Consider the following 72,089-nt stretch of genomic DNA (forward strand, 5'->3'; position numbering starts at 1 on the left):
AGTTTCCGATTCCTCGTTTAGTGTAAATGTTGTTTAGTATTTGTTGTAAAGGATTGTGAATGTTGAATGCGTATGTGCTATGTTGTGTGAGTGATTGTTGTTTGTACATTTGATCTGATTTGTGTTCGTGTCCATGATGTTGCATACGTAATATGACAGAGCAGTGTGTAGTTCTCGCGATATTGAGTGTGTATTCTTCAGTTTGCATTGATCTCTATGGGAGAATCCATTACGCGTCCGTGATTATGTTTTAGAAATAAACGCGATACTCGTATTACCGCAATGCGTAACAAGGTTCTTTTCAGACTTGTAATACCGACGTTATGAAAAGTGTGCATTGAAAATATAGCACACGCTATTTACGAACAGCCATTACGCCATAACTTGTAATCTAGCTGTTTGTATGTTAGAAGACTTGTAGCATCTGTGCAAAAGTTGCACAGTGAAAACTTATTTATAAATAAATGCATACAGGGAGTGCAGAATTATTAGGCAAATGAGTATTTTGACCACATCATCCTCTTTATGCATGTTGTCTTACTCCAAGCTGTATAGGCTCGAAAGCCTACTACCAATTAAGCATATTAGGTGATGTGCATCTCTGTAATGAGAAGGGGTGTGGTCTAATGACATCAACACCCTATATCAGGTGTGCATAATTATTAGGCAACTTCCTTTCCTTTGGCAAAATGGGTCAAAAGAAGGACTTGACAGGCTCAGAAAAGTCAAAAATAGTGAGATATCTTGCAGAGGGATGCAGCACTCTTAAAATTGCAAAGCTTCTGAAGCGTGATCATTGAACAATCAAGCGTTTCATTCAAAATAGTCAACAGGGTCGCAAGAAGCGTGTGGAAAAACCAAGGCGCAAAATAACTGCCCATGAACTGAGAAAAGTCAAGCGTGCAGCTGCCAAGATGCCACTTGCCACCAGTTTGGCCATATTTCAGAGCTGCAACATCACTGGAGTGCCCAAAAGCACAAGGTGTGCAATACTCAGAGACATGGCCAAGGTAAGAAAGGCTGAAAGACGACCACCACTGAACAAGACACACAAGCTGAAACGTCAAGACTGGGCCAAGAAATATCTCAAGACTGATTTTTCTAAGGTTTTATGGACTGATGAAATGAGAGTGAGTCTTGATGGGCCAGATGGATGGGCCCGTGGCTGGGTTGGTAAAGGGCAGAGAGCTCCAGTCCGACTCAGACGCCAGCAAGGTGGAGGTGGAGTACTGGTTTGGGCTGGTATCATCAAAGATGAGCTTGTGGGGCCTTTTCGGGTTGAGGATGGAGTCAAGCTCAACTCCCAGTCCTACTGCCAGTTTCTGGAAGACACCTTCTTCAAGCAGTGGTACAGGAAGAAGTCTGCATCCTTCAAGAAAAACATGATTTTCATGCAGGACAATGCTCCATCACACGCGTCCAAGTACTCCACAGCGTGGCTGGCAAGAAAGGGTATAAAAGAAGAAAATCTAATGACATGGCCTCCTTGTTCACCTGATCTGAACCCCATTGAGAACCTGTGGTCCATCATCAAATGTGAGATTTACAAGGAGGGAAAACAGTACACCTCTCTGAACAGTGTCTGGGAGGCTGTGGTTGCTGCTGCACGCAATGTTGATGGTGAACAGATCAAAACACTGACAGAATCCATGGATGGCAGGCTTTTGAGTGTCCTTGCAAAGAAAGGTGGCTATATTGGTCACTGATTTGTTTTTGTTTTGTTTTTGAATGTCAGAAATGTATATTTGTGAATGTTGAGATGTTATATTGGTTTCACTGGTAAAAATAAATAATTGAAATGGGTATATATTTGTTTTTTGTTAAGTTGCCTAATAATTATGCACAGTAATAGTCACCTGCACACACAGATATCCCCCTAAAATAGCTATAACTAAAAACAAACTAAAAACTACTTCCAAAACTATTCAGCTTTGATATTAATGAGTTTTTTGGGTTCATTGAGAACATGGTTGTTGTTCAATAATAAAATTAATCCTCAAAAATACAACTTGCCTAATAATTCTGCACTCCCTGTATTCATTATTTATTTTGCCAGTGTTTTATTTTCCTGTGTTTTAAAGAGACAGTATACTATAAAATTGTTTTTCTCTTAATGTGTTTCCAGTTACTTTTTTTACCAGCTGCAGAGTATAAAATGTATGAGATTTGCTTTTTTTAAGGCTTATTTGTGTATATGAATTAGCTGCTTTTGTGTTTTGAAGCCACAACCTAATAAAATGGGTTGAGCTTGTAGGTATAATCAGATCTCATTACTTTATCACATTGGGTACATATAACTGCTTCTTTATCTCATATCTGTCCATAAACCAATCACCAATACTTGGAGAGAACAATGGAAAATTAACATTTTATTACCTTATCTCTTCTATAACCCACTGGAAGTGTAATATCTTCTACTGGCTGAGTTAATACAGCTTGGCCTTTAGGCCAAAAACTTTCAAGATGGGTGGGGATACCACAGGCTAAATAAACTATTTCAAATGCAAATATAAGGGTAATGGAACTACTTGAAAACAATTTAATATACTCTAGCAGGTAAAGTGGATCATTGGGAACAAATTAAAGGGGAGAAAAATTTTGAGTAAACTGTCCCTTTAAATATGAAAATTGTGATTTTATTGTTTGATGCTAATTTAAAACGGTAGGTTGGACACACTTGCTCTATTAACTCCTTTACATGACTCAATCTTTTTTTTCTACCTTCCTGTCTTATTCTCTCTTCCTCTTAGTTTTAAACTCTGTTGTCTGACTGTCTTTTTATCTTTAAACCTCTGTTCTCTCACTGTCATTTTCATTCTACCTCTCTGTCTTTTCTGCACCTACTTCTCCTTCATCTCTCTCTCTATAAAAATTGTACATGTGCCAGCCCTCTGCAGTTTTACTGCACTCCCACCTCACTTTTGGCTCGCCTTCTTGGTAGAGAACCATTAGTTTATCAGAGGACGGACTTGGCTAAGCTGTCAGGAAGTTCTTTGTAGAAACAGCTCAGCAACCAGAGACTTTGGGGGATGTGGGGCTGCCCTGTAACCTCATACAAGGACGCAATATTCGGACTCTAGTACACAACTGGTAATGGGCAGTGCATGAATATAACACACATCATGTCTGATGCAACTGTGCAACTCATTCCAGCACAGCGTCTAACAACGATCTATCTATAATCTATCGATCTGTCAGTTTGTCTCTCAGTCTATCTATCTCTCTATCTATCAGGCTATCTATCTTTCTGTCTGTCTGTTTATCTATCATCTGTCTATCTATCTATCTATCTATCTATCTATCTATCTATCTATCTATCTGTCTGTCTGTCTGTCTGTCTGTCTGTCTGTCTGTCTGTCTGTCTGTCTGTCTGTCTGTCTATCTATCTATCTATCTATCTGTCTGTCTGTCTGTCTGTCTGTCTGTCTGTCTATCTATCTATCTATCTATCTATCTATCTATCTATCTATCTATCTATCTATCTATGTGTCTGTCTATTTATCTATCATCTATCTATCAATCTATCTAGCTCTGTATGTCTGTCTATCCGCATATTGTGTCTGTTATATACATATACATTTCTGTATTTGTAGTTATACCGTTCAGTTACATCGTAGGCGTTTTGTACAGGAAATTTATCTTTTTTGGTTATTTTCAAAATGCTTCACTAACGCTTTTTAATTTTCTGAATCTGTATAGAGATAGCTTTGTTTGTGTTTCGTGTTTGCTGTAATGAAAAAGAACACATTTATTTTTTGGTATGTTTTGTGCAGCCTTGTTGGCAGCCCATTTCCCCTACATCTCAATTTGGGGCAACAGGAGGTTGGTGACACAGAAATGCAGCGGTGATATAGAGAACGTTCCACACAGCTGTGTATATCTTCAGAAACCTTGCTTGTTAAAGTGCTAAAAATATTTCTGTTCCTTCTACACACATAACTGAGCTGTCGTCTGTTAGGTTCATACTGTTTCTTGTTTGCTTCCTGCCTTTTCCAAACTTTGTTCTAATTTATTTTGCCCACAGTTTTACATTTTCACTATTTATTTATTGTTCTTCTTTCTCTAGATCTTTCCTTTCCTCTCACTCCTTAAAGTGACATAAAACAGGTTGAGATCTGTGCATATCCTAAAAGGGCTAATTAATTAAAGGGACAGTTTACTCAAAAAATGTCTCCCCTTTAATTTGTTCCCAATGATCCTCTTTACCTGCTGGAGTGTATTAAATTGTTTAGTATGGTATGGTATTTCCATTACCCTTATATTGGCATTTGAAATAGTTTATTTAGTCTGTGGTATCCCCACCCAGCCTGAAAAATATTGGCCTCAAGGCCAAGCTGTGTTAACACAGCCAGTAGAAGAAATTACACTCCTAGTGGGGTATAGAAGAGATAAGGTAATAAAATGTTTTTCATTGTTCTCTACAAGTATTAGTGATTGGTTTACGGACAAATATAAGATAAAGAAGCAGGTATATTTACACAATTTGATACAGCAATGAGATCTGATTATACCTACAAGCTCAACTCATTTTATTAGGTTGTGGCTTCAAAACACAAAATCAGCTAATTCATATACATAAATATGCTTTAACAAGCAAATCTCATACATTTTATACACTGCAGCTGGTAAAAAAAAGTAATTAGAAACATATTAAGGGAATTTTTTTATATAGTATACTGTCCCTTTAAAATAGTTTGCATAAAAAAATTGTTTTAAAATTGCTGGCAAGTATTTTAAAATAATTTTCAAAAATAAGCAAAATTAATTACATAGCTAATCTCCACCCACCCTTATCAGTGTTTAGACACAAGCATTGTATTTCAATTGAGTTCACAGCTTCTAGGTATGCTCCAGCAGATAATCCCTATGCATTTTTGTATTCTACCAAAGCAACAATAGATATAGATACAGCCATAAAAGGAAATGTGTGGGGGGAGTTAGAGCTTTAGAAACTAAAAAGAAAGGGTTAAGTACGTATTATTATATTTTGTCTCTATCCCAACTTGTTTTATGTCCCTTTAACTTTCCCCACTTCTTCTACTCCATCTGCCTGTGTTTCCCCTCGCTCTCTCTACTTTCTATTGTCTCCCTTTAAACACCAGAGATCCCATCAGCCCAGCATTTTAGAGTTGGGAGCTCTGTCCTACTGTCCCTTCCTCTGCTTCACTTTACCCATTTATTTCTCAGAAACAGCTGACTCTGCCCATGAACTGCCCGACCATGACCACAGACATTCAGACTCTTCCCTCAACTACTCATTCATGGCCAGAGATGGTGCCACTGATCACCTGACCATGACAGACATCAAAACTAACTGTGTCACTGAACTGTTAATGTATTAATAAGAGTAGGACAAGACAAATATGCTGGTCCACAAAAAGCAAGATTATTCAGCACTCTTTTACAAAGTCTTTATTATACAAAATAGAAAAAGAAAAAGTATATATATATATCACTAAATTACAGCATGGAAAGTGCAAAATAGCCACACATAGTACTAAGACACAAACAAAAGCCACTGAACTTCCCAACCATGCCAACAGACCTCCTGACTACACCCTGAACTACCCAATCATAACCACTAACTGCCTGATTCCACCCTGTTGATACGTCTCAGTAGTGTCCTCCAGTAATGTTGGTGTATTTATCAGCACAATTGCCACCAACATGTTACGTATTGTAATTATGAATATTTATAATAAATAGCAGTATAAAATTATTGTCAGCAATATCTCCAATTAATATAGCAGAATCTTGTCAATACACTTCAGTAAAATGCTAAATCTCTGTAGTGTACCCCAAAATAAACACTATTGACTGAGATATCTATACATTTGGCAACAAAATTATTATTAAAAAATAATATTTAATCTCAATATATAATATTCCTAAATTCTGATCAGTTAATCTTTATATACACTTTGATTATATTTATGTAGCAACTGAACATCACCTATGACCAGTTATATCTATCAATTGATCAACACAACTTTAAAATATTAAGCAGGCCATAGATATATTTACATTAATTACTATTCAATAGATATTGTCTATTATCCTGTAAATGGAAGAAATATTGCTATAAATTAACCTTAACCCAAAATAAATTAAACACCAGATATTAACATTAAACTTAAAAGACAATTTGTAATTAGCCAGCAACACTAGCCCAATGCCAACATATGGATTACTAACTTACAATGCTTAATTAACAGCAGCCAGAGATTTCACAACAATAATAAATGCAATTTTTAAAATATATCACAGTAGCTCCAACAAATTAATAAATATTTATGCCTGACCCTTTTCTCAATAATAATTGCCTTAGCGCTAGTATATTTAATATATGAAATACACTGTTCTATATAATACTAGCGTTGCAACTATAAAGTACCTCTTTAAATACCAGCTTCAATTAAACCACAGCAATAAAGAATATCTTTGCTTTAAAATATTAAAAAATAAAACATCAAAACGCTTAATACATTACCAGTAACCAATATTTCAGAGTTCAATATTCAAGATATTTCTTATGGTCATACGCGAAGGTATCACTATATTGCAAGGGTACAGGTCAAAGAGTATCTCTCTTGTCCAAAGATAGTTTTCCAGTCAAGAATCAGAGAAAAGTAGGTCCCAAACGTGTGTATCTCTCTTTCACAAAGTGAGTCTGTCTTCTTTTTTTGCATAGTGGCAGCTTATATCAGCGATAAGCCTCTCCTTCATTCTCTAATAATTCCATATAGAATCTGGATACACTCTTTGAGCCAGAGCTCACCTCTCATAGGTTACTTGAAATGTAGCTCTCTTAATAGCCAAAACTTTTGGCTGTAGTACTGGTTTTAGCCCATCGGGGGAACAACAACAGGAATGGGAATGAGACATGTATATTAAAATATTGTGTTTCTCAATTATATATATATATATATATATATATATATATATATATATATATATATATATATATATTTATAAAATATCTATTTAATGCACTCATAATTTCCTAGCTTTAATAAACTATATGTTCAATACATGGTCCATCTAATCTAACTGAGCAAATATTTACAAGTCCAAACATGGGTATATTTAGAATATATATATATATATATATATACATATGATATATATTTCCTACTATTTTATATCGTAATATTGTCTGTAAGTAGCAGTCTGATATGATTAATCATATAGCCATATTAATAAGTAATTATATTCTTAATTATTTGTTCTTCATAGAATCAAAGCATTTAATATCCTGGTATTACATTGCATTATTGAGCATATCTCTATATTCCATACATACCTGCAATAGAATTCTGTAGCAATGAAATCATGACAGCTATATATGAGCATTATAATCATTGACTATTCAATATATATATATATATATATATATATATATATATATATATATATATAATAGCTTTGTGGATGGAGGGCACTCACAGGACTTATTGAAAAAGTAAATATGCAACTTTTATTTTATTCAACGTGCATCGCCGGGTTCCCAATGAAGGAATCGGAGATGATCATTGGGAGCCCGGCGATGCACGTTGAAGTATGATGTGCTGTTTACACTGAAGATGATAAAAATGGTCTTGAAGAAGGACCTTGAATGGGCCGAAACGTCGACACTTTTTTTATGTGAAGCTGATTCTGAAAATAAAAGTTGCATATTTACTTTTTCAATAAGTCCTGTGAGTGCCCTCCATCCACAAAGCTATCCTATACATGAATAAGAGGATTGCACCCAGGCTATGGTTACACTTGTGTGGAAGGAGTGCTAGGCCACCGGCTACATACTATATATATATATATATATATATATATATATATATATATATATATATATATTCCACTCCATCATGGCACATTTCTTAATAATTAAAAGTATGGACTCCTATCTATGATATATTAATAGGATTACTTATTAAATATGTATTTATTTTAAAACCTAATTTTCACACCAAATTCCTGAAACAAAGAAAAATCAATTTAGTTTTATTATGACACAGTCAAACATTTTAAATTCACCAATACAGCGACCCACTCAATACAGCAGACACTTATCTAATATAGATAAGTATAGTATATTAGGCATAAACATACAGTATATCCCCCAGACCAATATATATATATATATATATATATATATATATATATATATATATATAGTTATATAAAGATATTTTTAATACAATCTGAGTAATTTAACTATATGAACTTATGCACAAGTCATTTCATATGAGACTTAGCTTCCATATGCTGGCATTTGAGCTATCACTTTTCCAGACAAGGATTGTGTATTCAAGAGTTGCAGGAACTGCTTTCCTTAAAATCCTGAGCTTCAAACATGAGTCCAGACCTGCATCTGCTGTCCATAGGGGTTCTTGTTATCTAGGTAACAGGTTATCTCGTTTGAAAAGATCTAATCACATTAAGTGATGAGGTAAAGAATCTTTTGAAGCTTCTACTTTCTAGTTGGGGAACAAATGTTCTCTTTGTAGTTTTGGGATGTGTATTTGGTCAGAAAGAAGGAGGTTTGATTTCTGAGTCTAGCTTCAGAATCTTGACAAAATTTGCATTTGCATTTAGCAATGGTCTAAACATTTCATATAATATTGAAGTATTACCTATATTATATGTTGAGATATATATATATATATATATATATATATCTCAATTAAATATAACTGACAACCCTGAACTACTAGATCATACCCTCAGACATCTTGACTGTGCCACTAAACTGTCTGACCATGCCCACAGGCATAGTAACTGTGCCACTGATTGCCCCTACAATGCCCACAGACATCCTGGCTACACCCTGAACTAACAGGTCATTCCCACAAACAGCCTGTCTGCATTCTGAACTACCAGATCATGCCCTCAGACATCAAAAGTGGTCCATTGAAAATTGGCCACAACAGACATATTGACTGTGCCACTGATTGTCTGACCATGCCTGGGACATCGGCTATGCCACCAAACTATTGAACCATGCCCACAGACATCCTGACTAGGTCACTCACCTGCCTGACTTCTTGATTAAGCCCTTAAACTGCCTGATCATGTCAACTGACATTCTGACTCTGACCATGCACTGGGTATAGGGTAGAGAGCATAGATAAGCTAGACCATGCACTGGGGATAGGGAAGAGAGCATAGAGAAGCTAGACCACGCACTGGGTATAGAAGAGAGAGCATAGGGAAGCTAGACCATGCACTGGGGATAGGGAGAGAGCATAGAGAAGCTAGACCATGCACTAGGGATAGGGGAAAGAGCATACAGAAACTAGACCATGCACTGGGTATATAAGAGAGAGAGCATAGAGAAGCTAGACTATACACTAGGGATAGGGGAGAGAGCATAGAGAAGCTAGACCATACACTAGGGATAGGGGAAAGAGCATAGAGAAGCTAGACCACGCACTGGGTATAGAAGAGAGAGCATAGAGAAGCTAGACCATGCACTGGGTATAGAAGAGAGAGCATAGAGAAGCTAGACCATACACTAGGGATAGGGGAAAGAGCATAAAGAAGCTAGACCATGCACTGGGTATAGAAGTTAGACCATGCACTGGGGATATGGGAGAGAGCATAGATAAGCTAGACCATGCACTGGGGATAGGGGAGAGAGCATAGATAAGCTAGACCATGCACTGGGTATAGAAGAGAGAGCATAGAGAAGCTAGACCATGCACAGGGGATAGGGGAGAGAGCATAGAGAAGCTAGACCATGCACTGGGTATAGAAGAGAGAGCATAGAGAAGCTAGACCATGCACTGGGTATAAAAGAGAGAGCATAGAGAAGCTAGACCATGCACCGGGTATAGAAGAGAGAGCATAGAGAAGCTAGACCATGCACTGGGGACAGGGGAGAGAGCATAGAGAAGCTAGACCATGCACCGGGTATAGAAGAGAGAGCATAGAGAAGCTAGACCATGCACTGGGTATAGAAGAGAGAGCATAGAGAAGCTAGACCATGCACTGGGGATAGGGGAGAGAGCATAGAGAAGCTAGACCATGCACTGGGGATAGGGGAGAGAGCACAGAGAAGCTAGACCATGCACGGGGGATAGGGGAGAGAGCATAGAGAAGCTAGACCATGCACTGGGTATAGAAGAAAGAGCATAGAGAAGCTAGACCATGCACTGGGTATAGAAGAAAGAGCATAGAGAAGCTAGACCATGCACTGGGTATAGAAGAGAGAGCATAGAGAAGCTAAACCATGCACTGGGGATAGGGGAGAGAGCACAGAGAAGCTAGACCATGCACTGGGGATAGGGGAGAGAGCATAGAGAAGCTAGACCATGCACTGGGGATAGGGGAGAGAGCATAGAGAAGCTAGACCATGCACTGGGTATAGAAGAAAGAGCATAGAGAAGCTAGACCATGCACTAGGGATAGGGGAGAGAGCATAGAGAAGCTAGACCATGCACTGGGTATAGAAGAAAGAGCATAGAGAAGCTAGACCATGCACTGGGTATAGAAGAAAGAGCATAGAGAAGCTAGACCATACACTGGGTATAGGGGAGAGAGCATAGAGAAGCTAGACCATGCACTGGGTATAGGGTAGAGAGCATAGAGAAGCTAGACCATGCACTGGGTATCGAAGAGAGAGCATAGAGAAGCTAGACCATGCACTGGGGATAGGGGAGAGAGCATAAAGAAGCTAGACCATGCACTAGGGATAGGGAGAGAGCATAGAGAAGCTAGACCATGCACTGGGAATAGGGGAGAGAGCATAAAGAAGCTAGACCATGCACTGGGGATAGGGGAGAGAGCATAGAGAAGCTAGACCATAGACTGGGTATAGAAGAAAGAGCATAGAGAAGCTAGACCATGCACTGGGTATAGAAGAGAGAGCATAGAGAAGCTAGACCATGCACTGGGGATAGGGGAGAGAGCATAGAGAAGCTAGACCATAGACTGGGTATAGAAGAAAGAGCATATAGAAGCTAGACCAGGCACTGGGTATAGAAGAGAGAGCATAGAGAAGCTAGACCATGCACTGGGGATAGGGGAGAGAGCATAGAGAAGCTAGACCATGCACTAGGTATAGAAGAAAGAGCATAGAGAAGCTAGACCATGCACTGGGGATAGGGGAGAGAGCATAGAGAAGCTAGACCATGCACTGGGTATAGAAGAAAGAGCATAGAGAAGCTAGACCATGCACTGGGGATAGGGGAGAGAGCATAGAGAAGCTAGGCCATGCACTGGGGATAGAACAAAGAGCATAGAGAAGCTAGACCATGCACTGGGGATAGAACAAAGAGCATAGAGAAGCTAGACCATGCACTGGGGATAGGGGAGAGAGCATAGAGAAGCTAGACCATGCACTGGGTATAGAAGAAAGAGCATAGAAAAGCTAGACCATGCACTGGGTATAGCAGAAAGAGCATAGAAAAGCTAGACCATGCACTGGGAATAGGATAGAGAGCATAGAGAAGCTAGACCATGCAGTGGGTATAGAAGAAAGAGCATAGAGAAGCTAGATCATGCACTGGGTATAGAAGAAAGAGCATAGAGAAGCTAGACCATGCACTGGGTATAGAAGAGAGAGCATAGAGAAGATAGACCATACACTGGGTATAGGGGAAAGAGCATAGAGAAACTAGACCATGCACTGGTGATAGAAGAAAGAGCATAGGGAAGCTAGACCATGCACTGGGGATAGGGGAGAGAGCAAAGAGAAGCTAGACCATGCACTGGGGATAGAAGAAAGAGCATAGAGAAGCTAGACCATAGACTGGGTATAGAAGAAAGAGCATAGAGAAGCTAGACCATGCACAGGGGATAGAAGAAAGATCATAGAGAAGCTAGACCATGCACTGGGGATAGAAGAAAGAGCATAGAGAAGCTAGACCATGCACTGGGGATAGGGGAGAGAGCATAGATAAGCTAGACCATGCACTGGGGATAGGGGAGAGAGCATAGAGAAGCTAGACCATGCACCAGTTATAGAAGAGAGAACATAGAAAAGCTAGACCATGCACTGGGGATAGGGGAGAAAGCATAGAGAAGCTAGACCATGCACTGGGTATAGAAGAGAGAGCATAGAGAAGCTAGGCCATGCACTGGGGATAGGGGAGAGAGCATAGATAAGCTAGACCATGCACTGGGGATAGGGGAGAGAGCATAGAGAAGCTAGACCATGCACCAGTTATAGAAGAGAGAACATAGAGAAGCTAGACCATGCACTGGGTATAGGGGAGAGAGCATAGAAAAGCTAGACCATGCACTAGGGATAGGGAAAGATCATAGAGAAGCTAGACCGTGCACTAGGGATAGGGGAGAGAGCATATAGAAGCTAGACCATGCACTAGGGATAGGGAGAGAGCATAGAGAAGCTAGACCATGCACTAGGTATAGGGGAGAGAGCATATAGAAGCTAGACCATGCACTAGGGATAGGGAGAGAGCATAGAGAAGCTAGACCATGCACTGGGGATAGGGTAGAGAGCATATAGAAGCTAGACCATGCACTAGGGATAGGGAGAGAGCATAGAGAAGCTAGACCATGCACTAGGGATAGGGGAGAGAGCATAGAGAAGCTAGACCATGCACTAGGGATAGGGGAGATAGCATAGAGAAACTAGACCATGCACTAGGGATAGGGGAGAGAGCATAGAGAAGCTAGACCATGCACTAGGGATAGGGGAGAGAGCATAGAGAAGCTAGACCATGCACTAGGTATAGGGGAGAGAGCATAGAGAAGCTAGACCATGCACTAGGGATAGGGGAGAGAGCATAGAGAAGCTAGACCATGCACTAGGGATAGGGAAAGAGCATAGAGAAGCTAGACCATGCACTAGGTATAGGGAAGAGAGCATATAGAAGCTAGACCATGCACTAGGGATAGGGAGAGAGCATAGAGAAGCTAGACCATGCACTAGGGATAGGGAAAGAGCATAGAGAAGCTAAACCATTCACTAGGTATAGGGGAGAGAGCATAGAGAAGCTAGACCATGCACTAGGGATAGGGAGAGAGCATAGAGAAGCTAGACCATGCACTAGGGATAGAGAAAGAGCATAGAGAAGCTAGACCATGCACTAGGGATAGGGAAAGAGCATAGAGAAGCTAGACCATGCACTAGGTATAGGGGAGAGAGCATAGAGAATCTAGACCATGCACTAGGGATAGGGAGAGAGCATAGAGAAGCTAGACCATGCACTAGGGATAGGGAAAGAGCATAGAGAAGCTAGACCATGCACTAAGGATAGGGAGAGAGCATAGAGAAGCTAGACCATGCACTAGGGATAGGGAGAGAGCATAGAGAAGCTAGACCATGCACTAGGGATAGGGAGAGAGCATAGAGAAGCTAGACCATGCACTAGGGATAGGGGAGAGAGCATAGAGAAGCTAGACTATGCACTAGGGATAGGGGAGAGAGCATAGAGAAGCTAGACCATGCACTAGGGATAGGGGAGAGAGCATAGAGAAGCTAGACCATGCACTAGGGATAGGGAAAGAGCATAGAGAAGCTAGACCATGCACTAGGAATAGGGAAAGAGCATAGAGAAGCTAGACCATGCACTAGGGATAGGGAGAGAGCATACAGAAGCTAGACCATGCACTAGGGATAGGGAGAGAGCATAGAGAAGCTAGACCATGCACTAGGGATAGGGAGAGAGCATAGAGAAGCTAGACCATGCACTGGGTATATAAGAGAGAGAGCAATGAGAAGCTAGACCATGCAGTAGGGATAGGGAGAGAGCTTAGAGAAGCTAGACAATGCACTAGGGATAGGGAGAGAGCATAGAGAAGCTAGATCATGCACTAGGGATAGGGGAGAGAGCATAGAGAAGCTAGACCATGCACTAGGGATAGGGGAGAGAGCATAGAGAAGCTAGACCATGCACTAGGGATAGGGAAAGAGCATAGAGAAGCTAGACCATGCACTAGGGATAGGGAAAGAGCATAGAGAAGCTAGACCATGCACTGGGGATAGGGAGAGAGCATAGAGAAGCTAGACCATGCACTAGGGATAGGGAGAGAGCATAGAGAAGCTAGACCATGCACTAGGGATAGGGAGAGAGCATAGAGAAGCTAGACCATGCACTAGGGATAGGGAGAGAGCATAGAGAAGCTAGACCATGCACTAGGGATAGGGAAAGAGCATAGAGAAGCTAGACCATGCACTAGTTATAGGGGAGAGAGCATAGAGAAGCTAGACCATGCACTAGGTATAGGGGAGAGAGCATAGAGAAGCTAGACCATGCACTAGGGATAGGGAAAGAGCATAGAGAAGCTAGACCATGCACTAGGTATAGGGGAGAGAGCATAGAGAAGCTAGACCATGCACTAGGTATAGGGGAGAGAGCATAGAGAAGCTAGACCATGCACTAGGGATAGGGAGAGAGCATAGAGAAGCTAGACTGTGCACTAGGGATAGGGAGAGAGCATAGAGAAGCTAGACCATGCACTAGGGATAGGGAAAGAGCATAAAGAAGCTAGACCATGCACTAGGGATAGGGAGAGAGCATAGAAAAGCTAGACCATGCACTAGGGATAGGGAAAGAGCATAGAGAAGCTAGACCATGCACTAGTTATTGGGGAGAGAGCATAGAGAAGCTAGACCATGCACTAGGTATAGGGGAGAGAGCATAGAGAAGCTAGACCATGCACTAGGGATAGGGAAAGAGCATAGAGAAGCTAGACCATGCACTAGGTATAGGGGAGAGAGCATAGAGAAGCTAGACCATGCACTAGGTATAGGGGAGAGAGCATAGAGAAGCTAGACCATGCACTAGGGATAGGGAGAGAGCATAGAGAAGCTAGACTGTGCACTAGGGATAGGGAGAGAGCATAGAGAAGCTAGACCATGCACTAGGGATAGGGAAAGAGCATAAAGAAGCTAGACCGTGCACTAGGGATAGGGAGAGAGCATAGAAAAGCTAGACCATGCACTAGGGATAGGGAAAGAGCATAGAGAAGCTAGACCATGCACTAGGGATAGGGAAAGAGCATAGAGAAGCTAGACCATGCACTAGGGATAGGGAAAGAGCACAGAGAAGCTAGACAATACACTAGGGATAGGGAGAGAGCATAGAAAAGCTAGACCATGCACTAGGGATAGGGAAAGAGCATAGAGAAGCTAGACTATGCACTAGGGATAGGGGAGAGAGCATAGAGAAGCTAGACCATGCACTAGGGATAGGGGGAGAGCATAGAGAAGCTAGACCATGCACTAGGGATAGGGAAAGAGCATAGAGAAGCTAGACCATGCACTAGGGATAGGGGAGAGAGCATAGAGAAGCTAGACCATGCACTGCGGATAGGGGGGAGAGCATAGAGAAGCTAGACCATGCACTAGGGATAGGGAGAGAGCATAGAGAAGCTAGACCATGCACTAGGTATAGGGGAGAGAGCATAGAGAAGCTAGACCATGCACTAGGGATAGGGAAAGAGCATAGAGAAGCTAGACCATGCACTAGGGATAGGGAAAGAGCATAGAGAAGCTAGACCATGCACTAGGGATAGGGAAAGAGCATAGAGAAGCTAGACCATGCACTGGGTATAGGGAGAGAGCATAGAGAAGCTAGACCATGCATTAGGTATAGAAGAGAGAGCATAGAGAAGCTAGACCATGCACTAGGGATAGGGGAGAGAGCATAGAGAAGCTAGACCATGCACTAGGGATAGGGAAAGAGCATAGAGAAGCTAGACCATGCACTAGGGATAGGGAGAGAGCATAGTGACGCTAGACCATGCACTAGGGATAGGGGAGAGAGAATAGAGAAGCTAGACCATGCACTAGGGATAGGGAAAGAGCATAGAGAAGCTAGACCATGCACTAGGGATAGGGGAGAGAGCATAGAGAAGCTAGACCATGCACTAGGGATAGGGAGAGAGCATAGAGAAGCTAGACCATGCACTAGGGATAGGGAGAGAGCATAGAGAAGCTAGACCATGCACTAGGGATAGGGAAAGAGCATAGAGAAGCTAGACCATGCACTAGGGATAGGGAAAGAGCATAGAGAAGCTAGACCATGCACTAGGGATAGGGAAAGAGCATAGAGAAGCTAGACCATGCACTGGGGATAGGGGAGAGAGCATAGAGAAGCTAGACCATGCACTGGGGATAGGGGAGAGAGCATAGAGAAGCTAGACCATGCACTAGGTATAGGGGAGAGAGCATAGAGAAGCTAGACCATGCACTGGGGATAGGGAAAGAGCATAGAGAAGCTAGACCATGCACTAGGGATAGGGAAAGAGCATAGAGAAGCTAGACCATACACTAGGGATAGGGGAGAGAGCATAGAGAAGCTAGACCATGCACTAGGGATAGGGGAGAGAGCATAGAGAAGCTAGACCATACACTAGGTATAGGGGAGAGAGCATAGAGAAGCTAGACCATGCACTAGGGATAGGGGAGAGAGCATAGAGAAGCTAGACCATGCACTAGGGATAGGGGAGAGAGCATAGAGAAGCTAGACCATGCTCTAGGGATAGGGGAGAGAGCATAGAGAAGCTAGACCATGCACTAGGTATAGGGGAGAGAGCATAGAGAAGCTAGACCATGCACTAGGGATAGGGAGAGAGCATAGAGAAGCTAGACCATGCACTAGGGATAGGGAGAGAGCATAGAGAAGCTAGACCATGCACTAGGTATAGGGGAGAGAGCATAGAGAAGCTAGACCATGCACTAGGAATAAGGAGAGAGCATAGAGGAGCTAGACCATGCACTAGGAATAGGGAGAGAGCATAGAGAAGCTAGACCATGCACTAGGTATAGGGGAGAGAGCATAGAGAAGCTAGACCATGCACTAGGTATAGGGGAGAGTGCATAGAGAAGCTAGACCATGCACTAGGGATAGGGAGAGAGCATAGAGAAGCTAGACCATGCACTAGGGATAGGGAAAGAGCATAGAGAAGCTAGACCATGCACTAGGGATAGGGAAAGAGCATAGAGAAGCTAGACCATGCACTAGGTATAGGGAGAGAGCATAGAGAAGCTAGATCATGCACTAGGTATAGGGGAGAGAGCATAGAGAAGCTAGACCATGCACTGGGTATAGAAGAGAGAGCATAGAGAAGCTAGACCATGCACTGGGGATAGGGAGAGAGCATAGAGAAGCTAGACCATGCACTGGGGATAGGGAGAGAGCATAGAGAAGCTAGACCATGTACTAGGTATAGGGGAGAGAGCATAGGGAAGCTAGACCATGCACTTAGGGATAGGGAGAGAGCATAGAGAAGCTAGACCATGCACTAGGGATAGGGAGAGAGCATAGAGAAGCTAGACCATGCACTGGGGATAGGGAGAGAGCATAGAGAAGCTAGACCATGCACTAGGGATAGGGAAAGAGCATAGAGAAGCTAGACCATGCACAGAGTGAGATGGCAAATATTCATTTATATGTTTTTGGTGCTGCTATGGCAACATGGCCTGCGCGCCTATCACAAAAGATAATGCATAAACCTAGGCGGTCAACAAAAATAAGCAACTGAATTATCACTGTATCTATTACTGCTGTAAATCCATTGTGCAAAGGTGATATGATGAGTTTGCATTTTTTTTTTAATCATTTGATATGCCTACATGGTTAACAAAGTTAAAGGGACAGTGAGCACTAAAATTGTTATTGTTTAAAAAGATAGTCAATGCCTTTAATACCTATTCCCCAGCTTTGCACAACAAACATGGTTATATTAATATAACATTTAAACCTCTAAATGTCTGCCTGTTTCTTAGCCACTATAGACAGCCTCTTAATCACATGCTATTGTATTTGCTTTTCACAACAGGAGACTGCTAGTTCATGTGGGCCATATAGCTAACATTGTGCTCACGCCCGTGGAGTTATTTATGATTTAGCCCAACACAGTATTAAATGCATGTCAATAGATAATAAATAAAAAGTTATGTGATCAGGGGGCTGTCAGAAGATGCTTACAATAAAAATTCTGGTTTAGACTGTCCCTTTAAGATCATTTTTATTTTTTCAGTCCTGTGACTCTCTCTGATCCTTGTGTGCCTTCTACTTTAATATATTTTGTTCTTTCTTCATTCTCTTTATGACATGTTCCCCTTGCTGTATTTTTTTCTCATGCACAACAATTCTGTTTTTAGTCCATCCTTTCTATTTTCTAACACCTTTTAAATTATCATATTTTACTTCTATGTCAGTGGGTGCTCATTTTGTTTTTCTCCTGACAGTGGGTGTGGTTAAAAGCTCGCATCATTATAAACACCTGCTCCTGTGCAAGAACCGGCTCTTCCTAAACTCAGGGTGTGCTCACTTGCCTCTGATTGTAATGTATTGTAATAGCCAAATCCACACCCAGAGCAGGTCTGAGAGAGAACACACATATGCGATACTGATAGACTCACAGAGCATATCTCCCGAGTATGTGACAGTGAGTGACTGAAGGAGTCCCACTCAGGTATGTTTGTGTGTGACAGTGACTGAAGGAGTCTTACACAGGTATGTGTGTGACAGTGACTGAAGGAGTCTTACACAGATATGTGTGTGTGTGACAGTGACTGAAGGAGTCTTACACAGGTATGTGTGTGACAGTGACTGAAGGAGTCGTCTTACACAGGTATGTGTGTGTGACAGTGACTGAAGGAGTCTTACACAGGTATGTGTGTGACAGTGACTGAAGGAGTCTTACACAGGTATGTGTGTGACAGTGACTGAAGGAGTCGTCTTACACAGGTATGTGTGTGTGACAGTGACTGAAGGAGTCTTACACAGGTATGTGTGTGACAGTGACTGAAGGAGTCTTACACAGGTATGTTTGTGTGTGACAGTGACTGAAGGAGTCTTACACAGGTATGTGTGTGACAGTGACTGAAGGAGTCGTCTTACACAGGTATGTGTGTGTGACAGTGACTGAAGGAGTCTTACACAGGTATGTGTGTGACAGTGACTGAAGGAGTCTTACACAGGTATGTGTGTGACAGTGACTGAAGGAGTCGTCTTACACAGGTATGTTTGTGTGTGACAGTGACTGAAGGAGTCTTACACAGGTATGTGTGTGTGTGACAGTGACTGAAGGAGTCTTACACAGGTATGTGTGTGACAGTGACTGAAGGAGTCTTACACAGGTATGTGTGTGTGACAGTGACTGAAGGAGTCTTACACAGGTATGTGTGTGACAGTGACTGAAGGAGTCTTACACAGGTATGTGTGTGACAGTGACTGAAGGAGTCTTACACAGGTATGTTTGTGTGTGACAGTGACTGAAGGAGTCTTACACAGGTATGTGTGTGTGTGACAGTGACTGAAGGAGTCTTACACAGGTATGTGTGTGACAGTGACTGAAGGAGTCTTACACAGGTATGTGTGTGTGACAGTGACTGAAGGAGTCTTACACAGGTATGTGTGTGACAGTGACTGAAGGAGTCGTCTTACACAGGTATGTGTGTGACAGTGACTGAAGGAGTCGTCTTACACAGGTATGTGTGTGACAGTGACTGAAGGAGTCTTACACAGGTGTGTGTGACAGTGAGTGACTGAAGGAGTCCCACTCAGGTATGTTTGTGTGTTACAGTGACTGAAGGAGTCTTACACAGATATGTTTGTGTGTGACAGTGACTGAAGGAGTCTTACACAGGTATGTGTGTGTGTGACAGTGACTGAAGGAGTCTTACACAGGTATGTGTGTGTGTGACAGTGACTGAAGGAGTCTTACACAGGTGTGTGTGTGACAGTGACTGAGTCCTACTAAGCTATGTTTGTGTGTAAGACTAAGACTAAGAGAGTCCCATTCAGGTGTGTTTATGTGACAGTGAAAGTCTGAGGGAGCACATCTCTCGTGTGTAAGTGTGTGTGACACCGTCAGGCTGAGAGCACATATTTTCGGTGTATGTGTGTGTGACACTAACCGGTTGCGAAAAGACATTTTGTGTGTGACAGTGACAGTCTGAGGGAGCACATCTCGTGTGTGTATGCGACAGTCTGAGGGAGCACATCTCTTCTGTGTGTGTGTGTATGTGACAGTCTGAAGGAGCACATCTCGTGTGTGTGTATGTGACAGTCTGAGGGAGCACATCTCTTCTGTGTGTGTATGTGATAGTCAGAGGGAGCACATCTCCTGTGTGTATGCGACAGTCTGAGGGAGCACATCTCCTGTGTGTATGCGACAGTCTGAGGGAGCACATCTTGTGTGTGTATGCGACAGTCTGAGGGAGAACATCTTGTGTGTGTATGTGACAGTCTGAGGGAGCACATCTCTTCTGTGTGTGTATGTGATAGTCAGAGGGAGCACATCTCCTGTGTGTATGCAACAGTCTGAGGGAGCACATCTCCTGTGTGTATGCAACAGTCTGAGGGAGCACATCTCCTGTGTGTATGCGACAGTCTGAGGGAGCACATCTTGTGTGTGTATGCGACAGTCTGAGGGAGAACATCTCGTGTGTATGTGACAGTCTGAGGGAGCACATCTCTTGTGTATGCAACAGTGACAGTCTGAGGGAGCACAACTCGTGTGTATGTGAGAGTCTGAGGGAGCACATCTCGTGTGTATGTGACAGTCTGAGGGAGCACATCTCGTGTGTATGTGACAGTCTGAGGGAGCACATCTCGTGTGTATGTGACAGTCTGAGGGAGCACATCTCGTGTGTATGTGACAGTCTGAGGGAGCACATCTCGTGTGTATGTGACAGTCTGAGGGAGCACATCTCTTGTGTATGTGACAGTCTGAGGGAGCACATCTCTTGTGTATGTGACAGTCTGAGGGAGCACATCTCGTGTGTATGTGACAGTCTGAGGGAGCACATCTCGTGTGTATGTGACAGTCTGAGGGAGCACATCTCGTGTGTGTATGTGACAGTCTGAGGGAGCACATCTCGTGTGTGTATGTGACAGTCTGAGGGAGCACATCTCGTGTGTATGTGACAGTGACAGTCTGAGGGAGCACATCTTGTGTATGCGACAGTGACAGTCTGAGGGAGCACATCTCGTGTGTATGTGAGAGTCTGAGGGAGCACATCTCGTGTGTGTATGTGACAGTCTGAGGGAGCACATCTCTTGTGTGTATGTGACAGTCTGAGGGAGCACATCTCTTGTGTGTATGTGACAGTCTGAGGGAGCACATCTCTTGTGTGTATGTGACAGTCTGAGGGAGCACATCTCGTGTGTATGTGAGAGTCTGAGGGAGCACATCTCGTGTGTGTATGTGAGAGTCTGAGGGAGCACATCTCTTGTGTGTATGTGACAGTCTGAGGGAGCACATCTCTTGTGTGTATGTGACAGTCTGAGGGAGCACATCTCTTGTGTGTATGTGACAGTCTGAGGGAGCACATCTCCTGTGTGTATGCAACAGTCTGAGGGAGCACATCTCCTGTGTGTATGCAACAGTCTGAGGGAGCACATCTCGTGTGTGTATGTGAGAGTCTGAGGGAGCACATCTCGTGTGTGTATGTGAGAGTCTGAGGGAGCACATCTCTTGTGTGTATGTGACAGTCTGAGGGAGCACATCTCTTGTGTGTATGTGACAGTCTGAGGGAGCACATCTCTTGTGTGTATGTGACAGTCTGAGGGAGCACATCTCCTGTGTGTATGCAACAGTCTGAGGGAGCACATCTCCTGTGTGTATGCAACAGTCTGAGGGAGCACATCTCCTGTGTGTATGCGACAGTCTGAGGGAGCACATCTTGTGTGTGTATGCGACAGTCTGAGGGAGAACATCTCGTGTGTATGTGACAGTCTGAGGGAGCACATCTCTTGTGTATGCAACAGTGACAGTCTGAGGGAGCACAACTCGTGTGTATGTGAGAGTCTGAGGGAGCACATCTCGTGTGTATGTGACAGTCTGAGGGAGCACATCTCGTGTGTATGTGACAGTCTGAGGGAGCACATCTCGTGTGTATGTGACAGTCTGAGGGAGCACATCTCTTGTGTATGTGACAGTCTGAGGGAGCACATCTCTTGTGTATGTGACAGTCTGAGGGAGCACATCTCTTGTGTGTGTGTGACAGTCTGAGGGAGCACATCTCTTGTGTGTGTGTGACAGTCTGAGGGAGCACATCTCTTGTGTGTGTATGTGACAGTCTGAGGGAGCACTTATCTTGTGTATGAAACAGTGACAGTCTGAGGGAGCACATCTCTTGTGTATGTGACAGTCTGAGGGAGCACATCTCTTGTGTATGTGACAGTCTGAGGGAGCACATCTCTTGTGTATGTGACAGTCTGAGGGAGCACATCTCTTGTGTATGTGACAGTCTGAGGGAGCACTTATCTTGTGTATGTGACAGTCTGAGGGAGCACTTATCTTGTGTATGAAACAGTGACAGTCTGAGGGAGCACATCTCGTGTGTGTATGTGACAGTCTGAGGGAGCACATCTCTTGTGTGTGTATGTGACAATCTGAGGGAGCACATCTCTTGTGTATGTGACAGTCTGAGGGAGCACTTATCTTGTGTATGAAACAGTGACAGTCTGAGGGAGCACATCTCGTGTGTGTATGTGACAGTCTGAGGGAGCACATCTCTTGTGTGTGTATGTGACAATCTGAGGGAGCACATCTCTTGTGTATGTGACAGTCTGAGGGAGCACTTCTCTTGTGTGTGTGACAGTCTGAGGGAGCACATCTTGTGTGTGTGTGACAGTCTGAGGGAGCACATCTCGTGTGTATGTGAAAGTCTGAGGGAGCACATCTCGTGTGTATGTGACAGTCTGAGGGAGCACATCTTGTGTGTATGTGACAGTCTGAGGGAGCACATCTCTTGTGTGTATGTGACAGTCTGAGGGAGCACATCTCTTGTGTGTATGTGACAGTCTGAGGGAGCACATCTCGTGTGTGTATGTGACAGTCTGAGGGAGCACATCTCGTGTGTGTATGTGACAGTCTGAGGGAGCACATCTCTTGTGTATGTGACAGTCTGAGGGAGCACTTCTCTTGTGTATGTGACAGTCTGAGGGAGCACTTATCTTGTGTATGCAACAGTGACAGTCTGAGGGAGCATATCTCTTGTGTATGTATATGACAGTGACCGATTAAGGAAGTCCTATTCAGGTGTGTTTATGTGACATTGACAGTCTGAGGGAGCACATCTCTTGTGCATGCAACAGTGACAGTCTGAGGGAGCACATCTCTTGTGCATGCAACAGTGACAGTCTGAGGGAGCACATCTCTTGTGCATGCAACAGTGACAGTCTGAGGGAGCACATTTCTTGTGTGTGTGACAATCTGAGGGAGCACATCTCTTGTCTATGTGTATATGACAGTCTGAAGGAGCACATCTCTTGTGTATGCAACAGTGACAGTCTGAAGGAGCACATCTCTTGTGTATGCAACAGTGACAGTCTGAAGGAGCACATCTCTTGTGTATGCAACAGTGACAGTCTGAAGGAGCACATCTCTTGTGTGTGTGACAGTCTGAAGGAGCACATCTCTTGTGTGTGTAACAGTCTGAGGGAGCACATCTCTTGTGTATGTGACAGTCTGAGGGAGCACATCTTGTGTATGTGACAGTCTGAAGGAGCACATTTCTTGTGTATGTGACAGTCTGAGGGAGCACTTATCTTGTGTATGTGACAGTCTGAGGGAGCACATCTCTTGTCTGTGTGTATATGACAGTCTGAAGGAGCACATCTCTTGTGTATGTGACAGTCTGAAGGAGCACATTTCTTGTGTATGTGACAGTCTGAGGGAGCACATCTCTTGTGTATGTGACAGTCTGAGGGAGCACATCTCTTGTGCATGTGACAGTCTGAGGGAGCACATCTCTTGTGTGTGTGTGACAGTCTGAGGGAGCACATCTCTTGTGTGTGTGTGACAGTCTGAGGGAGCACATCTCTTGTGCATGTGACAGTCTGAGGGAGCACATCTCTTGTGCATGTGACAGTCTGAGGGAGCACATCTCTTGTGCATGTGACAGTCTGAGGGAGCACATCTCTTGTGCATGTGACAGTCTGAGGGAGCACATCTCTTGTGCATGTGACAGTCTGAGGGAGCACATCTCTTGTGCATGTGACAGTCTGAGGGAGCACATCTCTTGTGCATGTGACAGTCTGAGGGAGCACATCTCTTGTGCATGTGACAGTCTGAGGGAGCACATCTCTTGTGCATGTGACAGTCTGAGGGAGCACATCTCTTGTGCATGTGACAGTCTGAGGGAGCACATCTCTTGTGTATGTGACAGTCTGAGGGAGCACATCTCTTGTGCATGTGACAGTCTGAGGGAGCACATCTCTTGTCTGTGTGTATATGACAGTCTGAGGGAGCACATCTCTTGTGTATGTGACAGTCTGAGGGAGCACATCTCTTGTGCATGTGACAGTCTGAGGGAGCACATCTCTTGTCTGTGTGTATATAACAGTCTGAGGGAGCACATCTCTTGTCTGTGTGTATATGACAGTCTGAGAGAGCACATCTCTTGTGTGTGTGACAGTCTGAGGGAGCACATCTCTTGTCTGTGTGTATATGACAGTCTGAGGGAGCACATCTCTTGTGCATGTGACAGTCTGAGGGAGCACATCTCTTGTGTGTGTAACAGTCTGAGGGAGCACATCTCTTGTCTGTGTGTATATGACAGTCTGAGGGAGCACATCTCTTGTGTGTGTAACAGTCTGAGGGAGCACATCTCTTGTGTATGTGACAGTCTGAGGGAGCACATCTCTTGTGTGTGTGTATGTGACAGTCTGAGGGAGCACATCTCTTGTGTATGTGACAGTCTGAGGGAACACATCTCTTGTGTATGTGACAGTCTGAGGGAGCACATCTCTTGTGTGTGTGTGTATGTGACAGTCTGAGGGAGCACATATCTTGTGTATGTGACAGTCTGAGGGAGCACATCTTGTGTATGTGACAGTCTGAGGGAGCACATCTCTTGTGTGTGTGTATGTGACAGTCTGAGAGAGCACATCTCTTGTGTGTGTGTGTATGTGACAGTCTGAGGGAGCACATCTCTTGTGTATGTAACAGTCTGAGGGAGCACATCTCATGTGTATGTGACAGTCTGAGGGAGCACATCTCGTGTGTGTATGTGACAGTCTGAGGGAGCACATCTCGTGTGTGTATGTGACAGTCTGAGGGAGCACATCTCGTGTGTGTATGTGACAGTCTGAGGGAGCACATCTCGTGTGTGTATGTGACAGTCTGAGGGAGCACATCTCGTGTGTGTATGTGACAGTCTGAGGGAGCACATCTCTTGTGTATGTGACAGTCTGAGGGAGCACATCTTGTGTATGTGACAGTCTGAGGGAGCACATCTTGTGTATGTGACAGTCTGAGGGAGCACATCTTGTGTATGTGACAGTCTGAGGGAGCACATCTCGTGTGTGTATGTGACAGTCTGAGGGAGCACATCTCGTGTGTGTATGTGACAGTCTGAGGGAGCACATCTCGTGTGTGTATGTGACAGTCTGAGGGAGCACATCTCTTGTGTATGTGACAGTCTGAGGGAGCACATCTTGTGTATGTGACAGTCTGAGGGAGCACATCTTGTGTGTGTGACAGTCTGAGGGAGCACATCTTGTGTGTGTGACAGTCTGAGGGAGCACATCTTGTGTGTGTGACAGTCTGAGGGAGCACATCTTGTGTATGTGACAGTCTGAGGGAGCACATCTTGTGTGTGTGACAGTCTGAGGGAGCACATCTTGTGTGTGTGACAGTCTGAGGGAGCACATCTTGTGTGTGTGACAGTCTGAGGGAGCACATCTTGTGTGTGTGACAGTCTGAGGGAGCACATCTTGTGTGTGTGACAGTCTGAGGGAGCACATCTTGTGTGTGTGACAGTCTGAGGGAGCACATCTTGTGTGTGTGACAGTCTGAGGGAGCACATCTCTTGTGTGTGTGTGACAGTCTGAGGGAGCACATCTCTTGTGTGTGTGTGACAGTCTGAGGGAGCACATCTCTTGTGTGTGTGACAGTCTGAGGGAGCACATCTCTTGTGTGTGTGACAGTCTTAGGTAGGCTTACCAGAAGTCCCAGTTTGACTGGGATTATCCCTGTTTGGAGGCGCTGTCCCAGTGTCCCACCCAGTTGTTCATTCTGTCCCAGTAGGGTTGCCACCTCCGGGTTTCGAATCATGTGCCCAGGTTTCAGACCCCCTGAAACCCGGACACATTGTTCAAATTTACCTAACTTTGAGTCTGTGGCTCTCTAGCATAGTTGGATGCTGATACTTTGTTACATAGCCCTGCTTAGCTTAACGTTTGTGCCCTTTAAAGTTCACATTTAGTAATACAGGCTGAGTGAGCAGCATAGGGTTTTTTGTTGTTGTTTTCTTAAATAATCTTTTATTGAGATTCTTGGTACATAAACATCAATGGAATAACATGGCAAGTAATATACATGAACAATTAAAGTTGTCTCTTTTCAGTTGTTACATAAATGACAATTTAGTCTCATATATCGACAAGTGGTAGTTGTACATTACATAGTTATCAACAATTTGAGAATCTCGTTTTATTACATATAGATAATAGCATTTAACAGTGGTTAATTCAATGGTTACTTGTGAACCAACTGATTTAGGAAACAATATTACTCTGAGTATGATAACCACAGAAATGATACATCTACAATTAAATAGAATTAGTTTAGTATGACACATAGTTAGGTGTAAATATAAAAACACACTCCAAAGAGATACTGCTGGATTGTATAGGATTAAGGAGGCGACTGTATCTGGTATAGGTCTTGATCTCAAGCATCTCCTGGCTGGTGTAAATAAGCGGCCCTACAAAAAAGGGGGCCAGGAAAAGGGAGAATTTTTTTTTTATTTTTTTTTAAAGTGGGGGGCATAGTGTTTTTTTAATTTTGTAGTACTACTTTGTTTCTTTTTCTTGGAATTTAACCACCCCCGACCCCTGGTGACATCACAGGTGATACACGTTTAGGGGAATCATATGGGTATGACCAGGAAGTGCAGACAGGCAGGATTTTGGGCGTGGATCTTGCTTTACTTCGTGCAGAATAGCATTTTGGCTCTAATCTTCCTGCATTATGGTATTGCATAGCCTCTTAAACAGCTTTAGCAGGTATGTGCTTCTTTTTTACTTATTTCATTCAATGTTGTATTTGTGTGTGTGTGACACAGGCTGAGGGAGCACATCTCGTGTGTGTATGTGTGTGTGACACAGGCTGAGGGAGCACATCTCATGTGTGTGTGTGTGTGTGTGTGTGTGACACAGGCAGAGGGAGCACATCTCGTGTGTGTGTGACACAGGCTGAGGGAGCACATCTCGTGTGTGTGTGTGACACAGGCAGAGGGAGCACATCTCGTGTGTGTGTGACACAGGCAGAGGGAGCACATCTCGTGTGTGTGACACAGGCAGAGGGAGCACATCTCGTGTGTGTGTGACACAGGCAGAGGGAGCACATCTCGTGTGTGTGTGTGACACAGGCAGAGGGAGCACATCTCGTGTGTGTGTGTGACACAGGCAGAGGGAGCACATCTCGTGTGTGTGTGATACAGGCTGAGGGAGCACATCTCGTGTGTGTGTGTGACACAGGCAGAGGGAGCACATCTTGTGTGTGTGTGTGATACAGGCTGAGGGAGCACATCTCGTGTGTGTGTGACACAGGCAGAGGGAGCACATCTCGTGTGTGTGTGTGACACAGGCAGAGGGAGCACATCTCGTGTGTGTGTGACACAGGCAGAGGGAGCACATCTCGTGTGTGTGACACAGGCAGAGGGAGCACATCTCGTGTGTGTGATACAGGCTGAGGGAGCACATCTCGTGTGTGTGTGTGACACAGGCAGAGGGAGCACATCTCGTGTGTGTGTGTGACACAGGCAGAGGGAGCACATCTCGTGTGTGTGTGTGACACAGGCAGAGGGAGCACATCTCGTGTGTGTGATACAGGCTGAGGGAGCACATCTCGTGTGTGTGTGTGTGTGTGACACAGGCAGAGGGGGCACATCTCGTGTGTGTGTGTGACACAGGCAGAGGGAGCACATCTCGTGTGTGTGTGTGACACAGGCAGAGGGAGCACATCTCGTGTGTGTGTGTGACACAGGCAGAGGGAGCACATCTCGTGTGTGTGTGTGTGACACAGGTAGAGGGAGCACATCTCGTGTGTGTGTGTGTGTGTGACACAGGCAGAGGGAGCACATCTCGTGTGTGTGTGTGACACAGGCAGAGGGAGCACATCTCGTGTGTGTGTGTGACACAGGCTGAGGGAGCACATCTCTTGTGTGTGTGTGACACAGGCTGAGGGAGCACATCTTGTGTGTGTGTGTGTGACACAGGCTGAGGGAGCACATCTCGTGTGTGTGTGTGTGTGTGATACAGGCTGAGGGAGCACATCTCGTGTGTGTGTGTGACACAGGCTGAGGGAGCACATCTCGTGTGTGTGTGTGACACAGGCTGAGGGAGCACATCTCGTGTGTGTGTGTGACACAGGCTGAGGGAGCACATCTTGTGTGTGTGTGTGACACAGGCAGAGGGAGCACATCTCGTGTGTGTGTGTGACACAGGCTGAGGGAGCACATCTCGTGTGTGTGTGTGACACAGGCTGAGGGAGCACATCTCGTGTGTGTGTGTGTGTGTGTGATACAGGCTGAGGGAGCACATCTCGTGTGTGTGTGTGACACAGGCTGAGGGAGCACATCTCGTGTGTGTGTGTGACACAGGCTGAGGGAGCACATCTTGTGTGTGTGTGTGTGACACAGGCAGAGGGAGCACATCTCGTGTGTGTGTGTGACACAGGCTGAGGGAGCACATCTCGTGTGTGTGTGTGACACAGGCTGAGGGAGCACATCTCGTGTGTGTGTGTGACACAGGCTGAGAGAGCACATCTCGTGTGTGTGTGTGTGTGTGACACAGGCTGAGGGAGCACATCTCGTGTGTGTGTGTGACACAGGCTGAGGGAGCACATCTCGTGTGTGTGTGTGACACAGGCTGAGGGAGCACATCTTGTGTGTGTGTGTGACACAGGCAGAGGGAGCACATCTCGTGTGTGTGTGTGTGTGTGACACAGGCTGAGGGAGCACATCTCGTGTGTGTGTGTGACACAGGCTGAGGGAGCACATCTCGTGTGTGTGTGTGTGTGTGACACAGGCTGAGGGAGCACATCTCGTGTGTGTGTGTGACACAGGCTGAGGGAGCACATCTCGTGTGTGTGTGTGACACAGGCTGAGGGAGCACATCTCGTGTGTGTGTGTGTGACACAGGCAGAGGGAGCACATCTCGTGTGTGTGTGTGTTACAGGCTGAGGGAGCACATCTCGTGTGTGTGTGTGACACAGGCTGAGGGAGCACATCTCGTGTGTGTGTGTGTGTGTGATACAGGCTGAGGGAGCACATCTCGTGTGTGTGTGTGACACAGGCTGAGGGAGCACATCTCGTGTGTGTGTGTGACACAGGCTGAGGGAGCACATCTTGTGTGTGTGTGTGACACAGGCAGAGGGAGCACATCTCGTGTGTGTGTGTGACACAGGCTGAGGGAGCACATCTCGTGTGTGTGTGTGACACAGGCTGAGGGAGCACATCTCGTGTGTGTGTGTGTGACACAGGCTGAGAGAGCACATCTCGTGTGTGTGTGACACAGGCTGAGGGAGCACATCTCGTGTGTGTGTGACACAGGCAGAGGGAGCACATCTCGTGTGTGTGTGTGACACAGGCTGAGGGAGCACATCTCGTGTGTGTGTGTGTGACACAGGCTGAGGGAGCACATCTCTTGTGTGTGTGTGACACAGGCTGAGGGAGCACATCTTGTGTGTGTGTGTGATACAGGCTGAGGGAGCACATCTCGTGTGTGTGTGTGTGACACAGGCTGAGAGAGCACATCTCGTGTGTGTGTGTGTGACACAGGCTGAGGGAGCACATCTCGTGTGTGTGTGACACAGGCTGAGGGAGCACATCTCGTGTGTGTGTGACACAGGCTGAGGGAGCACATCTCTTGTGTGTGTGTGACACAGGCTGAGGGAGCACATCTTGTGTGTGTGTGTGTGACACAGGCTGAGGGAGCACATCTCGTGTGTGTGTGTGTGATACAGGCTGAGGGAGCACATCTCGTGTGTGTGTGTGACACAGGCTGAGGGAGCACATCTCGTGTGTGTGTGTGACACAGGCTGAGGGAGCACATCTCGTGTGTGTGTGTGACACAGGCTGAGGGAGCACATCTTGTGTGTGTGTGTGTGATACAGGCTGAGGGAGCACATCTCGTGTGTGTGTGTGTGACACAGGCTGAGGGAGCACATCTCGTGTGTGTGTGTGTGTGTGTGATACAGGCTGAGGGAGCACATCTCGTGTGTGTGTGTGACACAGGCTGAGGGAGCACATCTCGTGTGTGTGTGTGTGACACAGGCTGAGGGAGCACATCTTGTGTGTGTGTGTGTGTGACACAGGCTGAGGGAGCACATCTCGTGTGTGTGTGTGACACAGGCAGAGGGAGCACATCTCGTGTGTGTGTGTGACACAGGCTGAGGGAGCACATCTCGTGTGTGTGTGTGTGACACAGGCTGAGAGAGCACATCTCGTGTGTGTGTGTGTGTGTGACACAGGCTGAGGGAGCACATCTCGTGTGTGTGTGACACAGGCAGAGGGAGCACATCTCGTGTGTGTGTGTGACACAGGCTGAGGGAGCACATCTCGTGTGTGTGACACAGGCTGAGGGAGCACATCTCGTGTGTGTGTGTGTGACACAGGCTGAGGGAGCACATCTCGTGTGTGTGTGTGACACAGGCTGAGGGAGCACATCTCGTGTGTGTGTGTGTGTGTGTGTGTGACACAGGCTGAGGGAGCACATCTCGTGTGTGTGTGTGACACAGGCTGAGGGAGCACATCTTGTGTGTGTGTGTGTGTGACACAGGCTGAGGGAGCACATCTCGTGTGTGTGTGACACAGGCTGAGGAAGCACATCTCGTGTGTGTGTGTGTGACACAGGCTGAGGGAGCACATCTCGTGTGTGTGTGTCTGTGACACAGGCTGAGGAAGCACATCTCATGTGTGTGTGTGTGACACAGGCTGAGGAAGCACATCTTGTGTGTGTGTGTGTGACACAGGCTGAGAGAGCACATCTCGTGTGTGTGTGACACAGGCTGAGGGAGCACATCTCGTGTGTGTGTGTGTGACACAGGCTGAGGAAGCACATCTCATGTGTGTGTGTGTGACACAGGCTGAGAGAGCACATCTCGTGTGTGTGTGTGTGTGACACAGGCTGAGAGAGCACATCTCGTGTGTGTGTGTGTGACACAGGCTGAGGAAGCACATCTCATGTGTGTGTGTGTGTGACACAGGCTGAGGAAGCACATCTTGTGTGTGTGTGTGTGTGACACAGGCTGAGGAAGCACATCTTGTGTGTGTGTGTGTGTGACACAGGCTGAGGAAGCACATCTTGTGTGTGTGTGTGTGTGTGACACAGGCTGAGGAAGCACATCTTGTGTGTGTGTGTGTGTGTGACACAGGCTGAGGAAGCACATCTTGTGTGTGTGTGTGTGTGTGTGTGACACAGGCTGAGGAAGCACATCTTGTGTGTGTGACACAGGGTGAGGGAGCACATCTTGTGTGTGTGTGTGTGTGACACAGGCTGAGGAAGCACATCTTGTGTGTGTGTGTGTGTGACACAGGCTGAGGAAGCACATCTTGTGTATGTGTGTGTGACACAGGCTGAGGGAGCACATCTTGTGTGTGTGTGTGTGACACAGGCTGAGGGAGCACATCTCGTGTGTGTGACACAGGCTGAGGAAGCACATCTCATGTGTGTGTGTGTGACACAGGCTGAGGGAGCACATCTCGTGTGTGTGTGTGTGACACAGGCTGAGGAAGCACATCTCGTGTGTGTGTGTGACACAGGCTGAGGAAGCACATCTTGTGTGTGTGTGTGACACAGGCTGAGGAAGCACATCTTGTGTGTGTGTGTGTGTGACACAGGCTGAGGAAGCACATCTTGTGTGTGTGTGTGACACAGGCTGAGGAAGCACATCTTGTGTGTGTGTGTGTGTGACACAGGCTGAGGAAGCACATCTTGTGTGTGTGTGTGTGACAAAGGCTGAGGAAGCACATCTTGTGTGTGTGTGTGACACAGGCTGAGGGAGCACATCTTGTGTGTGTGTGTGACACAGGCTGAGGGAGCACATCTTGTGTGTGTGTGTGTGTGTGACACAGGCTGAGGAAGCACATCTCATGTGTGTGTGTGACACAGGCTGAGGAAGCACATCTCGTGTGTGTGTGACACAGGCTGAGGGAGCACATCTCGTGTGTGTGTGTGTGTGTGTGACACAGGCTGAGGAAGCACATCTCGTGTGTGTGTGTGTGTGTGTGTGTGACACAGGCTGAGGGAGCACATCTCGTGTGTGTGTGACACAGGCTGAGGGAGCACATCTCGTGTGTGTGTGACACAGGCTGAGGGAGCACATCTCGTGTGTGTGTGTGACACAGGCTGAGGGAGCACATCTTGTGTGTGTGTGTGTGTGACACAGGCTGAGGAAGCACATCTCGTGTGTGTGTGTGTGTGTGACACAGGCTGAGGGAGCACATCTCGTGTGTGTGTGTGACACAGGCTGAGGGAGCACATCTTGTGTGTGTGTGTGTGTGTGATACAGGCTGAGGGAGCACATCTTGTGTGTGTGTGTGTGTGACACAGGCAGAGGGAGCACATCTCGTGTGTGTGTGTGACACAGGCTGAGGGAGCACATCTTGTGTGTGTGACACAGGCTGAGGGAGCACATCTCGTGTGTGTGTGTGTGACACAGGCTGAGGGAGCACATCTCGTGTGTGTGTGTGACACAGGCTGAGGGAGCACATCTTGTGTGTGTGTGACACAGGCTGAGGGAGCACATCTCGTGTGTGACACAGGCTGAGGGAGCACATCTCGTGTGTGACACAGGCTGAGGGAGCACATCTCTTGTGTGTGTGTGTGTGTGGCACAGGCTGAGGGAGCACATCTTGTGTGTGTGTGTGACACAGGCTGAGGGAGCACATCTCGTGTGTGTGTGTGTGTGACCCAGGCTGAGGGAGCACATCTCTTTCATACGTGTATGCGTAATACTGACAAGTTGTGGGTCTCTATTCTTGTGTGTGTACAAACAGTCCAAATTGAGCACAGCACAGAGGATAAGGAGTGCACATAAGGCCAAGGGTACTGCCAGAACCCTCCAAAAGATATGCACAAGAATGACAAAGGTCTCCAGCACTCCAATATTATTAAAAGGAAATTTAATTAACAAATATTAGCAACGTTTCGTGGTCACAGCTCCTTACTCATGCTTTATATACATTGATTGAACACAGTGGCTTTTAAATGCTCTCTGTATGGTGGCAACAATTAGTATTGCAAGCTCTAGCCTATATATACAAACTCTAATCTGATACAAAGTACCACTCTAAATATAAAAACATTACAATGATTTAAAATACCTATGATGTTGCAGCTAGATGAACATATTTAATGGAATATAGTACCTTAGACCCAGCTAGTGTAGAAATATATGCATGCTGTTTATTCTTCAGAAAAAGCAGGAGAGATCATAATCCTTATGTAGCCAATTGGTGGATCCACCACATTTCCCTTTGTTTCAGCTGACGCTCCCTGTCTAACCCACTCCTGTTAGGTTCAACATGGTCAATAATTTGCCATCTCATTTGGCAAATACTGTGACTTTTCTCAATGAAATGGCCAGAGACCGGGGCCTCTGTATTTTGACATCTGATGTTAGATCGATGTTGGCTCATCAGGTCTCTGGCTATTCTTGTGTGTGTGACACAGGCTGAGGAAGCACATCTCTTGCATATGTGTATGCGTAATACTGACAAGTTGTGGGTCTCTATTCTTGTGTGTGTAATATACTGACAGCCTTAGGGGTCCCCCCTGTTGTGTGTGTCTATGTGTGCATGATACTGCCAGACAGAGATCCCTACTCTAATGTACGTTTCTGTATGATACTAAGGTCCTAAGAGCCTGATGTTCACAAACTCGCTGGCATTGAGAGAAATCGTACAAAATCTTGAGTTTTTTCTTTTTTAAAACATTATATTGTAATGTAGGTTTCTCTTCTTCACATTCAGAACCCCCCAATGTTAGATTAACAGTTCACAAGGTAACATTTTCCTTTCTAAAACTGTGGGACCTCACAGTATTGACAAAACCTCTTAGATCATTTCCCCAGACCAGAGAGCTCAAAAGTATCTGTGGTCCTAACAAAACAGTATGTTGACTTGATGCTGTTTCTGTCTCCAGGTCCAGTTTGCTATGTGGCCGCTGCCATCTGTGTTGAGAGAAATGCAGTGCCGGCCAGTGTCCTGTGTAGGTTTGCTGGCAAGAAGTGAGAGGCTACTCACAGTGACAGGTGAGCATGTGGGATATCTCTTTGATGTGAGCATTGCAAAGCTGTGTATGTTTATATACTGTCTGGTTGTTCAGATAGATCGCATTGCCAACCGAGGAGAAACCATCATTCACTACACGGCAGAACCTCAAGCAGGTGAGACCCTGTATTCAGTTGCCTGTGGGCACATGGTAGATCTATTAGTGAATTGTAGAGTGTTGTGTGACTCAAACGTTTGCAAATAAGGGATAGTATGTATCTAGTTTGCATGGAGTTTTAGGTGTATGAAGTGTCTGCATTGTTTGTGCATAGGGTGTTTACAGTATTTAGTCTGGGTGTGCAAATGGGGGTTGCTGCCTTTGTGTCAGTTTGTTTATTATGGTAAAAATTTAAAACAAATATTTGTAACACGTCACGTGCATTCCTATCTAGTAAAAGAGAATAAAATGGTTAAGATTTAGCAGTTGTTATTATTATTGTCATCAGGTATTTGTAGAGCATCAACAGATTTTGCAGCGCTGTAAACATAGATGGAATACAAGATAACATTTATAGGGATCAAATGGGTAGAGTGCCCTGCCGAGAGTTATTGTGGCGGTTTAGGGGTTAATAGTTTAGTGGGCTACTTTGCGGTATGGGTTGTGGCGGGTTTAGGGGTTAATATTGTAGTGGTTACTTTGGGTGGGGGTTGTGGCGGTTTAGGGGTTAATAGTGTAGTGAGGTAGTTTACGATGTAGGGATGTGGCGGTTTAGAGGTTTTTGAGCATTAAATGCGTTTGCGTTCGCATTTATTTTCAACTTGTAATACGAGTGGACATTGCTGCTCAATGCCGCCCATAGAAAATTTGGGGAGTGTAAATTACTGAAAGTTCGCACAAATTTGCGGTAATTTAAAAAACACGCTACTTGTAATGTAATATGGATAAGACTAGAGCATAAAAAACACTGCAATCTCGTGATCACGTTTACGCTCCTGCGCTAGCGCTCTACATGTAATCTGGCCCATTATGTTTAATAAGTGTGTACAGTACAAGAGAAGCTGTATCTGTGTGATGTTGCCTGCATGTGATACTCTGTGTATAAGAGGTGCACTGTGCATGAGACACTGGGTGTCTTTAGAGAACCATATTTACCATTTGCAATGAAAAATTGGTTTAGTCTAAGGCCATGTATTGAACATAACATTTATTCTCATTAGCACCATCTCTTCACAGGGCAATTCCACACATATTTCTCTCCCCCAAGACTCAAGGGCCATTTTGGAGCTTTTCAGTATGGAGATTTTTGAGTGGCGTAACCACAGGTAGGTATTTACCCACAAGCAGCAGCTGTGAAATGCACATACTTATATACTCTGCTATAATGATCAAACTCTTGCACACCCAATACTGTTGTCTAGTATATGCCGATCCTGCCACTCATAGTACAACACACAGATACCCATATCTATCTCTTATAAACATCCATATTTACTACGTCCAGGCAAACGGATTTGAGACATTTTAAAATCAGTTAAACTATTTATAAAGGGACATGAAACCAATTTTTTTTTCAATGATACAGAAATTTCCAATGTACTTATATTATCACAATTGTTTTGTTCTCTTGTTGAATAGATATCTAGATACGTAGCGTGCACATGTCTGCAGCACTACATGACAGGAAATAGTGCTGCCATCTAGTGTTCTTGGTAATGTATAACATTGTAGCAAAACTGCTGCCACATAGTAATGCAGACATGTGCACACTCCTGAATTTAGCTTCCTGCTTTTCAACAAAGGATAACAAGACAAAACAAAGAACATTTGATAATAGAAGTAAATTGTAAAGTCGTTTAAAATTGTATGGTCTATCTTAATCATGAAAGAAAAGTTTTGGGTTTTATGTCCCTTTAAGATGCTTGTGATAGAGTTTGCACTTTCTGTGGCTATTTTGCGGATTCTCTTAAACACACCTGGTGCATTTCAATATTACCCCTTTTTTTTTTTTTTTTAGAACTAGATGGTGTCTATTGTAAAACCGTCTCCAACGCAGGGGATTTTTCTCCTTCTAATTTGGTATCTGTTTCTCTACTTGTGGAACTTGGAAATGCCTCAACATTATGTTACTAAATAGAGTTTTAATGACTAAGAATGTTTTTGCAACATCTTGTATGATAGCGTGCATATGAATTAATTCCACAGGCGGTAAATTCTGTTTCCTGCTACTGCAATGGCCTGTATACCTTCAGTAGGTATTATTCAGGCTGACTTTTGTCTCCTATTTACACCCCCTCTGACACGTGACACACCTTTTATTCAAGAAATGTTTGGACTGTGGTCATAGTGTTTAGTGGTCTTGTTATTCAGAAGTTAGTGAGGACAAGTGAGGAGGGCTAGTGTTTCCTTGTGGAAGTAGGCAAGGGGTGTGTTGGAGAGTTCCACTTGTATTTCTTTACTCTACTTCTGGGTGGGGTGCCCCTCCTGTACCCCCTAATTTGGTCCTTTCCCATACCTCCCAATATTTCTTGAAAACAATCTGTAATGGTGGGTTGGTGGCTTAGTCAGGGGGATCTGGGTGCAGAGTTATGACAATCAGAGGCTGGAATTATATTGTTGAGAGAGGAGTTGGACAGTGAAAGGGTGGGATTATTTGAAGACTTTGATAGAGCTAGGCAGTCTTTGGCAAACCTGGGCCTTTAGAAGGCCTGTGTGAGATGTGGAAGAGAAAGCAGACAGAGCTCCCAGACCAGTTGACAGGTGGGGTGGCAACTCTGCGGTCTTTCCCAATTGCTAGAAATGACTAGGTTTTAGGTTGCATATTCATTATTATTAGGCTTATGAGTGATAATGGTTTTAGTTCCTGCACCGATATCACACTCTTCCCTTGCAGGTGTCTATATGTTACTGCACACAGTAATAGTTAAAGGGACAGTCTATACCAGAATTTTTATTGTTTTAAAAGATAGATAATCCCTTTATTACCCATTACATAGTTTTGCATAACCAACATATTAATATACTTTTAACCTCTGTGATTATCTTGTATCTAAGCCTCTGCAAACTGCCCCTTTTTTCAGTTCTTTTGACAGACTTGCAGTCTAGCCAATCAGAGCCTGCTCCCAGATAACTTCTTGTGCACGAGCACAGTGTTATCTATATGAAATACGTGAACTAACACCCTCTAGTGGTGAAAAACTGTTAAAATGCAATCTGAAAGAGGTGGGCTTCAAGGTCTAAGAAATTAGCATATGAACCTCCTAGGTTAAGCTTTCAACTAAGAATACTAAGAGAACAAAGCAAAATTGGTAATAAAAGTAAATTGGAAAATTGTTTAAAATTACATGCTCTATCTTAATCATGAAAGTTTATTTTGGCCTAGACTGTCCCTTTAAGGGAGTGCAAGCTGAGTCCATTGAAAGTTATCCCAATAAAGACAAAACCTAAGTGATGGAAAACTGTGTTGGAGTTTTTGCATTGCTTACTGTCAGCCTGGGATTCTTTATTTCACTCCTGCAGTGCTCATTACTTCTGTAAAGATGAGTGCATTAGCCTTCTACAAAGCATTTTTTGTTTTTCTGTAATTAAAGGAACATAAAACAGTATGAACTAACATAAGTTTATAAATCTATAATGCAGCAAAAGCTTACCTGCAAAACGGTTTCTGTTTTAACCCCCATCAACCCTTTTAATTCAGTCATAGTTTTGTTTGCTGCAAGCTTCCCCCTGATCATTTCCATATATGGAAGGTGCTATCCAGGCCATAGCTTTAGCAGAAAGCACATGTGTACATGCACGGTAGGGGGGCGAGTCACATGACACATGAGTAAAGCAGTACACAGTATAATGCTGCAGCTTTCACAAAGCATGTGACATTATTCCCATGGAAACTAGTAAGCCTTTTGGCAACAAACAATAGCAATACCTGCTGTTCCTCCTCAACCCCCTTACTTGCATAAGTAATTATCATTACGTGCACACTTTGTTACATGATACCACAGGGATTGGAGTAGGACACGGATAAGGGGGGTGGCGCAGGCTACACATGGCAACACTAAAGTGTAAGTAATTTTGCAGATTTGGAAATTTTATTAAAATACTTAAGCTTTTTTTTTACACACAGTTTTACCACAGTTAACCCTTTTAGAATATGCACATAACTCAAAATGTTTTATAGCACTTTAAGTTACAAGAAGTTGAGGGTCCAAGCACTTTAGCAATCCCTACAAAGAGTATGAATTAAGAAAGTACTTGGGTTTATGATCTTTGTTGTATTTCTCGTGTATACTTATGTGATAATTCACAGCAGATGTAATATCTTCTCATTGTATGCCATATTGAAAATAATTTAAGAGTCTGAATCCTGTATGTTTTGGGATTTTTATAACACTCAAAAGGGAAAACAATTCTCCTGCCAACTCCCTATTATCACCCTGTAGTGGACAAAATCTAATTAGTTTCTATGTTATCTAAGGTCCTGATTTACAATTATATGGAAAGGTACCAGGAAATCTGTTGCATAGGATAACTTAGAAATTGGGAAGATTTTTCCTAACTGGGTGAGTTCTACGAGCTTGTGTTGGACTATTCTTAGAAAGCAATGGGCTAAACAGAAATAAAACTTACTAAGCAGTACATTACTAGATAGTAGGTAAGCTTAGAGGACTCCGTTATTGTTTATTATCCCATCTTATTATAATAAACTATGTTATGCTACGTGTTGAATCAACTGAATAGCATATTTATGAAGAGTTTTTATCACAGAAATAAAAGGGACATTTCTTTAAAAAACAAAGGAACAACAATTAAAAAATAAACTACTATTAAATATTTAAAAAAATCAGTATATAAGGCAGTACAGCTCAGAAAGGTAAGAACCTTCCACTCTATCATTGGAAAAAGGAAACGGGTGTATAACTTACATAACATTGTTTATATAGGTGCAGAAAACACCTTTGTTTTGAAAATGTTTGCAATGGATTAACCCTTTTGTGCCGGGTTTAACATGTCTACATCGGAACAACTGTTCCGATGTAAACAAATTGAAATCTCGCGATTGTGCACGTGATCATGAGATTTCAATGATGGGATCGCGTCAGGGGGGTGTCTCTATGATGCTAGGCACGCCCTCTAGACTGCTCTCCCATCAGGGAAGCGCCAGTGGCTTCAGGAAAGCCAAGCGGTTAGGACTTTGTATTCCATCCTTCGGTGCTAAAGCCCAGCAAAATTCGGACGGAATACAACGTCCTAACGACATTAAAAGGTTAACATGTTATTTACTGCAATTTTTTTGTTGATAGCCCGATTCTACCCAAATCTAAAGTTATTTGAAGGAGCCAATCTGGACTTGTTAGAGACAAGAAGCCCGCATTTTTTTTCTTTCATGATTCAGATAGAGCATGTCATTTTAAACAACTTTCGAATTGACTTCTTTCATCAAATCTTCTTTGTTCTCTTGGTGTCTTTTGTTCAAAAGCAGGGGTGTAAGCTCAGGAGTGTGCACGTCTGGATCACTATTTGGCAGCAGTTTTGCAAGAATGTTATCTGTTTTGCAATAGCACTAGATGGCAGCACTATTTCCTGCCATGTAGTGCTCCAGGGACCTACCTAGGTATCTCTTCCACAAAGAATACCATGGGAACAAAGCAAATTTAATAACAGAAGTAAATTGGAAAGTTTTTCTTTTTTAATTGTATGCTCTGTCTGAATCACAAAAGAACATTTTGGGGTTTCCTATCCCTTTAATACAGTAGACAAGGCTATCCACAATCTGTTGTTTTTCAGTTCTACTCTCTTGTGAAGCCAATTAGGGATAGGTATGTAGCAGGGTTAAACTTGTGATTTGAGCCATGTGCACTACCAGTTCTCAGAGTTGGGAAAACTTATGGCTAGATTACGAGTTTTTGTCGGTAAGGCTGAGCGGTGCTAATGAGCCTTTGTTTCTCACCGCTCACTTAAGACAGCGCTGGTATTACAAGTTTTCTTCAAGCTGGCGTTAGCCACAAAAAGGTGAACGTTGAGCAAAATTTAGCTCCACATCTCACTGTAATACCAGCGCTGCTTACGGTAGCGGTAAACTGGCTAAACGTGCTCGTGCACGATTTCCCCATAGGAAACAATGGGGCTGAGCCGGCTGAAAAAAAACCTAACACCTGCAAAAAAGCAGCATTCAGCTCCTAACGCAGCCCCATTGTTTCCTATTGTGAAATAAATTTTATGTCTGCACCTAACACCCTAACATGAACCCCCGAGTATAAACACCCCTAATCTTACACTTATTAACCCCTAATCTGCCGTCCCCGACATCGCCGACACCTGCTTTATATTATTAACCCCTAATTTGCCGCTCCGGACACCGCCGCCACCTACATTATACTTATGAACCCCTAATCTACTGCCCCCAACATCGTCGACACCTACATTATATTTATTAACCCCTACTCTGCCCCCTCAACGTCACCGCAACTATAGTAAATTTATTAACCCCTAATCTGCCGCCGCCGCCAACGTCGCCGCCACTATAATAAATATATTAACCCCTAAACCTAACTCTAACCCTAACCCCCCCTAACTTAAAAATAATTTAAAATAATCTAAATAAAATAACTACAATTAAATAAATTATTCCTATTTAAAACTAAATACTTACCTATCAAATAAACCCTAAGATAGCTACAATATAACTAATAGTTACATTGTATCTATCTTAGGGTTTATTTTTATTTTACAGGCAACTTTGTATTTATTTTAACTAGGTACAATATTAACTATTTAATAGCTACCTAGCTAAAATAAATACAAAAGTACCTGCAAAATATATCCTAACCTAAGTTACAATTACACCTAACACTACACTATCATTAAATTAATTACCTAAACTACCTACAATTAATTACAACTAAATTAAATAAACTAAATTACAGAAATTAAAAAATAATTACAATTTTTTTAAACTAATTACACCTAATCTAATCCCCCTAATAAAATAAAAAAGCCCCCCAAAATAATAAAATTCCGTACCCTATACTAAATTACAAATAGCCCTTAAAAGGGCCTTTTGCGGGGCATTGCCCCAAAGTAATTGGCTCTTTTACCTGTAAAAAAAAATACAATACCCCCCAACATTAAAACCCACCACCCACACACCCAACCCTACTCTAAAAACCACCCTATCCCCCCTTAATAAAACCTAACACTAACCCCTTGAAGATCACCCTACCTTGAGACGTCTTCATCCAGCCGGGCACAAGTGGACCTCCAGAGGGGCAGAAGTCTTCATCCGATCCGGCCAGAAGAGATCCTCCAGAGGGGCAGAAGTCTTCATCCAGGCGGCATCTTCTATCTTCATCCATCCGGAGTGGAGCGGGTCCATCTTCAATCCAGCCGATGTGGAGCATCCTCTTCAAACGAAGTCCAACTGAAGAATGAAGGTTCCTTTAAATGACGTCATCCAAGATGGCATCCCTTCAATTCCGATTGGCTGATAGGATTCTATCAGCCAATCGGAATTAATGTAGGAAAAATCCTATTGGCTGATGCAATCAGCCAATAGGATTGAGCTTGCATTCTATTGGCTGATTGGAACAGCCTGTGGTTATCTATTAATGTCACCACAAAGCCAATAGAATGTGAGCTCAATCCTATTGGCTGATTGCATCAGCCAATAGGATTTTTCCTACCTTTATTCCGATTGGCTGATAGAATCCTATCAGCCAATCGGAATTGAAGGGATGCCATCTTGGATGACGTCAGTTAAAGGAACCTTCATTCTTCAGTTGGACTTCGTTTGAAGAGGAAGCTCCGCGTCAGCTGGATTGAAAATGGACCCGCTCCGCTCCGGATGGATGAAGATAGAAGATGCCGCCTGGATGAAGACTTTTGCCCCTCTGGAGGACCTCTTCTGGCCGGATTGGATGAAGACTTCTGCCCCTCTGGGGGTCCACTTGTGCCCGGCTGGATGAAGACGTCTCAAGGTAGGGTGATCTCCAAGGGGTTAGTGTTAGGTTTTATTAAGGAGGGATTGGGTGGGTTTTAGAATAGGGTTGGGTGTGTGGGTGGTGGGTTTTAATGTTGGGGGGGTATTGTATTTTTTTTTACTGGTAAAAGAGCTGATTACTTTGGGGCAATGCCCCGCAAAAGGCCCTTTTAAGGGCTATTTGTAATTTAGTATAGGGTAGGGAATTTTATTATTTTGGGGGGCTTTTTTTATTTTATTAGGGGGATTAGATTAGGTGTAATTAAGGGACACTGAACCCAAATTTGTTCATTTGTAATTCAGAAAGAGCATGCAATTTTAAGCAACTTTCTAATTTACTCCTATTATCGATTTTTCTTTGTTCTCTTGCTATCATTTTTTTTTAAAAAGAAGGCATCTAAGCTTTTTTTGGTTTCAGTACTCTGGACAGCACTTTTTTTATTGGTGGATGAATTTATCCACCAATCAGCAAGGACAACTCAGGTTGTTCACAAAAAATGGGCCGGCATCTAAACTTACATTCTTGCATTTCAAATAAAGATACCAAGAGAATGAAGATAATTTGATAATAGGAGTAAATTAGAAATTTGCTTGAAATTTCATGCTCAATCTGAATCATGAAATTAAATTTTTGGGTACAGTGTCCCTTTAGTTTAAAAAAATTGTAATTATTTTTTTATTTTCTGTAATTTAGTGTTTTTTGTACTTTAGTTTATTTAATTTAATTGTAATTAATTGTAGGTAGTTTAGGTAATTAATTTAATGATAGTGTAGTGTTAGGTGTAATTGTAACTTAGGTTAGGATTTATTTTACAGGTACTTTTGTACTTATTTTAGCTAGGTAGTTATTAAATAGTTAGAATAAATACAAAGTTGCCTGTAAAATAAAAATAAACCCTAAGCTAGCTACAATGTAACTATCAGTTATATTGTAGCTAGCTTAGGGTTTATTTTACAGGTAAGTATTTAGTTTTAAATTATTTCATTGTATTAATTTTATTTAGATTTATTAAAATTATATTTAAGTTAGGGGGGTGTTAGGGTTAGACTTAGGGGTTAATACCTTTAATATAGTGGCAGCGACGTTGGGGGCGGCAGATTAGGGGTTAATAAATGTAGGTAGGTGTTGGCGATGTTAGGGAAGGCAGATTAAGGGTTAATAATATTTAACTAGTGTTTGCGAGGCGGGAGTGCGGCGGTTTAGGGGTTAATACATTTATTAAAGTGGCGGCAATGTCCGGTCGGCAGATTAGGGGTTAAAAATTTTATTTAAGTGTTTGCGATGTGGGGGGGGGGCTCGGTTTAGGGGTTAATATGTAGTTTATGGGTGTTAATGTACTTTTTAGCACTATAGTTAAGAGTTTTATGTTACGGCGTTAGCCCATAAAACTCTTAACTACTGACTTTTAAATGTGGTAGGAGTCTTGACAGGAGAGGGTGTAATGCCGACTCGTAATACCGGCATTAGGCAAGTCCCATTGAAAAGATAGGATGCGCAATTGACCTAAGGGGATTTGCGGTATGCTCGAGTCGCGGAAGAAAAGTGAGCGGTACACCTGTACCTGCCAGACTCGTAATACCAGCGGGCGTTAAAAAGCAGCGTTGGGACCTCTCAACGCTTCTTTTTAAGGCTAAAGCAAGACTTGTAATCTAGGCGTTAGTTTCAGGCATAAATTACAGGTTAACAGGGGCAAAGTAAAAGTATACTGCAAAACTGTTTACTATGCATAAGGAAACATTTTATATTACAATCTTAGGGGTAGATTTAACAAGGGCCGAATGGAGCCTTTAGGCTCACCGGAAACGGCAATTATGAAGCAGCGGTCTAGAGACTGCTGCTCCATAACTTGTCCACTGCCTCTGAGGCCGCGGTCTTCAATCTGCCCGATCCTATACGATCGGGCTGATTGATACCCCCTGCTCTGCAGGGGGCAGCATTGCACAAGCAGTCCACAAGAACTGCTTGTGCAATGATAAATGCCGACAGCATATGCTGTCGGCATTTATCGATGTGCGGCGGACATGATACGCTACATTGTATCATGTCCGCTCACACTTGCATAAATCGGCCCCTCAGAGTGTTTACTGTTCTTTTAAATCCACTCTCAATTTTTAAACCATGTTCAATTTCTCTGTTTTATAGTTAAGATCTTTCACTGTACCCTGCTGATTCTCTAATGTATCACTTAGATGGTAAAGGGTACCATATTGTAGAATAGTTTGATTAAACTCAGTTTTACTAGATTTAGCAAGACGATTACCTGGCTAGGACAGATTCACACATTGCTTGGTATCACACAGGGGGTTCCTGACTTAAAAGCCAAAAATTAAATATTAATTCTAACCCTAAACCTCTTGTGGTAGACTTAAAAGGAGATGAAGCACTAGATGTTTGTTTTGTGATTCAGACAGAGATACAGTTTAGGAAAAGCATCACATATACTCCTGTTATTAAATTTCCTTCATCCTCTTGGTATTTGTTGTAGCTTAGTATACCTGGGTAGGTAGTTTACACGTGACTGGAGCTCTACATGGCAGCAAAGTATATTGGAAAGTTTTCTTTAAATTTGTATTCTCTGTCTGAATCATGAAAGAAACATTTTGTTTTTCATGTTCCTCTAACAAGTAGAGGTTAATAACGTAGGTAATGTGGGCTGATAGTTTAAGAAGTACTCAAGATGTTCTTTACCACTTTCCTAAAATTCAGGGGGGGAGGCTAAATTGAGAACACATTTAATTTGTTTTATTTCTTATCTCCATTCTATTAAACAATTTTCTTCTCAATCTCCCAGACGCAATTCAGCAGCACCGCAAACTTCTATCCAAGTGGTTCAGTTGTTTACCCAGTGAAGAGCGACACTTTGGCCCATCATTTGCAATAGATTCCATTCATGTGGATCCTGTGATCCGTGAGAGCTCCCTAGAGGAGACTTTGCGCCCCCTGTCTGACCTCTCAATACAGAGTCAGTTGCAAAGCCCACTCTGCCCCAGGAGTATATCTGTGTGTCAGCTCTTTCGTCCTAATGCCTCTGGGCAGCAAGTTCGGAGTGTGGTTCTGTATGGGACTGTGGGTACTGGTAAGAGTACCATGATTCGGAAAATGATTTTGGACTGGTGCCATGGACGCAATACTGAATTCCAGCTGATCATCCCTCTGTCCTGTGAAGATCTGTCCCAAGTCAAAGCACCAATCTCATTGTCAAAACTCATCACCAGAAAGTATCTTCATCTGAAAAATCTAATTCCAACCCTGTCCCAACACTCTAGGGTTCTTTTTATACTTAACAGTTTGGAATGGATGGACCTGGACTTCAGGATGGCAACAACGGAGCTATGCAGTGACCCAGATGAACCCTTACCACCCTCTGCCATCATTGTGAACTTACTGAGAGGATACCTTCTACCAGAAGTAAGTGAAAAGAAGGAACAAAGTTAATGGAGAAAAATAAAAAGTGATACAGAAGAGGGAAGTTGAGCAAGGTAAGAGAGACATATGTAGGTTTAAGTTAAAAAGAGACGGGTTGAGTGGAACATGAAAGAAAATAAATAAAATATATCAAATTGAAAGAAAAGAGAACAGAATATAAAATAGTAAAGGAGGAGGAATAAAGGCAAATGTATGAGCAGTTTAGTTTTGATGCTAAATGAGTATTTTTGATGAAGGGATAGAAGAAATAAACAAGTTTCTACTGAATTAATTACCTTTTTCTTTCCTTACGTTGAGTTTTCATGGCTCACACTGATGGGGTATATTGCCTTGTGCTCACTTGAACTTAGGTAGAAATGTTCTGTAATTATTCTGTACTCTAACCCACCCTTTGTATATGCCACTGGTCTTCCTGGCAAGTTCACATACAGACCAGCAAGGACCTATTTGAAGAGAGAAAGGAAAAAATATATAATCGCCTACAGTTACTTAGGAAAATGCGAACAGGCATAATGCATACATGAAGTCTGGGTTAGTCATCACGAGATTGATTTATTGATAATTTGTGCTTAATTTCTTGATAAATCCTGTTTTCCCTCATATTCTTTACTAGTGGATCAATACAGAAGAAACCTTTATGAAAGCAGTTCTTGTCTTGAGTTGAGGTAGCATGGTCTGTAAGACCTTCCTAATAAATGCTGCTACTTACAATATAACTGGTTAAACATAGTGAGTTTGTGCAAGGATGAGTTACTGGCTGTCTTGGCAATTTCTTAAAGGGACAAAATACCCAAATGTTGAATCACTTGGACGTTGTTCAGTATATCTGTGGCATAGCTGTAAAAAGCTGACTAGAAAATATCACAGGCAGTCACTTTATTTACCTCTTTGGTTTAAGGAAGTTTACTATTAAACCTCACAAGTTTCAGTAAAATCCCATGAGATCATAGTGGAGCAAATTGTAAACTCTGCTGACTTGCTGTTGTGTGTGGTTTTTTTTGTTTTGTTTTTTTACCATGCAGTAAAAAGAGTCATGGAGATAGAAGTCATGTGATATGGTCTTGTCAGCTTTTTACAGTTATGCTGAATTACTTTGAAGTTGTTTGTTGTGTCCTTTTAACAAAAGCCTTGACCCTAGTAGGATGAGCCCCTTGCCTGAAATATGTTGATCCTTGTTTGTTGCAGTATAATGCATGCCAACTACTTGTCATGCTAGTGAATTATCAATCTCATACATTATTTAGACACCTGCAAAAAGTCAGTCTACCTACTTGACATATTATAGGGTCATGTCAAGCTTTGTAGATAGTTCATCCTTTTTGAATCTGTACAAATTAAGCATGTGCATTTGGCTCCGGATGAGTACGCATTCATCTGAATTTTGGCCCATTTGTCAGCATAACGACTAGATGAATAGGTCAGGGACCAAAATGGGCAAGTAATGAAAATTACAATGTTTGCTAATTCCTTTTGAACAAAAAAAGAAAACTACAACAGAGCTACAGCGCACTCTCCCAAATATGCAGAAGCAGAAGGGGAGCCAACTATAAAGCACAGGGCAATAGGGCATATGTGGAGGAATGAAAATCATCTAAAGACTTTTGTGAATTGCCAACCTATTCCAAGTGGGCACATGGCAATATACTCCACCAATGCAGAATATGATACCACAAGTTTGAGAGGAATAATTATAAGCAGTGTTTGTTTATGTTTCTGTGTGTATATATTGGATCTAGTATATATGGGAAAAAAAGACTAATATTGTTTACAAAGTATAACCAGTGTATTTATAGGCTTACGATTTCTATTTTTTAAGATACTGCTCCCCTTTCTCATCTAGGCCAAGGTGTTGGTTACCACCCGTCCGTCTGCTCTGAGACGCATCCCTGGTAAATACATTGGACGTTATGCAGAAATTTGTGGATTTTCAGACATGGAGCTTCAGAAGATGTATTTTCACTTGCGTTTGGGTCACAAAGATGCTGATCCTAAGGAGACTGAGAATCTGGCAGAGATGTTATTCCGCAATTTAGAACACCACAGCCAGTTGTCTGCTGCCTGTTTCCTGCCCTCATACTGCTGGCTCACCTGTGCCACTTTACACCTTTTGTACTACACCAAGCCTGGTGACTCCCCCAGAACTTTAACTGGCATTTATACCAGTTTTCTACGACTCAACTTTGCTGGAGAGGTGCTAGATATTACACATCCCTCCAAAATCTCTCTCATGCGGTATGTGGCACGCACAGTGGGTAAATTGGCATTTGAGGGCTGCCGTTCAAGACGTATGCAATTCACAGAAGCTGACCTCATACGCTGTTTCCAAGTGCAGCTGAATAGTGAGGAGGAGCTAAACCTCCTTGATGTCTTCCGTGCAGATGCTTTTCGCTTTTTTTTGACACCATCATTCCATCCAGATAAGGAGACACTCTTTACTTTTACCATACCTGCCATGCAAGAGTACCTGGCTGCATTGTATGTGGTGCTAGGAGAGAACAAAACTGCCCTTCAGCGTATTGGAAGGGAAGTATCTGATATCATAAGTAAAGCAGGGGAGGATGTTGTTGCAGTGGTCAATGTTCTATCCAAATTCCTTCCCCTCAGAGTCTTTGCTCTCTTTAACCTTTTGCGTGTTGTACCTAAGCTTTTTGGAAGAGTTAGTGGAATGAGTCGCGAAAACATTGCCCAAACAATGACTGTGGAAATGTTTAGAGAGGAGGATGCTTTCAATGATGATGTTTTAGACCAGATCAATTCCAGTATCCTGGGTATTGAAGGACCATTGCAGATGCCTAATGAAGAAGAGATGAGCAAGCAAGAGGCATTTGAATTGTTCCCCATCTTTATGGCTGGTCTGCTATCCAGACAAAACCGCATCATGTTGGACCAGTTAGGCTGCTCAATCATGAACTTGTCAGCACTGGAGATCATTCGAGCACTAAAGAAACACCTGTTGCGTAGCAGCCTGAAAAAATTACCACCATCTGAGCTCATGGACTTTCTCTTTTTCCTGTATGAATTCCAGAATGAGGAGTTCACTGCTGGGCTGGTCACCTCACTGAGATCTCTGGATATTTCTACTGTGCGAATGACTCCCCTTAAGTGCTTTGTGGTAGAAAATGTAATGGGTAACTTGGTAAAACCTCTGGAAGAGTTTAATCTAAGTTCTTGTCACCTGGATCCAGATGCCATACATACCCTAGCCCCAGTCCTGAGGAGATGCAAAAACGTCAAGTGAGGAGGTTTGGGGAATGGGTGTAGGCTCAAATGATGGCATAACAAAGCTTAAATGGTAACTTGCTTAAAAGGCAATTTCCTGATAGTCATAGTGTACTTATCTAAGGGTTCAGTCTATGCTTGGCCTAATGCTTAGTAATGATAGTGGTATGTCAGAGTAAATGTATTTTCTGGTGTCATTTGAATTCATTGCACTCTTAGACTTGGGAGGTCCTTATTTTCTCTGTTCTTTTCCCCCCGGTTAAATTGTTTTGTTTACAGATTCAGATTCTGCTCTTTTTTACATTGTCAAATCAGCTGAAAGCACAAATCTTGAATTATGTGTTCCCATTAGTTGTGCTAGGTCTCACCAGAATGGTGTATGTACAGAGAGTTACTGATGGCTGGAATATGAAAGTTTGCAACAGGCACATTAGGAGGATATTGATTTGAAATACATTGAGGTGTTGCAATAAGATCTAATATCTTAGATGGAAAGGGATTGATTTTGGGATTGTATTTAAGGGGGAGTTTTTCCTCTTATCTGAGTAGTAAACTAACTGTTTTCTGGCCTTTCACAGTTTACAGATGAACTCTCTTGGCCCAGACTCCTGCAAAGCTCTACAAGATGTCTTGTTACATCCCGACTGTGCTATTACAAATCTAAGGTGAGGGAATGAGGCAAATAGTTGGTAATCTGGGGCATTTAATAACAGTGTGGTGGGTTAAAGGGACACTGTACCCAAAATTTTTCTTTCGTGATTCAGATTGAGCATGACATTTTAAGCAACTTTCTAATTTACTCCTATTATCAAAATTTCTTCATTCTCTTGGTATCTTTATTTGAAATGCAAGAATGTAAGTTTAGATGACGGCCCACTTTTGGTGAACAACCTGGGTTGTCCTTGCTGATTGGTGGATAAATTCATCCACCAATAAAAAAAGTGCTGTCCAGAGTACTGAAACCAAAAAAAGCTTAGATGCCTTCTTTTTCAAATAATGATAGCGAGAGAACGAAGAAAAATTGATAATAGGAGTAAATTAGAAAGTTGTTTAAAATTGCATGCTCTTTCTGAATACCAAAATAAAAAAATTGGGTTCAGTGTCCCTTTAACCATGGCTTGATAAATCCAGAGAACCAGGGCTCAGCCTCCAAGATTTGTAATTCTAGCTTTTAACATTTTGGATTTTATATTTTCTTTTTCTATGTATGTATGTATGTATGTATGTATGTATGTATGTAACCCCCCTTGTCTGGCTCCTAGAAGTGGGTGTCTGGCTATGTAGTATTCTTGGCTTCTAAAAGATTAAACAAATACTTTGTTATACTTGTGTGGGACTTTGGTTAGATATTTAGGAAGATGGCGAACTGGTGTAATGTGCAAAGAGGACCTTTCCATTTGTGTGCATGTTTTGTAGAACGTGTAAAGGATTTGCATGTTCTTAGAGGGAAAGGAATGCGTATTCAGAATTATATATCTATGTACAAGAGGGAATTACAAATGGGACATTTTTAAGGTTGAGTGATTGTGTGGAAGGGTTGCATTTTAGTGTGTAGAATACATTTTTGGAATGTGTGAGGGGCTGTGTGAAAGAATTTAGTAATGGGGGAGTGGCGACTCTATCAAGTATCATAGTAAAGTGGAGGGCTATTTTAAATGCTTTAGAATTAACTTTGAGGGTGGTTTACCTGCAGATCACTATCTATTTATTTGTGCTGAAACTTTTGCAGTTTTCATATGAGAGTGCAAGTTCTGTGCTACACACTATGTGTATTTGATATCCTTCCTAGGTTATGTAATAATCCCCTGACTCCAGAGGGTGCTCGTTTAATAGCAGAAGCATTGGCAAGAAACCACTCTTTGACGCATCTCTCTCTTCTGCACACCGATGTGAGGGATGAAGGGGCAGAGTTTTTAGCACATCACCTAGGGAACAACCAACACCTTAAAGAGCTGAATCTGGCATATAATGGGATCCATGATCAGGCTGCGCTGAGACTAGGGGAAGAGGCTGCCCGTCACCCCACTCTTAGCCGAGTGCAGTGAGTAATAAATATAACTTATTAACTAATGTATTGAGTTCTACTCTGTATATCATGTTATGGCACAAGTCTACTGATTACTATCTCTCTAAAAATATTATTTTTTGTATTGTAACTTTATTTTTCTATATAGTATACAGTGTTGACCATACATGTTTGATACTTAGGGGTGTCAGGTTCCAGTATTTTAGCAATATGGACACTTAAAGAACCATTAAATACTGATAAATGCATCATCAACAATTGCATAACAAAAATATAAAACAAGCATTAGATTTTTTTTTTTCCCAACAAAATTTAAATCTCTCATCATGTGACAACCATCATCAAATCACAGACTCATATCTGTGTATACTGTGAACTCTTGTACATGCTCAGCAGGTGCCTTAGAAAGAGTGCATATAAAGAGACACTGAACAATTTAGTAATGGAAATAAACTTGAAAGCTTTCTTTTTTTTTAATATTGCATAAAAGTTTAATTTTGATTTGTGTGTCCCTTTAAATATCAATTTTTGTGTAACTCCCCAGAGAGGCACTTTTTTTTTTTATGATTTTTTTAATGGCTCAAACTTCTACATATGCTGAGGCCGTCTTATCAAAGCACTGAACCAAAGGAGAGACAAATGTAACTAGCAGTCTGCAGCAAACAGGATGTGTTTTTTTTAATTGTAAAATGATGATTTTCTGGGAAATGGGTGCAGCCTATTTTAGTGGCCTTTGCTTGCAGTGTCTTTTGGGAGGCTCAGAGTATAAAAGGACTGTAAAGCCTAAGTGAACATCCCACTTTGTCCTCACAGCGGCTACTCCCTGTTGTGTACCTTTTTTTTCACCCAGTCAATATAAATGACATCCCCTGATTTTCCTGTGTTTATCTCTGAAAACATTGTTCTTTTTCACTACTGTCAGAGCCTGTCGAGTGTCCTGCAAGATCCAGAGTGCTGACTACACAGTGACTGCTTGATCAGTGCAACATTGTATAACAAAGCTACAAGTAATGTTGCAAAACACTACTGCCATAGAGTACCTGAGCTCCTATGGGCCTACCTAGTTTTACTCTTCAATAAAAGATACCAAGAAAATTAAGCAAATTTGATAACAGAAGAAAATTGGAAAGTTTTTAAAATTGCATGCTCTATTCCGAATCATAAAAGTTAAATGTTGACTCTTACTGTCCCTTTAAAGACGTAAATGCATGAAATAATCTTCTTGAAGACAAACACCGAGATTACGAGGTTGGCGTTAGCCTTAAAAAGCAGCGTTGAGAGGTCCCAACGCTGCTTTTTACCTAACGCTGGTATTACGAGTCTGACAGGTACAGGCTCACCGCTCACTTTTCTTCCACGACTCGAGGGTACCGCAAATCCCCTTACGTCAATTGCGTATCCTATCTTTTTAATGGGATTTGCCTAACGCCGGTATTACGAGTCTTGGAAGAAGTGAGCAGTAGACCCCTCTCCTGTCAAGACTTCTACCGCATTTAAAAGTCAGTAGTTAAGAGTTTTATGGTACAACGCCGGAACATAAAACTCTTAACTAAAGTGCAAAAAAGTACACTAACACCCATAAACTACCTATTAACCCCTAAACCGAGGCCCACCCACATCGCAAACACTAAAATAAAAAAATGTAACCCCTAATCTGCCGACCGGACACATCGCCGCACCTACATTATACCTATGAACCCCTAATCTGCTGCCCCTGACATCGCCGACACCTACATTATATTTATTAACTCCTAATCTGCCGCCCCCAACGTCGCTGCCACCTACCTTCAATTATTAACCCCTAATCTGCCGACCGGACATCGCCGCCACTTTAATAAATGTATTAACCCCTAAACTGCCGCACTCTCGCCTCGCAAACACTAGTTAAATTTTATTAACCCCTAATCTGCCATCCCTAACATCGCCGACACCTACTTACATTTATTAACCCCTAATCTGCCACCCCCAACATCGTCGTTACTATATTAAAGTTATTAACCCCTAAACCTAAGTCTAAACCTAACCCTAACCCCCCCAACTTAAATATAATTTAAATTAAACGAAATACATTTAACATAATTCAATAAATTAATCCTATTTAAAACTAAATACTTACCTATAAAATAAACCCTAAGATAGCTACAATATAACTAATAGTTACATTGTAGCTAGTTTAGGATTTATATTTAATTTTACAGGCAACTTTGTATTTATTTTAACTAGGTAGAATAGTTATTAAACAGTTATTAACTATTTAATAACTACCTAGCTCAAATAAGTACAAATTTACCTGTAAAATAAATCCTAACCTAAGTTACAATTACACCTAACACTACACTACATTAAATAAATTACCTAAACTACCTACAATTAATTACAATTAAATTCAATAAACTAAATAACAGAAAAAAACAAACACTAAATTACAGAAAATAAAAAAAAGAATTACAAGAAGTTTAAACTAATTACACCTAATCTAACCCCCCTAATAAAATAGCCCCCCAAAATAAGAACATTTCCCTACCCTATACTAACTTACAAATAGCCCTTAAAAGGGCCTTTTGCGGGGCATTGCCCCAAAGTAATCAGCTCTTTTACCTGTAAAAGAAAAATACAATACCCCCCCCAACATTACAACCCACCACCCACACACCCCTACTCTAAAACCCACCCAATCCCCCCTTAAAAAAACCTAACACTACCCCATTGAAGATCTCCCTACCTTGAGCCGTCTTCACCCAGCCGGCACAAGTCTTCATCCGATGGGGCAGAAGAGGACATCCAGACCAGCAGAAGTCTTTATCCTATCCGGGCAGAAGAGGACATCTGGACCGGCAGAAGGCTTCATCCAAGCAGCATCTTCTATCTTCTTCCATCCGATGAGGAGCGACTCCATCTTGAAGACATCCGGACTAACGACGAATGGCGGTTCCTTTAAATGACGTCATCCAAGATGGCGTCCCTCGAATTCCGATTGGCTGATAGGATTCTATCAGCCAATCGGAATTAAGGTAGGAAAAATCTGATTGGTTGATTTAATCAGCCAATCGGATTGAAGTTCAATCCGATTGGCTGATTGGATCAGCCAATAGAATTGACCTTGCATTCTATTGGCTGATCCAATCAGCCAATCGGATTGAACTTCAATCCGAATGGCTGATTAAATCAACCAATCAGATTTTTCCTACCTTAATTCCGATTGGCTGATAAAATCCTATCAGCCAATCGGAATTCGAGGGACACCATCTTGGATAACGTCATTTAAAGGAACCATCATTTGTCGTTAGTCCGTCATGCTGGAAGGATGCTCCGCGCCGGCTGTCTTCAAGATGGAGTCGCTCCTCGTCGGATGGAAGAAGATAGAAGAAGCTGCTTGGATGAAGCCTTCTGCCGGTCCGGATTGTCCTCTTCTGCCCCATCGGATGAAGACTTCTGCCCGGATCGGATGACCACTTGTGCCCGCTGGGTGAAGACAGCTCAAGGCAGGGAGATCTTCAATGGGGTAGTGTTAGTTTTTTTAAGGGGTGGATTGGGTGGGTTTTAGAGTAGGGTGTGTGGGTGGTGGTTGTAATGTTGGGGGGGGTATTATAAAAAAAAATGTTTACAGGTAAAAGAGCTGATTATTTTGGGGCAATAGCCCGCAAAAGGCCCTTTTAAGGGCTATTTGTAATTTAGTATAGGGTAGGGGCATTGTATTATTTTTTTTATTTTATTAGGGGGCTTAGATTAGGTCTAATTAGTTTAAACTTCTTGTAATTTTTTTTTCACTGTAATTTTGTGTTTTGTTTTTTTCGTAATTTAGGTTTATTGAATTTAATTGTAGGGAGTTTAGGTAATTAGTTTAATGATAGTATAGTGTTAGGTGTAATTGTAACTTAGGTTAGGATTTATTTTACAGGTAATTTTGTACAGGTGGCCCTCGTTTTACAACGGTTCAATTTACACTGTTTCAGAATAACAACCTATTTTTCCAGTCATGTGACTGCTATTGAAAAGCATTGAGAAGCAGTGCATTTGTTAAAATAGCCAGTAGGGGGGAGCTGTCCGCTTGTGTTGCAGCAAAGCCAAGCAAGCTGAAATTAATCAGTTTAAACCAGACCTGAGCTATCGAGCAGATTTCAAAGGAACAAGATCTTCCTGTCTATAAAATCAGTCCAGATTGGAATGCATAGAAAGAACTGTTTGCAAAAAATTCAAGTGAAGTCTGTGTTGTGTGATTATTTATTAGGTTTATAATTGCTGTTTAGCAAATGTTTTTGTTCATTTAACTTAGTTTAATTATATATTTCTGTGTTGTGGATTATTTTATTAGGTTTATAATGCTGGTTTAGCATTTAAAGTCTTCATTTTAAAGCTTTAAAAATAATGTATTAGATGTTACTTATGACAATTTTGAGAGGGGGCCTGGAACCTATCTCCCTCACTTCCCATTGACTTACATTATAAACTGGGTTTCAATTTACAACGGTTTCGATTTACAACCATTCCTTCTGGAACCTAACCCCAGCGTAAACTGAGGGCTACCTGTACTTATTTTAGCTAGGTAGTTATTAAATAGTTAATAACTATTTAATAACTATTGTACCTAGTTAAAATAAATACAAAGTTGCCTGTAAAATAAAAATAAATCATAAGCTAGCTACAATGTAACTATTAGTTATATTGTAGCTATCTTATGGTTTATTTTATATAAGTATTTAGTTTTCAATAGGAATAATTTATTTAATTGTAGTTATTTTATTTAGATTTATTTAAATTATATTTAAGTTAGGGGGTGTTAGGGTTAGACTTAGGTTTAGGGGGTTAATAACTTTATTATAGTGGCAGCGACGTTGGCGGGCAGCAGATTAGGGGTTAATTAATTTAATATATTTGCGGCGACGTTGGGGGGCAGATTAGGGGTTAATTAATTTAATATAGTTGTGGCGACGTTGGGGGGGGGGGGCAGATTAGGGGTTTATAAGTATAATGTAGGTGGCGGCGATGTCCGGAGCGGCAGATTAGGGGTTAATAGTATAATGCAGGTGGCGACGATGTCGGGGGGCAGCAGATTAGGGGTTAATAAGTGTAAGATTAGGGGTGTTTAGACTCGGGGTTCATGTTAGGGTGTTAGGTGCAGACATATTTTTTTATTTCCCCATAGGAAACAATGGGGCTGCGTTAGGAGCTGAACGCTGCTTTTTTGCAGGTGTTAGGTTTTTTTTCAGCCAGCTCAGCCCCATTGTTTTCCTATGGGGAAATCGTGCACGAGCATGTTTAGCCAGCTTACCGCTACCGTAAGCAACGCTGGTATTGAGGTGAGATGTGGAGCTAAAGTTTGCTCTACGCTCACCTTTTTGCGGCTAACGCCAGGTTTAAAAAAACCTGTAATACCAGCGTTGGCTTAAGGTAGCGTTAGAAAAAAAGCCTCGTTAGCAACGCACCCCTGTTAACGCCAAACTCGTAATCTCGCCGATTTTAAATAAACCGATGAATTATCTTGATATAAACAGTACAATGTGCTGATGCCTACCCCAGCAGTTAAGGGGTTAAGATGCATATACCTAGAAACTTATTTTTATATTTAAAGTATATTCTTCTTCTAAGGTTAATTATAGAACACACATTTAACAAATGTACTATGTTCAGCTAACCATGACTGTCCTCCCTTCCTCTATATTATTTAATCTATGCCTAGCACAGCAAACAGCCTTCCTCATAGAGTTCAAATCACATAACGCCTGCTTGTTTAAGCTAACCTTCATTCTGATGACAATGAATGAGCTTGATAGGGAGAAAAACTACTGAATATTTATCAGAATTTATTTATATAGACAGTTTAATTTTTCATCATGAATTTATTTAACCTATTATGTTTAGGGTGAATGGAAAAATGTTGTGATTATGTTGACTGTTTTATTAAAAAAAAAAAGTTGAATACACAGGGAGCTACAATTCTCTGTATGTATACACAAAACTTATTTGCGTAGTTCTCATGTTCTTCTTTGTTGAAGAGATATCTAGATAGGTAGCATGCACCTGTCTGGAGAAGTGATAGGTGAATGTTTTGCAACATTTGTAAACTAAAACTAATTTTAAACACGTTTGGTTCATCCGGATCAAATTTCGAATGTTTGTGCAACATTCTAACATTCATTTAATGTAATAGTATTGCCAATGTTTTTCTCTTAATGTAATATTTGAATTATGCAAGTTTTGAAATTGATACATTGAATCTATATATTTGTATCTATTATATATCAATTTACTAACTTCACTTCCGTATGAACTATTGAACTTCTGAATAGTATTTTTTTAAATCGAATGTTACATTCAAAATTTATATGTGGATATGCCATCTAATTATGAACATTCAAAAAAACGGAAATAACATTTGATTACTACATTTTAAAGCGATTTTTTATTCTTTACAATAATTACACATTCATCACATTTGCCCATCCCTAGTCTGGAACACTACATGACAGGAAATAGTGGCTCTTGCTAATGCAGAACATTGTTGCAAAACTTCTGCTGTATAGTGCTGCAGACATGTGCCCACCCCTGAAATTACCTTCCTTACTTTTTAAACAAAGGATAACAAGAAAACAAAGAACATTGGATAATTGAAGTTAATTGGCAAGTTGTTTAAAATTGTGTGTTCGGTCTGAATCTTGAAAGAAACTATTTGGGTTTTATGTCCCTTTTAAAGTTCTTATGTAAATTAAATATTTTCATTAACTTAGGTGTACCTGCTCCTCTTTTACACAGATGAGACAGGCCGTGCCATAGGGAACAGGAGAGAGGGGACGGGCCAGCAGAGGCAAATTCACCACTATGCCAAATAAATTGCAAACATTAACAGTACCTCTGCACTAAACTAAGCCTACCCTCCAAATATGGCCCCATGATGTGAAACCCCCCCACAAGTTTTTATATTTTACATTGATCTGCCAGTCATATTTCAAACATGTTGCTTCTCAGATGTCAATGCAGATGCAAAGGTATTGTGGCATACGCACACTGCAATGTTTACTACTAGTGACCGATTTAAAGGGGGCATGCTAGGATGGAGTATGACTGTATGAGGTTGGATGGGGGAGTGAAGGGGGCCCTTAACCTCCCCCTCTCCCCCCCGGTGGGCCTCATGGTTAGTCTGCCCTGTCTCCAAATAGAGGAACAGATAAGAGGTGTCCAAATCACAAACAAAACAATCTTTATAAAAACTACAATAATAATATATTACATAAAATGCAATACAGAGCAGAATTACTCACAACCCATGGGTGTCCTTTTCATTTGACTTGATACAGTGGGGATCTGGCTAAGCAGCCTACTCCAGTTTTTCCTTGGCAACCTCTCTTTAGTGGTTGACCCATCTTTTGTTGGGAGGGGGAAACTACTCTGTCCAGCGGCTTTGTTAGTTGCTTTATTGCTTAGAAACATTTTAAGTTAGGAGTGGACTGGGCTGGGGGGGCAGGGTGGCAACTGCCCACAAGTGCCATGCTCCATTGTTTCCCTTTGTGATTGGTTCCTATACTTTGGAGCTGGCTGTCATACTGCACATCACTTGGTGTGCTCCCACAGCTTTCCCAGGAATAAACAAAGTAAATATATAAAGGTTTATTAACCGATAGACGGCAATAGTTTAACATTTAAATCCACAACCCTGTATTACATGAGATTCAGTTGAATAAAAATGTATCAAATCTCAGGGCTGCAGCACCTGAATAAAAAAATGCTAGTAAAAAAATAAAAATTAAATAACACAATAGTCACAGCCCATATAAGAGGGGGACCAATTCCAAAGAAAAAGCATCAAAACAAGTAGTATATAAACAATAAGTGTAAATCTATAGAATAATCTATATATATATATATCTTTTCATAAAGAAACCGTGCTGGGTCTACTCTGTCTAGTTGGATTTCTAAGTCAAGAGCTGCAGGACTCTAACAGTTCACGAGCCCCTATAAGATATATTGAGCAGTGGCTGTAACTATTGTCTGTGTATGTGTATATTATATATATAATATATATATATATATATATGTGTTACCCAGGGTAGGCACCCTAATGTGACATGCTAGTAAACACCCTGAGTATTGCTTTGGTGAGGGGTAGAAACAAAAAAGTATGATGCCACGCAGACAGTAACCACATTTTCCATAATAAGACAGGGATAGTTGTTTGTGCCTTTTTTATTTCATCATACAAATTATGTTCCATCTCTCTCCCACTTGTTTTTTTTCCTTCCACAGTCTTTACTTTAATGAACTGTCAGATGAAGGCCTCCGCTCCCTCCAATCTCTAGGTGGTGTCAGAGTGTTGGTTTCTCTCACGGAGGGGACAGATCCTCCCGCCATTGGCCTTGATTCTTCGGGAACTTCGAACCCAATGCTGGTGGCTGGGATCATGCCAAGATTAGTGCCCATCTCACACTGTTACTTCCGAGACCTGCAAAGTAGCCGGGCACTCACTGGGAAACATGCTACGGAAAATTAGACTCCTGCGTGTAGAAAGAAAAGTCAAAAGCATGCTGGGTCGTATTCAGAAGGGAGAGCTCTGATTCTAGTTGTGTGTGCGCCACACTGTATATTATTGGGGAATGATCCAGGGACCGAGTGTGTGATTGCATGCAAGTGCGCAGCTGTTAATTTACTATTACTAGCAAACACAAACCTTCTTACACTCTCACTCTTAGACACTCAAATATGGGCTTATTTCCATTAACCCCCCACTTAAAACATATGTGAACATGCCACCAAAAGTTATAAAGTCACTGTATGTATCTATGGGTGTGTTTATGTTGTCTCCCTGCAAAAATAAATATTCATCTGCAACTGGTTCTTTGTTAACACAATGAACAACATGGGCTGCTCCTACAAAAACTGTTCAGCAGAAAAATGTATCAGGCTTTAAAGTCTCTCTTCCACTGAGATCTGCACTAATAAGGAAGCTCTTGTGTTTTTAATGGACCATATTACATAATCAACAAGATGCACTAATAAAGATGCAAATAGTCCTGAATTTTAAATGAGTAGTAGATTTATTTTCTGATAGGACTTCAAAGGTTTTAATAGTCCCTTGTATCATGTGACAGCATTCAGGCCAATCACAAATCGATTGACTGAAGACTCTTGCACATGTGCCTCAGAAAGTGTTGCATATACAAAGATTCTGCATGTTTTGATAAAAAAAAAAAAACTTTCCAGTTTACTTTCTTTCAAAATTGCATGCTCTATTTAAATCATGAAAGTTTAAGGTGATGGTAAAGTTATGAAGTTTGGTGACACATATTTGAATAGTAGGCTATATTAGCAAATAAACTGCTTTTATTTTTCATAGTGCTATATTTTTTTTTTTTTTTTTAAATCCTACCTTGCAATTTCTCTGCTCCCCCTCCATTCCATTTCAGTTTGTGTGTGATGTAGAGAGTGGGTCCCACCCGCTGTCTACGTAGTGATAATGTGTGCTCCAGAGTCTCTCAAAACCATGCATGCGCAATATCTCTTCATCCACTCCTGAAGTAAACAACTTCCTGCCTGGACTTATTTGTTTTACATCACAACTTTGTTTCCTATGCAGACAAATAAGTAAAAATTTAAATTGCGCAATTGTTCATGCGATCGCGTGATTTCAATAATGGGCATCGGGTCAGGGGGGAGTGCCTAGATGCTCGGCACGCCCTTCAGGCCCACGATCCATTTAGCAAGCCGCTATGGCTTCAGTACAGCCAAAAGGCTAGGGACATTCCATGCCGTCCTAATGGTGCTAAAAGCCCCAGTGCAGTAGGACTGCATGGAACGTCATAAACAGCGGGAAGGGGTTAATTATTTTCTTCAGGAGAGGCTGCAATTGAGTGTGCACAAGCATTTAGAGACACCCGTCTATTAAAGGGACATTAAACACTTTGAGATGGTAATATATAAAATGATAAGATGTTATATATAAAAAACCTCTGCAATATAATTTCCAGTGTGTATTTTGTCCCCTTTTTCTGTAATACCATTTTGAAATTGTGAGCTTTTCAGTTCATGTTAGAAAAGGAAATACAGAACACTTAAATATTCCACACTAGCCATTAGCTGCACACTATAGTGACCTATTTATAACTGTCCCTAACTGCCACAGCAGAGAAGGGTAACATAGGTTACTAAATGGCAGCTCCCATTGTTTTATAGACGCTTATGGGTCTATTTATGTAGGTGCATACAGACATGATCCGCTATAGCGAATCATGTTCGCGCCGCACATCGATAAATGCCGACAGCATACGCTGTCCAGCATTTATCATTGCACCAGCATTTCAGCCGGGGGTGTCAGCTAGCAGGGGGTGTCAATCAACCTGATCGTTTTAGATTGGGCTGATTGCTGTCCGCCACCTCAGAGGGTCTTAGGATCGCTGTTTCTTAACTTCCGCTTCAGTCGGAAATGATACTAGAGAGGGTCCAAAGCAGCATCCGCTGCTTCACAAATAGACCCCTATTGACACTTATTTTGTCAATATTTAAACAGTTAATGAAAGTTTAAAAAATAACTCTACAAACTAACCTTTACTTTGAATAGATCATTCTATCTAGCAATTTATTTAGTGTTTCATGTTCCTTTAACACTGCAGTATTCTTATCTGCTGCTTACATGTCACTAGAAAGTGGACAGACATTCCCTTCTAAGAGGACTGCACATGCGTGACACATGAACACTCCACAAAATAAGCAAGCCGAGTCAATGACTAGCGTATGCAAATATTATGCAAGGGTGTATTTGCTCGAGCTATTAACGCCTAAACTAAAGGCACACATTGGCAGATTTTAAAAAAAATCGGTCTGAGATGGGCTGAGGATTAGGGCAATCATGTCACGGCAATATTGATAATATCTTCTTTTTTTATAAGTGATTTAAAAACCAAATCATGATGAAACATATTAACTTTGCTGAATATTTACACAGTTTTATTGCAAGTTATACCATCACTTTAATTTTGACCTTGGGTTGTCCCTTTAAATTGACATGAAACTCACATTTTTTTAGATACAACATATTTTAAAAAACCTTCCCAATTGACATTCTATTGTCAAATTTGCCTTAATTATTTTGGTATCCTTTGTTGAAGGGGGAGCTAGCTGAACGGGAGCTAGCTGAAAACAGATTATGATATTTGCATTCCACTTGTAATACAAGTGCATGCAAATGTGCGCTGGTATTATAGGTGAAGCGCAATGTGAATGCGACCTCGCGCTAGCATTACATGGAAACTTTGTGCTCATGAGAGCGTGCTTCCATAGGCTCCAATGGTAGTGTCATTCTGATGCCGTTATACACGGCACAGAACCTAGCGCACGAAGGGGGGCAAGTCGCACAGCCGTTGGCCAGCAAATTTTTAAATATATATATATGAATATATGCATATATATTTGTGTTTATATGTGTACATGCATATATATTTGTTTATATGTGTACATGCATATATATATTGTGTTTATATAGTTTATGCATATATATGTGTATATGCATATATATTTGGTGTTATGTGTGTATATGCAAATATATTTGTGTTTATATGTGTTTATGCATATTGCATATTATAATTGTGTTTACGTGTGTATATGCATATATATTTAGTGTTATGTGTGTATATGCATATATAATTTGTGTTATGTGTTATATGCCATATATATTGGTTTATATGTGTACATGCATAAAATATTTGAGTGTTTATGCATATATATTAGTGTTTAATATGTGTATATTGCATATATATTTGTGTTTATGTGTGTATATGCATATATATTTGTGTTTATATGTGTACATGCATATATATTATTGTGTTTACGTGTGTATATGCATATATATTGGGTGTTTACGTGTGTATATCATATATATTGGTTGTATTATGTGTTTTATGCATATATATTTTGTGTTTTATATGTGTATATGCATATATATTTGTGTTTGTGTGTATATGCATATATATTTGTGTTTATATGTGTATATGCATATATATGTGTGTTTATGTGTGTATATGCATATATATGTGTGTTTATATGTGTATATGCATATATATGTGTGTTTATATGTGTATATGCATATATATGTGTGTTTATATGTGTATATGCATATATATGGGTGTTTATGTGTGTATATGCATATATATGGGTGTTTATGTGTGTATATGCATATATATGGGTGTTTATGTGTGTATATGCATATATATGGGTGTTTATGTGTGTATATGCATATATATGGGTGTTTATGTGTGTATATGCATATATATTGGTGTTTATATGTGTATATGCATATATATTGGTGTTTATATGTGTATATGCATATATATTGGTGTTTATATGTGTATGCATATATATTGGTGTTTATATGTGTACATGCATATATATTTGTGTACATGCATATATATTTGTGTACATGCATATATATTTGTGTTTATGCATATATATGTGTGTTTATGCATATATATGTGTGTTTATGCATATATATGTGTGTTTATGCATATATATGTGTGTTTATATGTGTATATGCATATATATGTGTGTTTATATGTGTATATGCATATATATGTGTGTTTATATGTGTATATGCATATATATGTGTGTTTATATGTGTATATGCATATATATGTGTGTTTATGTGTGTATATGCATATATATGTGTGTTTATGTGTGTATATGCATATATATGGGTGTTTATGTGTGTATATGCATATATATGGGTGTTTATGTGTGTATATGCATATATATGGGTGTTTATGTGTGTATATGCATATATATGGGTGTTTATGTGTGTATATGCATATATATGGGTGTTTATGTGTGTATATGCATATATATTGGTGTTTATATGTGTATATGCATATATATTGGTGTTTATATGTGTATATGCATATATATTGGTGTTTATATGTGTATATGCATATATATTGGTGTTTATATGTGTATGCATATATATTTGTGTACATGCATATATATTTGTGTACATGCATATATATTTGTGTTTATGCATATATATTTGTGTTTATGCATATATATTTGTGTTTATGCATATATAGTGTGTTTATATGTGTATATGCATATATATGGTGTTTATTTGTGTATATGCATATATATGTGTGTTTATATGTGTATATGCATATATATTTGTGTTTATATGTGTATATGCATATATATTTGTGTTTATGTGTATATGCATATATATTTGTGTTTATGTGTGTATATGCATATATATGTGTGTTTATGTGTGTATATGCATATATATGGGTGTTTATGTGTGTATATGCATATATATGGGTGTTTATGTGTGTATATGCATATAATGGGTGTTTATGTGTGTATATGCATATATATGGGTGTTTATGTGTGTATATGCATATATATGGGTGTTTATGTGTGTATATGCATATATATGGGTGTTTATGTGTGTATATGCATATATATTGGTGTTTATGTGTGTATATGCATATATATTGGTGTTTATATGTGTATATGCATATATATTGGTGTTTATATGTGTATATGCATATATATTGGTGTTTATATGTGTATATGCATATATATTGGTGTTTATATGTGTATATGCATATATATTGGTGTTTATATGTGTATGCATATATATTTGTGTACATGCATATATATTTGTGTACATGCATATATATTTGTGTTTATGCATATATATTTGTGTTTATGCATATATATGTGTGTTTATATGTGTATATGCATATATATGTGTGTTTATGCATATATATATGTGTGTATGTGTATATGTGTGTTTATATGTGTATATGCATATATATTTGTGTTTATGCATATATATTTGTGTTTATGCATATATATTTGTGTTTATGCATATATATTTGTGTTTGTGTGTGTATATATATTTGTGTTTGTGTGTATATGCATATATATTTGTGTTTGTGTGTATATGCATATATATTTGTGTTTGTGTGTATATGCATATATATTTGTGTTTGTGTGTATATGCATATATATTTGTGTTTATGTGTGTATATGCACATATTAACACATAAATATGTATGTATATAAGTGAAATCACAGTCCCCATAGACCAATATGGAAAGAAACTTTTCAGTGCCTTTTTTTCTAATACCCCACATCGGCGCACATTAATCCCATAAACTGCTTTGTGCAGTCATTTTAAAAAACACCAACACTTTATTTTGTGGGCAATTGGGGGCCTTTTTTTAAATTAACCAGAATTCTGACCTCTGGTTAATTTTCAGAATGCTAATTGCAACCGCAAGCTTGTAAAAAGGGTAAATTTGCCTGTTTTTATGTGCGCACTTAAAATTAGTGCTTCATTTGTAATCTAGCCCCAAGTGCAGCCACCAATCAGCAGCCTGCTCCCAGTAGTGCATTGCTGTTCCTGAGTCTACCTAAGTAGACTTTTTTATTTTATTTATTGATTTTAACAAATAGTCACAGAACAACAATACAGCATTACCTAAGTAGACTTTTGAACAAAGGATACCAAAAGCACAAAGCAAATTAGATTATAGAAGTAAATTAGAAAGTTGTTTAAAATAGTATGCTCTACCTAAATCATAAAAGAAAATGTTTGAGTTTCATGTCCCTTTAAGCAAACAATGATCACACAATGCAGCATGCATAATGTATTTAATACCCGTCAATAATTGGTAATGCTCTTACATGCACAATATAAGTAGAAAACATAACAGGGGTATTTATTCATCTATTGAGTATATACAGTATCCCTAAGTATTTGGTGTGTTCAGTACAATCTGTGGGGTGTTTATTTTTAGCCAACAGTTAGTCTGCTGCCCCTGAACCCCTCATCCACATTTTTGCTGATATTTGCCTCCTATATTTTTAACAACCAGAGGTCAGGAATATATGAACGGGTTCTGTGCCTCCACTCAAAAACTAGGCATTGATTTGTATTAAAATGAGCAAATTTTAAACATTTTATAGCACAGGAGTAGGAAGGCATCATGCTGCCCTTCTCAAAGCTTTCCATATAAAAGTCCTGGTTTCTAAATTAAAAGCTAAGGACAACCCCAACACTTTCCATGACCTAACTCCTCCCATGAACTGCAGTCCAAGTGGTACAGCACAAAGGTTGATGGGTAGTGCAAGCTGTGGGGGTACCACACAAAACCCCAAAATTGTAATACAGTCCAAAGAAGGCAGCAGCACTCACCAATTATGCAAAAGTTTCCATCTTTATTGGGATATTCAAAGAATAAAAGACAACGTTTTGGACCTCTAGTCCTTAATCATGTCAATCCTCCCATGAACTACCAGACTTAGCTCACCAAATTTCTATGACTACACCCTTACTGTAATTACCCCATCCACAAGTCCAATAGAGGTAATTCGCTTTATTCTAAATACACCCTGAAAGTGCACAGGAATAAATCAAACATCATGTTGTAGCAAAGCTGAGAAAATGACCATATCTTTTTCTATACATTGGAAAAAACCTAAATAGAAAGAAGTACCACTGAATTGTTACACTGATCAAGCACCATAATGAAACCATCACAATGTTTGGAATGTGCATCCACACTTAGAACATGGAACTAATTAAACATAAATCCTAGTTAAGGCCCTACAAAGTGAAGACTATATAATGTTTGTTTATGCTACTTCATCATACATAATTAGCATATATGAAACGTTCAACAGATGACCTTATTGCTTTCACTCTTCAGCAGGCCAGAAATAAATTCCTAGAACATTTAACCCAGGAATACCAGAAGAAAGTATTCCACCTGAAAATGTGTATTTTGAATGGACAATAGCCTTCTGTAAGCTACTCAACTGAAATAGAAAACACTTCAGATCTTCATTCAGAAACTCAAAACTAGTTGTGGTCACTAAAACCAAGCTCTTTATAAACTTTTTCCTCCAGGAGAGCATTGGCAGATATACAGTATAAAAAAACAGACTTGCCTAAACTGGGACCTCAAACAGAATCCACCTGTGAGGAGTGTAATCATATTGTAGAAAATAAAGAATGCCCTCAAATAAAAGTCCAGACGCTGATGGGCTTGGTAATAAATGCTATTCGGTATACATGGAACAATTGCTTCTCCCATCTATTGTCTATGTTTCTCTCTTCAGATGAAGGTATAGCATTCCCTTTCCCATACCAGGTAAGTCTCCCTCGGGGCCTAGCTACTGCCCCATCTCTTTGCTAAATTCAGATTACAAGATTTTTGCTAGAATATTGGTGAACCAACTTAATTTGCATTTTAACTCCCTTACAAACACAGACCAGGTTAGTTTTCTTCCTGAGGTGGGGACAATAATATTCAAGCATCAAATGACTCTATACACAGTCTTGTTGGTTTCTGGCCTCATGATTGCCATAGATTCAGAGAAGGCATCTGACTGCATGCTTGGGTCTTCCTGAGACGCATCCTCCACAACTTCGGTGGAAGAATGCATGATTCAAAGAATGTTTAAACTATACACCTACACACTTAAATGACCTTTCACAAACACTAAAGTTTGAAAATGCATCCATTTATTTGGGTTCCCATGAAACCCAGAATAAAGAAAACTATGGGAAGTGTTGGAGGGGGCTAAGGTTTCCTATGTTATTGGCACTGTTACAGAGACTAGAAGGTAAGGGTGATACTTGACTCCCACATCATCAGGTATGCCCCTGTGCTGGATTAATAAGCAAACATGTTTAAGATTACTCTATACCAGGGGTTTTAAAACCTGTCCTCAGGCCTCCCTAACAGGCCAGATTTCAAGATTACCTTGGATGAGAGCAGGTTAATAACTATGGTTACTAATCATATTACTTATATATAAGAAGAAAGATACCTATGATCCATATTCAAAGGTATAAAAGTAAGAGAATTCAGCACTCTTAGATAAGTATCAAAATATGTACTTTTATTATCATTTCAATTAAAAACCATAGTGGTCTCCATCATCGTTACAAATACATCTTAGAACATACAAATTAGTCAACTAAACCTATAACAGTACCCAAAATACACAAATATATATTAAAAACATATCCAGAAGAAATAGAAGTGGAATAATCAGGCAGCGTGCAACATCCTGCTGCACCAGACCCTATATTCCAATAGGTTCCGTCTGTGCAGGATCACTTGGGGATCTATGCACGCTACAGCAAGGTAGCCTTGAGAGAAGATGAGCTAAGCAGTTAGTATGTGGCAGGAATAAACAAAGCAGTCTCTAAAAAAAAGGTGTAAAGATGCAGCATCCACAAGTTAATAAGCACTGACATGCAAGGCGAGTATGAAGCAGCAAAGCAAGCAGTTAGTAAACAGTTTGTATGCCAGGGCCCACATTCAAAACAAGTCGAGCTTGGAGAGACAGTCAATACTGAACTGTGCTCCAGCCAAGTTCAAACAGCACTTTTACCTTCCTGCTGTCACCAAAGCTGAGCATACTTTAGCCAAGTTGGAACAGCACTTTACCTTCCTGCTGTATCCATATATGTCTCTCTTATTGGATCCTGATCACAAATTGCTGCATTACAGAATCCAGAGTACAGAATACTTCCAAGTTCCTTCAACATCAAGCAGACAGAACCTACGTACGTTTCACCCCCATTGGCTAATTCATGGGGCTTCGTCGGGTGTCTCTCTTACTGGGTACTGATCACAAATTGCTGCATTATCAAATCCAGAGTCCCCACGGCTCCCGCTGTTCTCTCTTACTGGGTCCTGAACACAAATTTCTGCATTGCTACATTACCAAATCCGAGTCCCCATGGCTAATCAGCTGAATATTTCACCTTTGCTCCAGTTCAGATATCCTGAAAATCTGGCCTGTTAGGGAGGCCCTAGGACAGGTTTGAAAACCCCTACTCTATACTTAAAGTACTCTCCAACACTTGGATGTTGTGAGGTTAGCATACCTAGGCTTTTCCACATGATACTCCCCATGACCTCCATCCCTCAAAATGTGGAATAAACAGATGGCTTACTGCCCAGTCTTGCTCTAGTTAGATACAACACACATCTTTCATGTCTTCATTTGAGCATTTGGAAATTAAGAAACTGTGCGTAGATAAGAGATGATTGTTGGTTGATTTGCCAAGTGGCTAAAGTCAGCCCAACCGCATCACCTTTCTACTACTTCTCCACATAGTGTCCTATTGGTATCAACCTACAGTATTCGAAAAGTATGCCTGGCAGGTACAGCAATTAGGGGTTCTTTAGCAGATTGATACGAAGATTTGAGTCATCTGAAATACTGTCTTTAAACCACTAGATGGTATATTTAACACAGCAGATAAGACATGAGCGAGAATCTTACTCTGCAGCAAAAATGATTCGCCCCTTTTCTCATATTCTCAAGATAAATGTCAAACTGCTGCTACTGGAGTCCTAGCTGTTGGAAGAGCATACTCACATACCATGGGACTGTGCTGGCAATGATGTGGTAGACAATGTACCATTCTCCATGTTTGATAGTTTTGCCTTGTGGTCCTTGGTGGAAGTTTGCCCAAAAGTTACTGCCTCTTCAATGTGTCCAAAACCCACTAATAGCTATTTTTCTTTTTTTTTTTATACTTGAGATTTATTTCAAACTTACAATCAACTGAAAGTGTTAAACAATAAAATAAAAAATCAGAGGGTAAGAATATAGTCTTGGCAGGGGGATTCTATATGCTAGATTATATTCGCCCTTTATAACATTGACTGTGTAGTAATCATCTAGTTTTTTATTTACATATAATAATGATATTTTTCCAGTTTTAACATTAAATATACACTCTGTTCTCTCTTGTTTCTATAGTTTGGGGATTCATTTTTGTTTGCACAGTTTATCATAATGAGCAGTTAGGAAGTGTGAAGTGTATTTTAAAGGGGGGCAGCCTATTGAATATCAATACATATGGGTCTAATTGAACTTTTATAGAGGTTACCCTTCCCATTTCTTTCATCATTTCCTTCTAAAATGATTGTATTTTAGGGCAATACCACCAAATGTGTGCTATGGTACCTTCTTTTCCACAGTTTTGCCAGCATAAAGGGAGAGATGTTGGGAATATTTGAGCTAACCTAGAGGGAGTTAAATACCAACTGGCTAATAACCTATTGAAGAGGATGATTTACCCATATGTTTAACTGGTAAAGACATGTTTAATTTGCTTTACCATTTCTTATTATAGGAAGCAAGTTTTATATGGGTTTCTTCCAATAGCAGTTTATATGTCATAGAAAAAAAAACCTTATAGGTTGTTTTACATTACATAGTTACATAGAGACTTTCTCTTTGTGTCTATTAATGAAGTGTGATAGCTGCAGATAGCCATATCAGCTGTTAAATATGGGAATACTCAAATCTTGCAATTCTTATTGTAGCTTCACATTTCCATCTGATAGAATAGAGTAACATGTTATCATCCCATTTACAGTATTTGTTTCCAGTCAGGTGATATTCAAACCTACAGTGTAAAAAGACTTATCCAATAATGGTGATAGTGGAGAGAGTATGACTGATATAGTATTTGTTTTAGTCAATATTACATACAACAATTTAAAGGTTTCTTTTATCAAGTTTTATTGATTAGCTCCTAAGGACCTATGGGTTTGTGCTATCAAACAGGAACTGCCTAACTGTGCGGGTTTGGCCAAATTGTGCTCTAATTGGAGCAAAAATGTTTACAATAAAGAATGGGTACAATCGACAACCCTCAATAAATAGGTTGCCATTCTATAGGCTGTCAAGTTTGGGGCTCCCAGTCCTCCTTGATATTTGAGCGTATATAATGTGTTTTTTGCCTTTCTGGGTAAATTATATGGCCGTGTGTAGTTAGTTATTGCTTTCTGTAGTTTTGTTAAGTAGGTATATAATGGAATTGTCTCCACAAATGTAATTGTAATTTAATATATTTTATTATTGTTTTATAGTTTTGTGAAAACTGAAATTGTTGATCTTGAAATGTGAATCCCTAGATATTTTATAGACTTGTGTATTTTGAAGCCTTACTCCTGCTCAATTAGATTAAACATGGGAGCAGGTATTTTCACCCCTAGTAACTCTGACTTTGTTGTGTTTATTTTAAAATTTGAAAACAATAATAATATATAATTCCAATTCTTGAGTTAGGCCAATAGAGATTATATCGGTGATGTTAATATAAATAGGGCATCATCAGCATATAAAGCCATTTTACAATCTATATTGCCAACTAAAATCCCTTTAATACATACGTTATTTATGATTCTCACTGTCATATTCTCTATCGCAAGTATAAATAACAGAGGCAATAAAGGGCACCCTTAATTTTGAATATGTTCTGAGAGAGAGTCATTTAGTTTGATTCTAGCACTGGGGTTATGATATAAGGAAAATATTCTACTGATAATTTTCCCCCAGAACTTAAAACATATGAGGACGCAGTGAAGGAAGGTCCAAATGAACCTGTCAAAGGCTTTTTTTTTTCATCTATTGATAGGGAAATGGATATGATTTGATTTTTATGGACATATTTTAACAACCTAAGAATTTTCTGGGTATTATCTCATGGTAAACCCCACTTGATCAACTGTGATAGGACTTTTTTGCAAACATTTTTATGTCTACGTTTAAGAGAGAGATTGGGTGGAAGTTTGTTGGGGTATCTTGGAGTCTTCCCTGGTTTCGGGATAACTGTAATATGTGACTCTAATGTATTTTGTTGAAGGCTTTTCCCTTCGCTTAGTGAGGTAACTGTAGATGAGGAACCAGCACGTCAGCAAATAGTTTATACTATTTAGCGGTTAAGCCATCCGGTCCTGGGCTTTTACCTACTGAGAGATTTTTTTTTTGCGGCAGAAAACTAACCACTCTTTCCAATGATGTGTGTAAGTCTTCCAAGTTGCCAGGGCCAAAGATGCCGTACTAGGGGCAAGACTGCATCCCATATTCCAAATGAGAGGAGGACATGGGAGACCCTTAGCTGCCGCCATCAGTACCAATCTCCTAAACTCCGCCCACCGAAACCTAGATAACGCATCCGCTACCACATTCTTAACTCCAGGCACGTGACACGCTTCAAAGTTAATATTTAGCAGCAAGCATTTGAGTACTAAGTAGCGCAGGTACTTCACTACTATCCGAGACTAAGCAGATAATTTATTAATAGCAAACACAACGCTCATATTGTCGGACCAGAAAATTATGGAGTGATCCTTCAATCTCTCGCCCCACTATTCCACAGCCACCACAATTGGAAACAACTCCAACAGGGTAAAGTTTTTTGTAAGCCCTAGTGTTGACCAGCTAACAGGCCATGGCTCGTCTTTCCACTCGCTGGCCAAATAAGCCCTGTACCCAAAAGCA

The 72,089-nt window shown here is 41.1% G+C and overlaps 1 protein-coding gene across 1 annotated transcript; it reads left to right on the plus strand.

The window, feature by feature from the left end:
• The first annotated feature begins 2,945 nt into the window (after positions 1 to 2,945).
• Positions 2,946 to 59,437, plus strand: NLRX1 (NLR family member X1). Its single transcript, XM_053691355.1, has 9 exons — positions 2,946 to 3,090; positions 34,086 to 34,194; positions 34,269 to 34,329; positions 35,388 to 35,476; positions 44,919 to 45,535; positions 47,394 to 48,787; positions 49,351 to 49,437; positions 50,562 to 50,813; positions 59,037 to 59,437. The coding sequence occupies exons 2-9, from the start codon at positions 34,098 to 34,100 to the stop codon at positions 59,278 to 59,280; spliced, it is 2,841 nt and encodes a 946-aa protein (XP_053547330.1). The 5' UTR covers positions 2,946 to 3,090; positions 34,086 to 34,097; the 3' UTR covers positions 59,281 to 59,437.
• Positions 59,438 to 72,089: the final 12,652 nt, after the last annotated feature.

The sequence above is a fragment of the Bombina bombina genome, chromosome 8 (genome assembly GCF_027579735.1).
Source record: "Bombina bombina isolate aBomBom1 chromosome 8, aBomBom1.pri, whole genome shotgun sequence".
Lineage (NCBI taxonomy): Eukaryota > Metazoa > Chordata > Amphibia > Anura > Bombinatoridae > Bombina > Bombina bombina.

Bases quoted from the DNA above. Each gene is read 5' to 3' on its own strand.
- NLRX1 (XM_053691355.1), top strand. From the start codon at position 34,098: ATGTGGCCGCTGCCATCTGTGTTGAGAGAAATGCAGTGCCGGCCAGTG. The intron at 45,536-47,393 runs GTAAGTGAAAAG...TTTCTCATCTAG, and splicing joins GAGGATACCTTCTACCAGAA to GCCAAGGTGTTGGTTACCAC. The intron at 50,814-59,036 runs GTGAGTAATAAA...TTCCTTCCACAG, and splicing joins CCCACTCTTAGCCGAGTGCA to TCTTTACTTTAATGAACTGT.